Source organism: Urtica dioica, chromosome 5 (genome assembly GCF_054948205.1).
Source record: "Urtica dioica subsp. dioica isolate 48M chromosome 5, U.dioica_male_clone48M_v1_H2, whole genome shotgun sequence".
Lineage (NCBI taxonomy): Eukaryota > Viridiplantae > Streptophyta > Magnoliopsida > Rosales > Urticaceae > Urtica > Urtica dioica.
In genome coordinates, this window is record NC_142760.1 from 6,366,319 (window position 1) to 6,438,407 (window position 72,089).

The 72,089-nt window shown below is 35.4% G+C and overlaps 1 long non-coding RNA gene across 1 annotated transcript; it reads left to right on the forward strand.

The window, feature by feature from the left end:
- The first annotated feature begins 24,286 nt into the window (after nt 1-24,286).
- Nucleotides 24,287-24,810, forward strand: LOC149395018 (uncharacterized). Its single transcript, XR_016297258.1, has 4 exons — nt 24,287-24,366; nt 24,433-24,516; nt 24,577-24,675; nt 24,763-24,810. It is a non-coding gene; the product is annotated as an uncharacterized LOC149395018 (long non-coding RNA).
- Nucleotides 24,811-72,089: the final 47,279 nt, after the last annotated feature.

The window sequence follows — 72,089 nt, forward strand, 5'->3', positions numbered from 1 at the left end:
ATTTATTGTCATCACATGACAATGTCAAAAAAACTTATTTATTGACATTCATTTCATCACATGTCCAAAAAGACAAAAATACCCTTTAGACAATTTTCGTAATACTTCTCTAGTTCTTGTTTTGACTTAGCTTCTAGTTTAACTAATCCTACTCGAAATGACTTGTGACAGTGACCTCATGGATCCAAATGAACAAAGCTTGAGCTAACATACTTGGACTCAAAAGTTCACAAACCTTTTCCAAGTTTAGCTTAATGTCAGCTTACTCCACTAAAGAGTTGCCACTGAGAATCTCTCGATTCAAATGAATTTATTTTCTACTCAAGAATTCAATTAATTGTGATGAGTGGATCCACTGAATATTATCTATGTTTACCCTTCATGAATATCACCAGCTAGTCGGGATTTACAAAATTACCATTTTACCCTTCCAGCTGTTATTTCCTCAACTGATTTGTCGCTTGTGAATAAGTTAGAAACAATGTATTGATGATGAGCTAACGAGTCACGTTGATTCATCCAAAAGAGTCACGACTCAATTTGGACACTGGCCAGTTCATTTATTCACATTCCAAGGAACAAAGCATGAGATGATATACATTGCATTTCAGCAATCTTGTACATGAATTCCATATCTATGAGAACTTCACAAAGTTACTCATGACATCTTCACAACTTAGTACTTCACCAATAGGTCCTGTTTAGAATCACATAGTGAGTCCGAACTCTGACTTTCTGAAATGAGAATACGTAAGCTGTGAAATGGCATGTCTCATTTCAGGATTAAGGTAAGCATGATGCAATTCATACGTAGTGACTTCGAGACATAAGAGGTTAAATGGTTTGTTCTTATCTTGTCTCTAGAAGTGCTTTGGTCAATTCAGTACCTTCGAAAGATACCTAGAAGAACTATAGAGTCTCCAACTCTCAGTGTCCCATAACCAGACATCATAGATTCTCATAACAATCGTACTTAGGTCAATAGTCCTTTGACCCTTAGATTGCGAATATATTGTTTTAAGAAAACCATGAAGAGTTTGTTCATGCAAATCTACATTTGTCTATTCATGTGTTGTTAGGTTTGTTTATGGACTAAAGACTAAGGTTTTATCATAAAGCTTCAAACAGACAAGGAAGAATGAATGAACGTTTCAACATTTATTAATAATTCAGCAGTTACAAGCAAGAGTCTTTGTGAGACTTTTTTACATCAAATGTACATAAGTAAAGACTACTACTCTTCTTGTGGGACGATTGACAACAAACTCCTACTTGACTCAAAGAAGATGTGAGTAGTCTTTCATGCCTAATCCATCCCGTTGCTGGTCGAAGACTTTGTTCGCTAAGGTCTTGGTGAATGGATCTGCCAGGTTGTGCACTGTTGAGATCTTTTTCACCTCCACATCTCCGCACTGCACGAATTCTCGAATCAAATGGTATTTCCTCTCAATATGATTAGAGCACTTATGGCTTCGAGGTTCCTTGGAGTTAGCGACAGCCCCACTGTTATCACAATAAAGGGTCATGGGCTCGTCGACGTTTGGAATGACTTCCAAATACTTGAGGAATTTTCTAATCCATACAGCCTCCTTGGATGCTTCACAAGTAGCCACATATTCTGCTTCCATTGTGGAGTTAGCAATCCAAGATTGTTTAATACTCATCAACACAACTACTCCACCATTAAGGATGAACACATATCCCGAAGTGGATTTCCTTGAATCTTTATCCGCTTGAAAATCGGAGTCGGTATATCCCGTCATAGTCAGATCAGTACCTGAATATGTAAGCATCAAGTTCTTAGTTCTCTGAAGATACTTAAGAACATGCTTGACAGCAATCCAGTGCTCGGGTCCAGGGTTGGATTGAAAACGGCTAACTACGCCAATTGCGAAGCAGATATCTAGCCTAGTGCAAATCATAGCATACATGAGATTTCCTACGGCTGAGGCGTAAGAAATTTTTCTTATGTCCTCAATCTCTTTTGCAGTCTTGGGAGATTGGTCCTTAGAGAGTGAGACTCCATGCCTAAAGGGTGTTTGGCCCTTCTTGGAGTCTTGCATCGAGAAGCGATCCATCACCTTATCAATATAAGATGCTGAGCGACAGAGTCCGGTTCTTCCTATCTTGAAAGATTTGGATCCCCAGAATGTACGCCGCTTCTTCTAGATCCTTCATATCGAATTGCTTTGCTAGCCAGACCTTAAACTCAGATAACTTACCCACATCATTACCTATGAGTAATATATCATCGACATATAGTACCAGAAACACAACTTTACCTTCGTGCATTAACTTGTAAACGCACGTCTCATCTATTGACTGCTCAAAGCCAAAGCCCTTCACAGTTTCATCGAATCTAATATTCCAAGACCTAGATACTTGCTTTAATCCATAAATGGTCTTAAGCAACTCACAAACCTTGGTCTCTTGACCTTCTTCCACGAAACCGTCTAGTTGAGCCATATAAATGCACTCGTCAAGATTGTCATTAAGGAAGGCAGTCTTGACATCCATTTGCCAAATCTCATAATCGAGAGCTACGACTATGGATAGAAGTATGCGGATGGATTTAAGCATCGCGACTGGCGAGAATGTTTCTTCATAGTTAATCCCTTCTTTTTGGGTGTAATCCTTAGCCAGTAATCGTGCTTTGAACGTCTCGACGTTCCCATCCAGACCCATTTTCTTCTTGTATATCCACTTACACCCTACGGGTTTAATCCCTTTAGGAAGGTCTACAAGTTTCCAGATTTTGTTGACATACATCGAGTGCATTTCAACTTTCACGACGTCAAACCAAAGGTTTGATTCAGCACCATCCATTGCTTGGATGTAGGAAACAGGGTCATCCATGTTAGAGACGGCTACGAGAGTGTCTTCATAAGACATGTACCTGTCAGGCTTTTGAGAAGCCATCCCACTACGTCGAGGTACTACTTGACGAGATTCTGATGAGTTAGGTTGTATTTCAGTTGGGGTAAAAACAGTTCTTATAGATGAGGTAGAAGCTTCCTCACCTAACTTTTCTTCAAGCACAATTTTGCTTCTAGGTTTTACATCTTTCATGAAGTCCTCCTCAAAGAAGCAAGCGTTCGTGCTAACGAAAGTCTTGTCATCCTCGGGACTATAGAATGTGAAACCATTGGTTTCCTTTGGATATCCCACAAACAGGCACAATTCTGACCTACTATCCAACTTGCTAGTCTGTTGCCTTAGCACATGTGCAAGGCAACCCCAAATTCGGATGTCGACTAGATTTACTTTATGGTCAGTTCATCATTCATAAGGAGTACCAGGAACCATTTTAGACGGAACTTGGTTCAAAATGTAGACTGCTGTTTCGAGGGCATATCCCCAAAAGCAAAGAGGGAATGATCAGTAACTCATCATTGATCTAACCATCTCCATTATAGTTCTGTTCCTTCTCTCTGACACTCTGTTTTATTGAGGTGTGCCATGTGCTTTAAGCTGAGAAGCGATACCTTCTTCTTTAAGAAGGTCATTGAACTTTCCAGACATATACTCACCACCTCGATCGGATCAAAGGGTTTTGATCTGTTTGCCAGTTTTCTTTTCCGCTAAAGCCCGGAAAACCTTAAATACGTTAAAGGTCTCGGATTTGTGTTTTGAGCAAATAGACAAAACCGTATCTTGAGTAATCATCGGTGAAGGTAACGAAGTATTCGTATCCTCCCCGTGCATGTGTACTGAGAGGACCACATACATCAGAATGTACTAGTTCCAGCAACTCAGTGGCTCTTCGATCCTTAGCTGAGAAAGGTCGCTTGGTCATTTTTCCTTCTATACAAGTTCACAAGTAGGTAGTGAACCTATTCCAGAGGCTGGGAGTGGAGCATCCCTCACAAGTCTCTTAATCCTGTCTAGACTGATATGACCAAGTCTTAAGTGCTAGAGATACGTTGATTTTATTAGATCGGAGGAATCAGAAAGTTTGATCCTCTTTGGCTCCCTAACTAGACCGTTATCTATTTCGGTGTCTAAAAGAGAAGGTTGCATGGGATAAATGTAAAAAATAGCATTCTTCATACATGCATCAGTGACAAAAGAATTATTGGAAAGAGAAATTCGAATTCCATTCTTAATAAACTTTAAACAATAATCTTGCTGGCGAAGGCGAGCAACGGATATCAAGTTCTTTTCGAAGGAAGGAACAAAATAAACATTATTCAAGTTTAGAGTTCGATCTTCAAAAGATAGCGTCACTGATCCCACGGCCTTTGCTGACACTGAGCTCCCATCACCCCATCTTAATGAGAAGTCACCTTCCTCTAAGCTTTTGGTTTCCTTGAAACCAGTCAAGGAACAACAAATATGGTTAGTAGCAGTGGAGTCAAGAATCCACGTTGATACATTATCAGCTACTAAGCATGCTTCAGTAATAAGTACATTACTATTTTCCTTTGCGTTGAGGTAGGCAGGATAGTTCTTCTTCTCGGCCTTGTGAGGTCTCTTCTTTGATCCAGAGTTGAAGGCTTTGTGCTCAGTAGCATGTTCCTCTCCTTGATTTCTCTTTTTCTTAGTGAGACCCTTAGCAGTGTGAAGCTCCTTCATAAGCTCGGTAACAGTGTACTCTAGCTTGTTCATGGAGTAGTTCATCTTGAAGGTATCGAAAGATTTGGGAAGCGTTTCCAAGATCATATCTATTTTGGTCTCCCCATCGATTTCGGATCCTAGGATTTCCATCTCATTTACGTAACTAATGATAAGCATCATATGGTCCCTAACTGGATTCCCAGCCTTCATGCGACAGTTCATAAACTGTCGGACTGCTTGTTGTCTGGCCTGACGCCCTTGCCCTCCAAACATCTCATAGAGATTGTAGAGCATGTCGGCGACAGTCTCTATATCACCATGTTGCTGTTACATCACATTGTTCATCGAGGCCAAGATATAGCACCTCGCAATCTCATTGGAACGGAGCCAGGCCGCCAAGCCGTCTTTTTTCCTCTTGTGTCGAATCATCATTCGTTTGAGGACATGGGGTGGTAAGTACCCATTTGTGCTTGTCCACGGTAAGGACTATGTCGAGGTTACGTTTCCTGTCGACGTAATTCTTGCCTTCGAGTTTATTCGAGGAAATGATGGTTGAGACAAGGTTGAGAGACATTATGCTGAAAAGGTTGAAACAAGTTTATGATTAGTATTTTGGTTTAGGATTTAAGTTTGTTTAAGTTTTTAGGATGAACAAGACAGGAAAAATCCAAGATGTCAATATATCATATTTGACTAGCGATGTGTTATGAACGAAATGACACTTTACTCCTTCGAGGGAAGGCCGCAACGAGTCTCCTTTCATAAGTAAATGACTCATCATTAATGCATAGCCAAGATGTCAATATATCATATTTGACTAGCCACCTCATAAAAACGTTTGATCACTCACATCCTTTTGCAGGGCCTCGAGGGAGGATTAATAGGGATGGAGTCTAAGTGTGTAACCAACCACTTAGTCCAAAAGATCGAATTTGAAAAACAATCCACCGAGGGGAGGCCTTGTCTCATTGTCTCACTCTCGGACGTAGCTCATTGAGCAATGATCAGAGCAAAGCGCCGTTGAGTACTCTTATTTAAGAAAGGGCCACGAGGGTAACTCTTAGTCTGGCGACAATACACTTTTCATTAGTGTTGGGGATCGTGGGTTGTAAACAATAAGTATAACTCTCCCACTTAGTTTTTAGAGTTGGCACATCGTCTCTAATACACTTCGGAAACATGCTTTCTTAGTGCTTAGAGAAATAGAATGGACTTCTAGAAAGGAATCTTAGATCTTCATGTTCAAGGAAGAGCAGTGTTAGTGCATAAAGGCACAAGTTACATACTCGGAAATTTTCCTATTTTCTAATCGGGAAAGTGCATGAGGGAAGTGTGAACTTCAACTCACTTGAAAACTTGAAAGTTTGAGATTACACATCTTTATTTTTCGGCTCGTCTACGAGGAAACCTCCCACTCAAATTTTCAAGAGCATATAAATTTTGAACATATGTGATATAGATATAGTTTTAGAAAATTTTTGAAAAACATATATGATTTGGATGACAAAATATTTTCAAGTTTGAAAGTCAAAACGATTTTCAACAATCAAACCAGTTTTTAAAGAAATTCAATTCGAGTAAATTTTTCAAAAATCAAAACATTTTAATCTTTCACATCATGTTTATTATCTTATGAAAAAAAAAATTTGCTCAAGAAAATTTTCTCATTAGAGTTCTATAACTCATGGAGTGGGGTCCAAAATCCGGAATTCAAAAATTCTAAAAAACTGGACTTTCGGAGTAGCCGCGCACCTCGGAGTAAAATCGCCATAACAGGCAACTCCGACATCCTTTTGACCTAAAACCAATGACATTGGGAAGAGGACAAACAGACCTTTAGTTTGATTTAAGAATAATTAAATTTCAAATTATGAACAGAGAGATATGCCACTTTTACAGTAGGTTTTTCTCGAGCTCGAAGAAAACTGGAAATAATTAAAGTCCGAACTTGAGTGCAAAAGAATCGAGTGTAATGGAACGTTTTAGAGAGTTCTTAAAGCTTATATATGTGTTTTATTAACATGGTAAAAACATAGTATAAAAGTAAATAAAAACAAACATAAAACGAAACGAGTAAACAAACAAAATTAGCAAGACAATATAACTAGTCATGAAATTACCCGAAATTTCTCAAACTTAATAAAACACGTTTTTCATTATGAAAAAATTAAAAAATTTAGAACTGATTCTAATGTGTTTTAAGAACATCCCAAGGTCATAGAAAATCCACATGATTTACAATTTAAAGACATGAGCAATAAATTAAAAAAAGAAGGTTAATGTTCACTCACCTAAAGGTTGATTCCAGAACCGTTAGATTGCTAGCACTTTCGATGTAAGTAACGTTCGAAAAAATCTTTCGCTGGGGAAACAACAATGCTTAGGGCTGATATGTATCAAGAGAAGTATAACATAAATATTGACTTCTCTTGACACGGGTTGAACCTAGAGGATCTTGATCACGAACTGACTATATCAGTTGACACTCGTCACGATGAGTAAATATAATTCTAGTATTAAAGGAGAGTTCAGTCTTGGCTTACAAAGTGGAGTATTTGACCAAGATTAGACGAATCGATGGAAAAAGAGAAATGATTATTTTGTCTTTTTCATCGGATCTGTTAAGCTTCTATTACTAGGTCTATAGTCCCCGATTCGGCTCTGATAAAGGCGGATAAGAACTTTCGTATAATAATGTTTATCATTATTAATCTCACTTGCTGTAATTGTGATTAACAGCATTAATTCTGGAAAACGGGTATTTGCATAATTAAATAAATATGTATGGTAGAATTGTTTATTTATTGTTTGATCAAGTAAATAAACAATTATTAATTATTTTTTTATTGTTGGACCAAGTTAATAAATGATTAATTGGGTTTTAAGCAATTGTGCCTTGCACACATGGAAAAGTCGAATTAGTTTTTTTTGGCACTAGGGATTGCGCAAATCAACTTGGCTGTGTGCCATCATGTTCGAAAATTTCAAATTGGTATTTACCAATATTTTCTCTTTAGTTGTTTAAATAAAGGAGAGAGAATAATATAAGATATTGTCCTATATTCTCTCCTTATTTAAAGGAAAGTATTTAGGAGAATATATGAGAATATATTTAAAGGAAATAATATATTCTCCTTTATTATCTCACTAAATAAAATATTCTCTATTTAAATAGAGAATAATATCCCATAGATATTGATCTGATGGATGAGAGAAAAAGTAGGATTCACTTGTTGAGATCCAATGGCCTAGATTTAATCCACTAGTGTGAACACAATAAAAGGAAATAAAATATTCTGGAAGATTCCATGAATATCTCATTTTACTACTATAAATAGGGGTTCATGAGAAGGCAAAAAAAATAAGCAATTAATTTGTGAAAAATTCGTGCATTCTAGCCTCCCTTGGCCGTGCACTTCTGCCTCTCCCTCCCCTCGGAAATTCGTTTCCATTCTTAGTAAAATAAGAGCGAGATCTCGAAACACCTAGTTTCGTGATCTAGTGAGAAAAAGACTGTGCCAACTCATCTTTCTTATTCGTCTCTGAGATTACGTCTCGGAAGAATAAGGTGTCATCCTCGAGTCCTTAATCAAGACGACGCAAGGAGTACGCGATCGGTTTAGGAGCGTTTTGTAGCTGAACCGAAAATCAATGTAAGTATTCGTTTTTCTTCAAATCGGTTGCTTGATAAATATGCTCTCGTGAATTAAATTAATTAAACATAACTAGATCTTGTTAATTATAACCATAATTTAATTAGCTTATGATCAGCGTAATCAATTATTTTTCCGCATTAATACCGTTATATGGGAGAATCATCTTCAACGAGTCGTATGAGAGCGATTGTTCGTGTCTGATACGCGCTTGATTCCCCAACAAGTGGTATCAGAGCTAGATGTTATGATTAATTAATCGATTCGTTCTTGAAATTAATTTAAATATGGTTTGAATGAAATTATATGTGGATGTGAATTTCATGCAATTCAATATATGATATGTGGATTGTGATTCGTGGTTTGATCGTAGAATATTTGATTCTCGCTTTTCTAGATTTTTTATAAACCCGAAATTCAAAGGGTATAGGCTTTATGTAATTATTATTATTGTTGTTGTAATCCGATGGTGCGACGTTCTTGATCATGACGATCGGCGTGAGACGGACACAAAACGAAGAAGCATGACGGACGAAGAAATCCTCCACGACTACGCCACAAGAACACTTGTCACAGAATTTTGTGACAAGTTTCGGCCTTCCTCTTCGTGCCGGGACGCGCCCTCGTGGCGGCGGCGGTCCGGTGCAGCCTCAAGTCTAATCTTGACCTAGGTCAAGATTAGAGGATTCGTCCGGACCTCAGCCCGGAAACCCTAGTGGGCCCACTAATTAAAAAAAAATTTACCGAAAAAAAAAATTAAGTTTTTAAATGTTTTATTTAATTAATTGTATGGGCTGAGCCCTAATGATTTTTATTTAAAACATTACAAAATAAATGATTATGATTTCGATTTATTTTAAAAGGGACATTGGAATGGGCCCTTACTTAATTAATTTTTCCGATAAAAAAATTAGAAAAATTAAATAATTTGATATTGATTTATTTTTCTAAGAGACATAAGAATGGACCCAATTGAATCCATTGGCCAATATGATTGGGCTCATCTTGATTTACTTTATAGAATCAAATAGGAAACGATCAATCCGAATCAAACCATTCTTGCATGCTCTTGCTTGTTTATTTAATTACTATGACATACTTGTATGCTATAACTTAGATCATGTATCGTATGTTAATGGTTATCATGGGCTTTCATTCATTAAAATTGTCTAATTGGATTAGGATAGTTAATTAATGAATGAGTTGAACGGATAGGAGAGCTCTGTCACCAAGCCGATAAAAGGCTAAGCTGAGAGGTACTTAAGAAGACCTAGTGTCTCACCTTCTCTACTGGGAGCTTTTCCGTGATGGAATACTATTAGGATAATCAAGACTAGATGTCACGAATTCCTAATCACTAAGCTATATCGAAACATCTGTTTTTAAGGGTAGCTTAGAAACACTCGAGTTTTTAATATGACTTAGTTAACTCGAGTGGATCACCTAGATTAAAGTTAATGCTAGAAAAATTAAAATACTGAAAGTATATTTAGTCGTAAGGTCTCCAACATTGACACAACACCGTGAGGATGAAAGATCCCCTCGTGACCGGCGGTTTTCTAAACATGGTGGTCAGTTCCATTCGGAAGGGCTTTTCTGATTCCAATACCAAGGTTGTGTCTCTGACGATAGGTGGGAGGGTTGAACTCTGCGTGTACTAGTTACGCTTGTGCGTATGAGCTAGATTTCTTTCACTGAAATGTTGAGTTGACTCATGCATGAACCAACCGGTGGTTGCTCATGTGGCCAAAGATTCTTATAAATTGGTAGTTAGTGAGCATAGTTATGAAGGTACATGTACTATGATTGCTCACTAATCTGAGATGGTTCTCATTTTCACTAGGTGCACTCCGTTACGTCACCAGAGTGAAACAGACTGTGGCTATTAGTCGAATTACCTTGGAATATAAAAACTGGGTTCTTTTGATTACTATTTTATCCCGTGCATGTTTGCATTATAGTTTTTATTTCCTAAATTATATTGATGGTTGTTTCTTTTCATATTGCTAGTAAATGTGCTTTTATGTTTTTAATCATGTCGAACCCTATTATGGCCCGGTTGTGAGCGAAAGCATTCGCTTTATCCTCACTGAAGACAGATCTCCTCTTCCTGCTCATGATGCCTCCAAGAACTTGAGGGATGACTATGACAAGTGGACTACTGCCAATAACAAGGCGGTAGCCTACATGCTCGCAAGCATATCTGATGCGTTGCGAACTAAGATGGAAGGGAAAGAGACGTTGTGGAGATCCTTGACTCGTTGCAACAAATGTTTGGGATGCAAAGCGAGCAAGCCCGCATTGAGCTCACCCGTAAGTGCACTAGCACTAGGATGACTGCGGGAACTCCGGTGAGGGATCATGTCATGAAGATGACTAACTACTTCACTGAAGCTGAACTCCACGGGGCACAGATGGATGAGGTTACTCAGGTGGGAATAATCCTGAATTCCCTTTCGAGTGACTTCATACAGTTTACATCCAACTACATCATGAACAAGTTGACGTATGGACTGTCTCAGCTGTTGAATGAACTACAGACTTTCGAGTCTATCACTCGACATGGGAAGAACAATGGGTCAGCTCTCTATGCTGACAAGAGTTCTTCGCCTAAAACCAAGAAGAAGTTGACTTCTGGTGCTGAGTCATCTAAGGCACGCTCGAATACTTCAAAGGGGAAAGGTCCCGCTAAGAAGGAAAGGAATGACTTCAAGAGAAGTGGAAAAGGAAAAGAGAAGAAGCGAGAAAGCATTGGTAAATGCCACCACTGCAACAGTGAAGGCCATTGGAAGAGGCATTGTCCTTTGTACTTGGCTGAGCTTGAGAAAAACAAGAAGAATGCTGGTATGGTACCTTAAAATTCATGATTAAAGATATCCTAAAAATGTTTTGAGGATAATTATTCATGAGCATACTTCTTTTCTTGTTGTAGAGCATATCTGATGGAGCACACGTGCGTAGACGAGCTTGCTAAACACTGTCGGATTCAAGCCCGAATTGTAGAGAAGCTCATGCTCCGTTTGAAGATCTAATTTCCCGCTAGTTTTATTACTTTCATTTTTGGATTTATTTTTGAACATGGGATGTGTCATTTAATAATCCGAGGTTTTCTGGAGTGTAGCCTTTATGGTTATTCCACATAGGATGAATCTTTCTTTCTTTATGTTTTATTACATTATTTATGAACACATGGTTGTGTCTTTAAATATTTTCTTCTATAATTGAATGCCTTGATTGCTTTTATGATATTTGAATATGCATGAATGCTTATGTCCTTATGAAAAAGATATAGAATATGAAGGTCACGTTTTGTCCGTTCGTATGCTATATAGAAGCACAATAAATAAATATAAATATTATCTAAGTTATTATCTCTGTTAGAATTTAATTAGCTTTTATTGCTTCATTAAATTCTTATGTTGAATATATTTTATTGTTTTAAAACTATTTAGAGCTTTGAAAGCGTCTAAATAAATAATTATTACCATTATTCGACAATGACTTGTGCGAATAATAAGTAATAAAGGAGACACAACTAAAAGTTAGTGTTGATGATGAATTAAATTAGTGGGAGCTTCCTTAATTGGAACCTAGTCACTAATATTCGTATTGATTGAGTGGGAGCATCCTTAAATGGAACCTAGCCACTAAATAACCAATATTATTGAGTGAGGGCATCCTTAATTGGATTCTAGTCACTATCGTTCAATAAAAGAGTGGGAGCTTTCTTTAATGAAATCTAGCCACTTGTTGTTCAAAAATAGCAACATCCTTCATAGGATTAAACCCATCATTGAACATGGCATCCTTAACCGGAATATATATGCTATTATTCAATAATTAAAGTGGAAGAGTAATCAATGATTACCTTGCCACATAAATCAATGAATTGAAAGGAAGGATAATTTTGAATTATCTTGTCGTTAAAATCAATAACCTAGTGGGAGCATCCTAGAATGGATCCTTGTCACTCTCATCAACAATAAACTTTCCTTAAATGGAAAGACATGATCTTGAGATATCACTCTCGATCAAACTAACTTGTCTAAAAGTTATTAGCCCATATTTAATAGATCTACCTGTCAAGCTATTAGCTTAAAGGAATAGAGAGATCTATAAAAGGATTAATGAAATGGTTTAAGCTTTAATAAGCTATAAGGTAAGGGATTGAGCCCTTAAGGAGAGACATTATCATCAATGATACGCTTATTTCTGATACCACGAACCACTTCATTTGGGATCTTCAAAATTGAAGATTAACTGTCCTTTTAGGATGAAGTTCCAATAACATAAAGACATGGATCGAAGTAGTTATACTACTAAAAATTTTGATATATGAAAGGTAGATCCTAAGAACTTAACAAACTAATCATGATTGTACATGGATGTTTGTTATAATCAATATTTTGAGAATGATCGATAAGTGTAGCTCCTAAACAAGTGTCATGAATAAAGTCATTACTATTATAGTTCTAGACCTCATTATGACACAAGTAAATTGACTGAGCTAACTGTTTCTAAAATTAAATTTAGAAACGACATGCTCGTTCCATAATGTCTCAAACATACTTATTGATATAAGGTATGATCTCAATGTTGAGGCTATTGACATTGTCTTTAAAAGGACTAATAATTAGACCTTAGACAATGTCGTATTTCCGAGAATAACTACATGTGTTGTAAACACTGTAATTTATGGAAATAGTGAGATACTTAGTTATTTAAATATAGTAGATCCTTAAAGTCCTGTGTATATATTGAATATAAATGCGACAAACAAGGACGAATTATAAATAACCAAGTAATGGAAATAGGTCAATAAGTTCTTATTTAAACACGTTCAATAAATCACACTATAGTTAGTGATGATGAGATCAAACCATGCAATGGTGCAGCCTGATTTGGCACCAAATGGATGTACACCTTGATAGGGAGACTTGTTATCTTTAGATATAAAGTCTGGTGTATAATCTAAAGGTATGCGAAGTGTTAATTTGTTCTAAAGTAAATTTATTTACTATGAACAATTTGACTTGACCTTAAATGGTAAGTCAAAGATCACTTGCAAAAATGCATGAACTAGAATAATATGAAAATAGGACATATGTCAGATCGACATAAATGATAGAGTATAGATAAAAGTGGGAATCCATATGATGGGAATCTCAATCCTGGGTCAAAGTCTAAACCGTCTAAAATGATGGCAAAGAATTAAATTGGCTTAAGGAAACTTATCTTCTCTGGTCAAAGTGGGAGATTGTTGAGAATATTGCCCACTTGAAGATAATGAATAAATGATTACTAAATTCGATAATAAGATTACTTTATTAGCATTATATGATTAGTGGGTTGATTTCTAAACAATTAGAATCAATAACAACTATCTTCCATAGCCTCCGTATTAAACTGAGTCACGTGCTGGGCACCTGAGTTCGGGCGGTGAGCTAAAACGAGGTCAATGACTGATATACGCCTGGAAAGCTATATCTAAAGTCGTATATGTGGAACACATAGGTGAAGGCTAATCACTATGTGGGAGCATTCCACACTTGTGGTAAGTGTACGACTTGGACATGTCTTGGTTGTAGATGTGTCGTTTAAGGACCGTTACGACACACTAACCGAGGCCGCTATGATGGTCACAGTGAAACTTGATCTGAACCCTGAAGTGATCATGGACACTGGGTCATGTTACTGAGCTCTTTGACTCATTCGCTAAAAGGCTATCCATGCTAATCACAGCTTATGTCTTGGGAGTCTCTCAGAGCATGATTCGAGTGGGAAGTGATTTACAGATACAGAATCTAGCCTTCCTGAAAGAAGGTTAATGTTCACTCACCTAAGGGTTGATTCTTGAACCGATAGATTGCTAACACTTTCGAAGTAAGTAACGTTCTAAAGAATCTTTCGCTGGGGAAACAACAATGCTTAGGGCTGATATGTATCAAGAGAAGTATAACGGAAATATTGACTTCTCTTGACACGGGTTGAACCTGGAGGATCTTGATCACGAACTGACTATATATGTAGACACTCATCACGATGAGTAAATATAATTCTAGTATTAAAGGAAGTTCAGTCTTGGCTTACAAAGTGGAGTATTTGACCAAGATTAGACGAATCGATGGAAAAAGAGAAAGGACTATTTCGTCTTTTTCATCGGATTCGTTAACACTACTAGAAATCATGCTTTTCACAGCACATGTTTTCACGGCGTTTGGCAAAAAAACGCCGTCAAAACATCATTTTTTTTATTGTCGAATCGTAAGAAGACACGTGGCTTGTGAAGGGAAACGCTGTGGAAAACATAAGACATCGCTTATATATAAGCGCTTTCATTTTATTCCCTCGAATTACAAGAAGCCATGTGGAGAAGATGCGGTTTGAAAAAATAAGTTTTGACAGCGTTTATATACAAACACTGTGAAAAGTTAGTTTACAATTATAACTTGACACATGTAAGTTTCAGAATATAATTTAATTGTATTTATTTAGTTTTTGTTTCACAACGTTTATGGGAAAACGCTGTAAAAAATATGGCAGTTTTTTCTCATTGAATGTTGTTTTGAATACTTGCACGATCTTGAATCTATTGGTCTCTGTGATAAAGTAGATCAAGATTATAATGTGAGTAGAGGCGTAACAGACGGTGCAGTGCATACAGTAGCGCAAGCAGATCTTTTATTGGCACATCAAGCTGTTCTACAAAATTCAAGTGTGGTTCAACCTTTTATCGAGTAAGTTTGCCCAATACAAAAATGTGTAGTCATAATAATGTTGTTCTTTGCTATAACCGTTATTGTGAATTGCAGGGAACATATGAATATTTTGCTAGAAGATGCAGCGAATAAAAGATCGGCGAGAAAGGCACAAGAGGAACATCTTCGTACCTTTCCTCAATGGTTCGAAATGCGTATAATGCAAAGTGAACTTGGTGTTAGTGACATGCTCTATACTTTATCAAAGATACCAAGAACGCAAGTCGTTAAGCATTCAGGCTACATCATAAATGGAGTCAGATTCACCACTGAGAAGCGAGATAAGTTAAGGGTTATTCAAAACAGTTGAGTGTGCTTAGTAGCAGAGACTATGCAGTACGCAAGCACTAAGGACAAACATCCCATAAATTCAGATATGATTGGGTGGAGAGTAACGGTGGACTAAAAGTCAATGCACATGGATCTATATTGGTGGACCTCAAGAGACACGGTCATAAAAGGGAGCCATTTGTGATGGCAACACATGTAAAGCAAGTGTTTTATGTTACAAGTCAAAGTGATTCGAAGTGGTCATACATATTTGCTACTCAAAGTAAAGATTACACAAATGAAGTTCAGAAGGAATTTGAGGAGAGCGGTATCCTTTTCGAGCACTTAACTCCAACCAAAGGCTTGACAACCAGTGATACCAACTCCGTCGTAGATGATGAGAACGACGCGTTATATTTAAGGAAAAACGTAGAAGGAATTTGGGTATATATAGTGTTAACTCTTAAAATGTTATTGTTATTTTGATTGTGATTTCTTGTATGATATTTAATTAGGCCTCTTAATATGTAACTTTAATTGTGCTTTCTAATGTTATATTTGTTTTACATTTTACAGGTTTGATGTCTAGGCCACCTCGAGATAAGCCAGGGAAAAGAGGTCCAACAAGGCTCCCGAACCTTGTACGTCTAAGCAGTCAAGGAATCAAGCAACGTGTAGAATTTGATGTTTATGGAGAAGCGATTGGTGACAACTCACCTGTTTATAGAAGTTTTTTGGGCTATTTAGCCAAAAAAGTGTCAATAGTCAACCACGATGGTTGGCGTCTCGTGGAAGAGAATGTGAAAGACGGTCTTTGGAATGAAGTTCAAGAAAGTTTGTTAGTACTTCTTTCTATATATAGGTTTAAATAACTTAAAGTTTGCCGTATTCAATTTTGGCAGAACACCTTCGTTGTTGAGGATCACTATCGTGACGAGGCGATGCAAAAGATTGGGGCACGATGGAGAGGTTCTGTGACGACCCGACTTTTCGGACCGTCTTACTTATCTTACTTTTTAAACTTTAGAAAATTCTTTAGAAAACTTGGAGGAATTTTTTTAAAAAACACATCGAATAAAGGCGAACCAAAATTTTAAAGATCTTGAAAAGAAACAAAAGCATTTAAGAAAAATATTAAGATTGCATATTGAACACTTCACGAGAAGTGCTTAACCAAAATTGAAAATACGAATGTAAAACCAAACATAGCAGCAAAAATACTAAAACATAATCCATAATATAAATCTCAACCAAAATATAAAACGCTTTGAAACTTCGACGTAAACGAAAATAAAAACTTTTAAAAATTATTTCTTAAAACTCGTAGCGGAAGACTTATTTCTTAAGAACGAAAACAAAACTTTAAACTTTATTTCTTAATAACTCGTAGCGGAAGACTTAATTCGTGAATGGAATCCATGACCTAACCCTCTCGCTATCGATGCCGCTAGTCCACCCTACTCAGTTCCTTGCAAGTTGTTAACCTACAACACATACGTATATTTTTTTCGAAGAGATGAGCTTACGCTCAGCGAGAATAATATAAAGCTCACAAAATAAAAAGAGTAATGCAATGCATGAACCGGTTATTAGTATTTTAAAACTAAACGGTGACTTGATCTTTCTTTTCTTGATTCTATCAACTTTTAGTTCGGGGTGCCCCTAGGGTAGTCGTACCAATTTCAGTGTACACTTTAGATACGAAGAGATGGGGGTTATAAATTCCCACACTTCACTCTATCTTTTAAACTTATTAGGGCCTCGGCCCGAGAAATTTCCCCATTAGAGCCTCGGCCCGGGAAACTTCTCCTTAATACCTCTCGAGGCGATACGACTCCCTTGCTTATCTCCATCTTTTCACTTTTAAGATAACATTAAACACTTATATGACATGTACATAAAACCTTCCAAACATATGCTCATACAATACATGACTAAAAAAATATTAACCATGTACATTCTCAAAAATCTACTTTAATTTAACGCTTCACAGTTGACCAAACATAAATCAAACTACTACAATAAATCACACAATCAAATAAAGAAAAACCTATCCAACATATAAAGCTTTAAACAAACCATAACATGAATCACAAAACATCATATTTAATTTTGAACTAATCTGTGTTGTAGTGAGATTATTCTCACCTGGATATCGAAGGTTACGATCGTAGATCGTCGAAGGAAAAGGACGCTCAAAACGACTTGGAACCTAATCGGGATAAAGACTACCGGGATCAGCTTAGAAAAAGATTCAAGACAAACTTTTGGTTCTGAAAATTTTCAGAAACGACTTTCAAAGTGAAATTACCAAAATACCCTTGGCTATTAGGGTTTTGGTGAAAAAACTAAAACTCTGAGAAAACTTCTGTAAAAGTTCCAGTACGTATAAAACATAATTTTGATCACTTTTTGTGAAGGTACCATGGCCAAAATAATTTTTTAACTATTTATTAAAAATAGAAGAAGTGCTAAAATCTAACTTTAAAATTTTTGTCAAAAACTGTCTGCGTACTGTTTTGAAAATAATCAGAAAATATTATGTGTTTGATAAAAATATTTTTCGATTAAAGCTTTAGATAGAAGACATTTAAACCTAACTTTTCCAAAAAGAATCAACGCAAAACCAAATTTGTTGAATCCACAATGAGCGTTTAAAGTCTGAAAATCGGGAATAGGTTTCAGGTCTGTGCACTGATTTGAAAATAATTAGAAAATATTATGTATTTCGTAAAAATATTTTTCGATTACAGATTTAGATAGAAGACACTTAAACCTGACTTTTCCAAAAAGAATCAACGCAAAACCATTTCTTTTTAAGCCAGGACAAGCGTTTTAAAAAAATATTTTCAAGAAATCCGAACCAGAGAGAAAGAAAGCATACCTAATTAGGATTACGAATTTTCAAACCAAAAGAGAGATGGGGGAGAGAGAGCAGAGAAGAAGCGTTAAAAGAAGAGGAGTGGATGCTTATATATGGTTTAATTAAACCCTAAAAGCCCAAACCCTAATCCTACTTATTTTCTTAATATATTAATAACTACTATTATTATATATATAATATACATACACGTGTATGATCATATATATAAATAACTTATTTATATATATATATATATATATATATATATATATAAACATAGAATAACAAATTGATCTATAAGTATATATATATATATATATATATATATATATATCACGTAACTTTAATACATAAGAATATATATAAGTAACTTTTATATATATATATATATATATATATATATATATATACATATAAAAACTTAAAATGACTTATATATATTATATCCATATTTTGTAATCTAAATAGTATATTAAAATAAAATAAAAATACCTAAAGCATACATAAAAGAAAAACTTCAAAAACTACCACATAAATAAAATCATTCACTACTACTTTATTAAAAAAAAAATACTAACGTCACTCGAACACCAAAATTTTAGCTTTTTATTAAAGCTTAAAATTTGGGATTTCACAATCTCCCCTACTTATTAGAATTTTCGTCCCGAAAATTAACAAAGAACGGTGAGAAGAACTGTAAGAACTATTACTCGGACATAGCAAGTCCCTCTAGAAAGAGCTCGGGATATTGCGTTCTCTTGTCTTATTATCATTCTCAAGATAGCATCGAAAACTTTCATCTATAAGACGATGAAATCGATCCTTAGCTTCTGACCACTAATTATTATCGACACTGTTTTAAGCAGTACTATGATAATGATAAAACATCACCAAACGGTGATGCCACGTCCTTAAAACTTGTCTAGTTTTCTCTACACTATTGCCTAACATCGTAACTTTTCCAAAAAAAAATGTGTGTTGCTCCTGAGTTAACCAATATAAAGGCATCATGACGGACTAAGTAATCTGACCTGCTACTACATTCGAGGTGCTGGCTAGGGCATCTACATTAGTGTAGGCGTAGATGCGACCTTGAGGCGCCGGTGGTGTCTGAGTTGTTGGTGGTGCTTCTAGTCGCCCCTGAAAAATCTGTGGCCCTTCAATTTCAGCTTGAATGAAGTTAAGTCGCCCATTCTTATTATTTTGTTCAAAGTTCTGCTTCGGACAATCTTTGAGGAAGTGTCCTGGTTGACTGCATTTGTAACACACTATACTGCCCATCTTACATTCTCCTGGGTGTATCCTCCCACATGTGTTGCACTTTGGAAATGACCTATTTTCCATCTTGACTTTGTAATTTGCATTACCATTATTTTCAGGATGGTTCCTCTTCTTCCCATTTTCATTCTCGAGATAGTGTGCCGTGTCGACTTGGTTGTTGAAGAGATGCTCGTCGGACTTCTTATTGTTGCATATTCCCCTACTTTGAGTCTTCTCTTCCTTCTGTGCCTTGATGTACCAGTCTCGCTCCTCCTTCACTTAAACCAAATGGTATTCAGTACGCATTGCACGTTCGAGACAGTCTGCAACAGTGGATGGTGGATGACTTCCACTGTCGATAGCTAGAGCCAGTTCCGGTCGGAACATTCCCATCATCCTTCGAACTCTTTCTGACTCGGTCAGAACCAGATGAGGGCATAATCTTGCCAGCTGGTTGAACTTTCTCATAGCTTCAGTCACAGTCATCATGCCTTGCTTTAACTCCGTAAACTTCTTTTGTTGAGTGTTCATCGCGCGCATGTTGAAATACTTATTGTTGAACTCCTCAATGATGTCGTCCCAAGACATAGCGCGTGTGTCTCTTCTAGATGCTACTGTCTCCCACCGGTATCGTGCATCCTTCTTCAGAACAAAAGACGCGCATATGGCCTTCTCAATTTCCGAGATATTCATGAAGTTGAAGATTTTCTTCATCTCTGACATCCACTCATCAGCCACTAAAGGATCAGTCGATCCTTCAAAATCTGGAGCTCTCATCCTCCTGAACCTTTCGAAAAGATCATCAGCCACAACAACGTGGCCCATCTGAGGTACGCCTTGAGGAGGTGTTAGTGGTGCTTGTTGATCCTCTCCCACATTTACATTCACTTGGGGGAGGTGGTTCCTCAACTCATGTATCTCTGCTTCTTGAGCTTCGATACGTTGCAGCAATGCAATAACGAGCACCGCAAGGTCTGGTTGGGCCGCTGGCTGAGGTCCGGGGGGTTGACAGTTGGGATTCTCTGCTGGTCCATGTTGTGCGGGAAACGGAGCGGCATGATGAGCATATTGCACTGGGATATCAGCGGCAACTCTGCCTCTTCCTCTACCTCGGCCTCATGGCCTACCTCTACCTTGTCCATGAGCAGCTTGAACATTTTCCATCTAAGTAAAAATAAAATACGACTAAGATACAAACAAAAAAAGTACTAACTTACTTGAGTAGGGGGAAGCCGTGCGATCGAATAGCGAAGGGGGTCACAGGTTCATTGCTCTGATACCAACTGTGACGACCCGACTTTTCAGACCGTCTTACTTATCTTACTTTTTAAACTTTAGAAAATTCTTTGGAAAACTTGGAGGAATTTTTTTTTAAAAACACATCGAATAAAGGCAAACAAAAATTTTAAAGATCTTGAAAAGAAACAAAAGCATTTAAGAAAAATATTAAGATTGCATATTGAACACTTCACGAGAAGTGCTTAATCAAAATTGAAAATACGAATGTAAAACCAAACATAGCAGCAAAAATACTAAAACATAATTCATAATCTAAATCTCAACCAAAATATAAAACGCTTTGAAACTTCGACGTAAACGAAAATAAAAACTTTTAAAAATTATTTCTTAAAACTCGTAGCGGAAGACTTATTTCTTAAGAACGAAAACAAAATTTTAAACTTTATTTCTTAATAACTCGTAGCGGAAGACTTAATTCGTGAATGGAATCCATGACCCAACCCTCTCGCTATCGATGCCGCTAGTCCACCCTACTCAGTTCCTTGCAAGTTGTTTACCTACAACACAGACGTATATTTTTTTCGAAGAGATCGATGAGCTTACGCTCAGCGAGAATAATATAAAGCTCACAAAATAAAAAGAGTAATGCAATGCATGAACCGGTTATTAGTATTTTAAAACTAAACGGTGACTTGATCTTTCTTTTCTTGATTCTATCAACTTTTAGTTCCGGGTGCCCCTAGGATAGTGGTACCAATTTCAGTGTACACTTTAGATACGAAGAGATGGGGGTTATAAATTCCCACACTTCGCTCTATCTTTTAAACTTATTAGGGCCTCGGCCCGAGAAATTTTCCCATTAGAGCCTCGGCCCGGGAAACTTCTCCTTAATACCTCTCGAGGCGATACGACTCCCTTGCTTATCTCCATCTTTTCACTTTTAAGATAACATTAAACACTGATATGACATGTACATAAAAACTTTCAAACATATGCTCATACAATACATGACTAAAAAAATATTAACCATGTACATTCTCAAAAATCTACTTTAAATCCAACTACTACAAATAAATCCAACTACTACAATAAATCACACAATCAAATAAAGAAAAACCTATCCAACATATAAAGCTTTAAACAAACCATAACATGAATCACAAAACATCATATTTAATTTTGAAATAATCTGTGTTGTAGTGAGATTATTCTCACCTAGATATCGAAGGTTACGATCGTAGATCGTCGAAGGAAAAGGACGCTCAAAACGACTTGGAACCTAATCGGGATAAAGACTACCGGGATCAGATTAGAAAAAGATTCAAGACTAACTTTTGGTTCTGGAAATTTTCAGAAACGACTTTCAAATTGAAATTACCAAAATACCCTTGGCTATTAGGGTATCGGTGAAAAACTAAAACTCTGACAAAACTTCTGTAAAAATTTCAATACGTATAAAACATAATTTTGATCACTTTTTGTAAAGGCACCACGGCCAAAATAATATTTTAACTATTTATTAAAAATAGAAAAAGTGCTAAAATCTAACTTTAAAATTTTTGTTAAAAACTGTATGCGTACTGTTTTGAAAATAATCAGAAAATATTCTGTGTTTGATAAAAATATTTTTCGATTAAAGGTTTAGATAGAAGACATTCAAACCTAACTTTTTAAAAAAGAATCAACGCAAAACCAAATTTGTTGAATCTACAATAAGCGTTTAAAGTCTGAAAATCGGGAATAGGTTTCAGGTCTGTGCACTGATTTGAAAATAATTAGAAAATATTATGTATTTCGTAAAATATTTTTCGATTACAGATTTAGATACAAGACACTTAAACCTAACTTTTCCAAAAAGAATCAACGCAAAACCATTTTTTTTTTAAGCCAGGACAAGCGTTTTAAAAAAACGTTTTCAAGAAATCCGAACCAGAGAGAAAGAAAGCATACCTAATTAGGGTTACGAATTTTCAAACCAAAAGAGAGATGAGGGAGGGAGAGCAGAGAAGAAGCGTTAAAAGAAGAGGAGTGGATGCTTATATATGGTTTAATTAAATCCTAAAAGCCCAAACCATAAAAGCCCAAACCCTAATCCTACTTATTTTCTTAATATATTAATAACTACTATTATTATATATATAATATACATTCACGTGTATGATCATATATATAAATAACTTATTTATATATATATATATATATATATATAAACATAGAATAACTTATATAAAAACAAATTGATCATATATATATAAATATATATATATATATATATATATATATCACGTAACTTTAATACATAAGAATAAATATAAGTAACTTATATATATATATATATATATATATATATATATATATATACATATAAAAACGTAAAATGACTTATATATATTATATCCATATTTTGTAATCTAAAGAGTATATTAAAATAAAATAAAAATACCTAAAGCGTACATAAAAGAAAAACTTCAAAAACTACCACATAAATAAAATCATTCACTACTACTTTATTAAAAAAAAAATACTAACGTCACTCGAACACCAAAATTTTAGCTTTTTATTAAAGCTTAATATTTGGGATTTCACATTTTAAGACTAACCTTACAAAAAAGATTTTTGAAGAGCTTAAAGCAGGTGATGATCCGATGTCTCTTGCTTCAACAATGGAGTTGGAGTATGGGATTGCTCCTGAAGATTGGACTAGATTCGTCCAAAGTCGCATTAATCCTGATTTTGAAATGCTTAGGAAAACTAAACAAAGAAATCAGAGCAGCCAAGTCCTTCTTCATCGGACTTCCCGAAAACCATATGCCGCACTTAGATGTGATTTGGTAAGTCTGATTTTGCATTTGTTTTTATAAATTTTTTCCAAAAGAAAATTTTTTTGTCTCGTTTTACCTCTTTTTTTTGTCAACTGTGATGCTATTGTGAGAATATAGATGGAAAGAAAGGATGGTAGACAACCTGATCGAGCTAAAGTTTGGATAGAAGCACGCAAAGACGCAGATGGAAAGGTTACAAATGAAGAAGAAGTGAAAAAAAAATGGTAAGTATATATAATTTTAAAGTTAATAGAGCGAGTTAATAAATTTATATGTATTATTTGTTGTTGTTGGATATGCGTAGGAAAATATACAAGAAGACGGGACATTTGTAGTACATGGATCCGCAGATGTCCTAACTACGGTTCTATCGAAACCTGAATATAGCGGACGCACTCGAGGTGTTGGTGGATCAGTACCTTGGAAGCGATATATGTCGAAAGTACCTTGTAGAGAGGAAGCAGACCTTGAAGCCCAAAAGCGGATCTTGTTGTTGCAACAAGAAAAGAAAGAACTCGAAAGGAAGTTGCAAATGTTTGAGAGAGAATGAGGGAAAGCATGAACGGAGGGCCAATCGGATCTCAACAACCACACATGCCGTTCATTCCGTTCATGCATCATACTAGTGGAGAATACGGTATGCCGTATATTCCATTCACACCGCAAGCAGGTTTTCAATATCGCCCTAAATATGGTGCGTCATGGCCCCCACAAGCCCCCTCGCCGGATTTTGATTCACAATATCCGTATTTCTCGCGGTACTTCTCGCAGTCAGCATATCCTCAAGAGCCTCTTCAAGTAATATTTTGATAGATAGCTTAAATTGGTGGATTTCTATAACTAATAACGTGAACTCGTAGGATTGTCGACATCAATCGCAAGTACCGTTTAGTTCCGAAACGCCTTCTAGATCACAATCACCATACATTCCAGATCCCCCTGAGGTAGTTCTTTGAATTTAATTAAAGTTTTATATGTTAATTTATTTAGTTCATAATGTAAAATCATAGGAGGATCAATATCAGTCGCATGTACCGTTTACTTCTGAAGCGCCTTCCACATCAAAGTCACCACATATTTCCGATCCCCCTCAGGTAATAATATAAAGTTATTATATGTTGATTATTATAATAAATAATGTGAAATTATAACAGGCTAGATATTCGCCGGGGTTGTCTCCTATGCATGATTGTACGTCAGACTTCATACCATTCGAACCTTACGTGCGCGATTCAACTCTTGCTCCACATCAAGTATATAATAATCATTAACTTGGAGTTGATTCTCACATAGTTCAACATACAATATAAATTTGTTTAAAAAAATGGATGCACGCGCAGGTGCATATACAGTCCCAAGTGACGTCCATAAATACAAGCACGCCAAAGGTACAGTTACTCTTCAACCATTCACCTTCAATTCTCTGCATTGATACTGTGTTATAGTGTAACAATGTTTATAGTGTTAATAATATCCATTGTTTTAGGTCATGCGTCTGTACAATCTGAAGCTCAATCAATTAAACATCCACTGCATAAGCCAAAACCAAAGAGAGCTCAAAGAAAAATTTTGTCACCTCCGAAAGAGACCGAAGTGTTGGTGGCATCGACGACGAGACCTTCGAAAGAGAACGAAGTGCCGGTGGCATCGACGACGATACCTACGAAAGAGAACGAAGTGCCGGTGACATCAACGACGATACCTCCGAAAGAGAACGAATTGTCGGTGATATCGACGACGATACCTCAGATACCCGCTAGAAAGTAGGGCTGTACAAAACCGAACGAAAATCGGATAAAACCGATATCCAAACCGAACCGAAACCGAACTTTGGAGCCACGTCAGCTAACCGAAATTCGGATTCCGATAACCGATCCGGTTTACAAAACTGGACCGGATATCGGATTTGATTTTGGAAAAATCTGGATATCGGTTATTTAACCGATTTTTTTTAATTAAAAATAAATATATATTAAAAAAAGACTTTTCCTAATTTTGCGAGAGACCTAGCGTTTTTATTTTTTTCCCAAATCAGATTTTACTGAAGTGGAAGCACTAAATGATTCTAAGCAAGTTGTTTTGGGTAAGATAATTAATTTGATATGTTATTTGACATATTCATTTGTTGTTTGTTTATTAAAAAAAATTATTTTAAATTTATGTCATTATTATTAACAGATGATGATCAAGTTGTCATAGAAGAACAAACTTCTCATATATCAACTCGTACTGCTACTACAACTTGATTATGTGACCTATAAAAGTAACATACAAATTCAATCGTTGTTTGGTTTATTATGATCATTAGGGTTGTAATTTTAATTTTATATTACGATATTTACATGTGCATGTAGTTGGAGACGAGTGTCCTTTTGAATTTTATTTTTTTACTCAGTTTTAGATTATGTATTGTCATTTTGGAGCTTTATAAGAGCCGTTTGTACTCGTTTTTTGAATTTTTACAAACCGGATTTGGATTTTAGAACCTGGATATCCATTTTATAAAATTGGATATTAAACTAGATCTGAAATTTTACAAACTGGATAACCGAATTTTAAAAACTGGATAATGGACTGGATACTGGATTTAAGAAACCGGATAACCGAATTTCGGTTTTAGACTAAATTAGACCGGATACTGGACCGAGTTTTTAAAAACCGAAAATTCGGATTCGGATACTAAAAATATCAAAAACCAAACCGAACAGATCCAGTTTCACCCCTACTAGAAAGTGTCTCCTTGCCATCGGAAATTTGGAGAACATTGTTGCAAATGGTTATGTGATAGATACGGGAAGTGATCGCATTCATGGAATTCTACTAGGGAGCGAGAATGTGCGCGTGCATGTGAGCGACATTGAACCTGATCATCTAGAAGACGAATTACCGATACCGGTCAATGATGAAATGTATTTAGTCACTCACGCTGTTAAGTCGATGGTTGCATGGCCAAAATCTCTAGTCATCTACGAAGATGATGTAAGTATTTTTTTTTAAATGTATTTTACTATTAGTTTATTTGTATTGTAATAATCTTAATCACTATTCACAGGAGGAGTTACAGCCACCACAAAAGAAGAGTAAAAAGGTTGCCAAATCGCTAAAAAACAAAAAATCTAAATCTACAACTCATCGCGGGCATAAAAAAAGGTAGTCAAGCAACTCCTCTGCAAGCATTCCACGATCAAGAATCATTATTACCGACATTGGTAGATCGAATTTCAGTAATAAATGATGATATTGTGATCGATTATAAGTTTCCCGAGTGTGTGTTCAACGGCGAAGTCACATTAAATTTGATGAAGGAAGATGTCGAGCAATTCATGTGCATGAAGGAGATCGGAGTAAACTGTATTCTAGTTCATACGGTATATTCTTATACTAACTTTAAAACTTTTTTAAGTATAATAACATTGATTTTATTATAGCTTCTGTGTTTTTCTTTTCCCTTTGTAGACATTTACGTTATCATATGCGGGTTGGCGGAGAATTGCGAAAATTCGCCTTTAGCAATCCCATTGACGTTTCTCCGTCTGTAACTCAATTAGACGAGCTTATAGGGCGATCAGAACACCTTTTTAAGGGAATGAAAGAGTTGTTCCCTTGTCAATTGTTACTCGTGCCTTATAATTATGAGTAAGTAATTACACTAGAAATATCTTTTTATTTAACCGGGTTAAATTTATGTTAACTTACATTATTTTTTTATAGTTTTCATTGGGTTCTTCTGCTGGTGGATGTTAGCAAGCGCACGACATACTTTCTTGATCCCATGAATTCTAAAAGAGTTCCGCCTCATTTGAATTCGATAGTGGACTTGTGGGTATATTAAAACATAAATATATATATATATATATATATATATATTTAAAATTAATAGTTATGATTATTTTGTTATAACTTTTATATACATGTGTAGAGCATTCGATAGCTTTGTCGGTAACAAGAAGTTTTCATGGAAAATTCCAAACGTATATATATGCACAATTAAACTAGTATATCCATTATTATATATTTCAATCTAACATATTTTTTACAGGTACCGAAACAACCTTCGACAATTGAATGTGGCTATTTTGTTTCAATGATGATGAAAAACATTGTCGAAACTCGAGATTTTTATAAATGTTTGCAAGAGGTATGTACACATTTAAATACACATATTCAATACGTATATATATTGTTTCACTAACAAACAACTCGTTTTTATATATTATTAGTTTGAAAAGTTGAAGAGTTATACCGATGAGGCAATAGATGCGTATCGAGAAGAATGGTACAAAATGGTGTTAAACTTTATGGACACGGAAGTCAAATCGTCAAATGTGAATGTAAAGTGAGTGTGTTTCCGGTGCATGAACATTCGTTTACATGGTTTTATATGTTTCGGTTTAAATATACGGTACAAAGTACGAATAATAGAATTTGATTTTGAAATTATTGAATGGATTATTAAAAATTCGTATTGGTATATTTAGGTTCTAATTTTGGAATATATATTGAAATTGTGTGCATGAATTTTTTGTAATATTCAAATTTTTATATATTTAAAAAAAAATTACATTACACAGCGCTTGTAAATAAACGTCTTAAAAAGATGGCACTTTTGAAAAGAATAGACAGCGTTTGTATATAAACGCTGTGAAAACTTCTTACCCGCCATGAAGACACGTGGATGCCACGTTGGAAAAGAATAGACAGCGCTTATATAAAAACGCCGTGAAAATTTTTTCGCCCAAATTCTTACGTGGCTCCTACGTGACACCACTTTAGACAGCGTTTATTTTAGGCGTTGTGGAATACTTTTAACCTCATGCGATACAACAGCGTGCAAAAAACGCCTTCAATCATATTTCACAGCGTTTAAAAAACGCTATTAATCAATGTTTTTGTAGTAGTGTAAGCTTCTATTACTAGGTCTATAGTCCCCGATTCGGCTCTGATAAATGCGGATAAGAACTTTCGTATAATAATGTTTATCATTATTAATCTCACTTGTTGTAATTGTGATTGACTGCATTAATTCTGGAAAACGGGTATTTGCAAAATTAAATAAATATTTATGGTAGAATTGTTTATTTATTGTTTGATCAAGTAAATAAACAATTATTAATTATTTGTTTATTGTTGGACCAAGTAAATAAATGATTAATTGGGTTTAAAGCAATAGGGCCTTGCACACATGGAAAAGTCGAATTAGTTTTTTTGGCACTAGGGATTGCACAAATCACCTTGGCCGTGTGCCATCAAGTTCGAAAATTTCAAATTGGTATTTACCAATATTTTCTCTTTAGTTGTTTAAATAAAGGAGCGAGAATAATATAAGATATTGTCATATATTCTCTCCTTATTTAAAGGAAAGTATTTAGGAGAATATATTTAAAGGAAATAATATATTCTCCTTTATTATCTCACTAAATAAAATATTCTCTATTTAAATAGAGAATAATATCCCATAGATATTGATCTGATGGATGAGAGAAAAAGTAGGATTCACTTGTTGAGATCCAATGGCCTAGATTTAATCCACTAGTGTGAACGCAATAAAAAGAAATAAAATATTCTGGAAAATTCCATGAATATCTCCTTTTACTACTATAAATAGGGGTTCATAAGAAGACAAAAAAAATAAGCAATTAATTTGTGAAAAATTCGTGCATTCTAGCCTCTATTAGCCGTGCACTTCTGCCTCTCCCTCCCCTCGGAAATTCGTTTCCATTCTTAGTAAAATAAGAGCGAGATCTCAAAACACCTAGTTTCGTAATCTAGTGAGATAAAGACTGCTTCCACTCATCTTTCTTATTCGTCTCGGAGATACGTATCGGAAGACTAAGGTGTCATCCTCGAGTCCTTCATCAAGACGACGCAAGGAGTACGCGATTGGTTTAGGAGTGTTCTATAGCTGAACCGAAAATCAATGTAAGTATTCCTTTTTCTTCAAATCGGTTGCTTGATAAATATGCTCTCGTGAATTAAATTAATTAAACACAACTAGATCTCGTTAATTATAACCATAATTTAATTAGCTTATGAGCAGCGTAATTAATTATTTTTCCGCATTAATATGGTTATATGTGAGAATCATCTTCAACGAGTCGTATCAGAGCAATTGTTCGTGTCTGATACGCGCTTGATTCCCCAACAGAGCTAATATACTTGGACTCAAAAGTTCACAAACCTTTTTCCAAGTTTAACTTAATGTCAACTGACTCCACTAAAGAGTTGCCACTGAGAATCTCTCGATTCAAATGAATTTATTTTCTACTCAAGAATTCAACTTAATTGTGATGAGTGGATCCACTGAATATTATCTATGTTTACCCTTCATGAATATCATCAGCTAGTCGTGGTTTACAAAATTACCATTTTACCCTTCCAGCTGTTATTTCCTCAACTGATTTGTCGCTTGTGAATAAGTTAGAAACAATGTATTGATGAGGAGCTAACGAGTCATGTTGATTCATCCAAAAGAGTCACGACTCAATTTAGACACTGGCCAGCTTATTTATTCACATTCCAAGGAACAAAGCATGAGGTGATATATATTGCATTTCAGCAATCTTGTACATGAATTTCATATCTATGAGATCTTCAAAAAGTTACTTATGACATCTTCATAACTTAGTACTTCACCAATAGGTACTGTCGAAAATAACATAATGAGTCCGAACTCTGACTCTCTCAAATGAGAATACGTAAGCAATGAAATGACATGTCTCATTTCAGGATTGAGGTAAGCATGATGCAATTCATACGTAGTGACCTCGAGACATTAGAGGTTAAATGGTTTGTTCGTATTCTGTCTCTAGAAGTGCACTGGTCAATTCAGTACCTTCAGAAGATACCTAGAAGAACTATAGAGTCATCAACTCTCTATGCCCCATAACCAGACATCATGGATTCTCGTAACAATCGTACTGAGATCAATAGTCCTTTGATCCTTAGATTGCGAATATATTGTTTTAAGCAAACCATGAAGAGTTTGTTCATGCAAATCTACATTTGTCTCTTCATATGTTGTTAGGTTGGTTTAAGGACTAAAGACTATAGTTTATCATAAAGCTTCAAACAGAAAAGGAAGAATGAATGAACGTTTCAACTTTTATTAATAATTTAGCAGTTACAAGCAAGAGTCTTCGTGAGAATTTATTACATCGAATGTACATAAGTAAAGACTACTACTCTTCTTGTGGGCACCATTGACAACATGACGGGTGTAGCTTTGGAATGTTGGAAAATTTTTGACATCTGGTACAAGCGGACCACATCCTGAGCATCCTTCTTCAGTGACGGGCAGTAGAGGCCTTGATCGAGTGTCATTTAGGCCAATGCGTCTCCTCCAATATAGTTATGAGCTTCTCCTTTGTTATATAGGAGGGTAACATTCCTAAGCTATTGGATTATTTGAGTTTTCCATGGCTATTTTACATTTATATGAAGAACTTGAGAACCTTCCTTAATACTGGGGTGATGCACCATGATGATTGGAACCAAATCTGAGGCAGATTCTTGGGTTGCGAATTTAGCCAGTGCATCGGCCACTCCATTCATTTCTCGAAGGATCTGAGAGATCTCACATGACTCGAATTGTTGAGTGAGGTTCCGAGCCTTTTCAGTATAAAGAAAAATCTTTTCGTCTTATGCCTAAAATTCATTTTTGATTTGATTAATAATAAGTTGTTAGTCCGAGTAGACTTTAAGCTTTTTGATTACTAAATCTTTAGCAATTTTGAGGTCGTAAATCATAGGTTCATATTTTGCTTCATTATTTGATGCCTGAAAAGTGAATTTTTAAGAAAATTTTACCTTATGGTTGTCTGCTCCCGAGAAGGTGTGCCCACCCTTGTTCCTCGCTCATTTGCTGTTCAGTCCACATGCATTTCCCAAACTTGGTTCAACCTCAAGTTCGCCTCCTCTCTCTACTGTTCTTCTCTTTGTATATCGCCAAATCTTTTCCGTCGCCTAACTCTGCGCACAATAAAAATACCCAAATCTGATCAAACCCACAAAACCATCTTCTGAACATTATGTTACCCAGAAATCAAAACAGAAGAATCGTGTACTCGTGATGAGGTCCGAGTGCGGCGGTCCGAGCGACGAGTGAGGCGACAAAAGAATTGAAACAAAATCGAGTGGTCCGAGCGCGGCGACAATGGTCGGAGTCCTTCGATTTGGGGTTAGGGTTTTTAATTTCGAGTCTATAAAATTCTAGGGCTTCGATTTGGACTTGGATTTAGGTGTCATGGTCTGGTCAAATCATGGTCGGGGATTTGGATTTGGGGGGTCGATTTGGAACGGCGGAGCTGAGCGCGCGTTTTGGTTGTGAGGGTGGGTGTAATGGCGGAGCCAAGCTTTTCCACAGGGATGGAATCGTACTGAGCTGTGATTTTTTAGAGTAAAAAATGGTTTGCTTTTCAGAGGAGAAGAGAAAATAAAAGAGAAGAAGAGTTCGAGGGTGAGCTTTTTTTTTCTGAGGGTATTCTTATTTGTAACGAAAATATATAAGAGAACGTGAGTAAAATAAATTAAAACCTAATACTAGCCACGACAAGTCATGGCTATTGTCGTGGCTATCAAAAAATACCCAAAATGGAGCGCGAGAAATCAACCCGCTCAAATGAAATAGTAACAGCCACGACTTGTCGTGGCTGTTCGACTTGTCATGGCAGTAGAGTATGTAGCCACGACAATTGTCCTGGCTAATCTATAATCTCAAATTATGAGCGCGAGAATAAGCCCGCTCTAATGAATAGATGAAAATAGAAACAGCCACGACTTGTCGTGATTATTCCCGAGAATAAAAATTGTGGCTGTTGCCACTGTTTGTTGTAGTGAATGAAGTCCGTAGATTTAGGATTAATGTTTTAGTTCTAAAAATATGTGCGAAAGGATAGTATGGTAAAATTGCACATAATTTTAGGATTTTCAATTCTTAACATACATTAATTTAATATCACTCACTATCACTCGTACTTTTCAAAATTACCCATTTATAAACACTATAAATGGTACGTGACTATATAAATTCATATCCGTGTGACACTCTGGCCATTTCCTGATAGTGTATATCACGCCAAACACTCTTATGATTCACACACCAAGCAATATAATTTATGTAATTACAAGATCAATATAGAATCAGCAAGAAAAGTTGTGACCACATATGAAATACTATGGAAAGATCATAATTGTGACACTAACCCAAATATATATAATAAACGTATTGACAATTTTTTTAATATCAAGCACAAGAGTAAATGTTTTATTTATTTTTTGCTTAAGCAGACTAACTCGGCTGGAGAATTTAGCAGCAATCATGAGTAAAATAAAAATAAAATACATATGAGTTGATTAGAAGTGAAAGTGAAGAAAGTTCGTTTCTTTTGTCTCGCACGTTTATATTCGTATTTAAGCATGATGATTCCATAATATAATTACATCCACTTGAGAGAATGACTAAGGTGACGTCATCAGTACCCGGACCTGAGATATCCAGGATAGAAAGATATCTTTTCTATCATGTTTCACAATCTTTTGTGTTTCCTTTGAATTAATAAGAACTTTCTTTTAAGTCGTGTTCATGTGTGGAACTTGTAATTATTCTATCTTAGCATCATCACTAAAAGGTGTTGCTTTGTAAACGGTTCCTCTAAAAACGATTATAGTTTTTCCCACTACTCTCTCTCTCTCTCTCTCTCTCTCTCTCTCTCTCTCTCTCAATTATAGAGAATCATAATTCAAAAGCGGCTTTTTTCCTTCCTTCAAAGTGTAGATTGCTAAGATCAAAACAATCACTAAAGTTGGAAGGCTTTATCTCTTGACTCTCTAATTTAACCAAATTCGAAACCCCAAAAAAGGCTTCCGCTTTATTTTATTTTTCTCTTTTTTCCTTTGTTCCTAATTATCGTATTTTAATATTTCAAAGCAAATGATAAATGGGTAATTATTAATAAAAGCTAGTCTCGTAAAGGCTTTATTTGATGGAATATTAGGAGACAAGATGTCCCACGTCTTTCCACTAGTGTGAGCCATACCGCACTTAGCTTTTGTTACAATTATTGTAAATATATGATGATAATGTACATATAGGTCAAACTTTAAGCTAACACACAAAAAAATCGCTTACAACAGAGAGAAAGAGAGATCATGAAAAGCTTTTTGTAACTTCTTGCACTCAAAGCAAGTAGGCATTTTAATTTTAATGTTTGCTAATTAAGCAAGTAGACACTATAGACTCATGGTGGGCCAACGGTATGGTAATTAGCGGAAAAAATATTTTTTTTTTTTTTTTTTTTTTTTTTTTTTGCGTATGACGGAAGTGCCATTTCCGTAATTAACGGTATCGGAAGAAACTCTTTCAGTAGTGTTTTGAAAGCAAAAAAAAACTATCGAAAGACATTCATTCCGTTAATTTCCATTAGTCATTTGTATTTATAATTTTTAATTAAAAAAATTATGAACCGTTGATAGTTTCACATCTAACAGGTGATATTATTTGTCACTTACTATTTATTATTTTTAATTAAAAATCGTAATTTACCACTTTCATTAAGCTAAAATATTACGTAACGGAAATACCACTTCTGTTAACTTCCAAAAGGTAAAATAATAAGACACACTAACGGAAGTGGTATTTTCACTTCCTTCCAATGTCCGAGTTTGCTATAGACCCTTCAACTTTTTTTCCCTATAATTTTGAATTAAAGAAAGTGATATTGCTTTTTAGTAAAGATGAATTTTTAAGGAAAATAAGCACCAATCAAGCAAAAGATGACTTTGGCTCCCTTGATCCTTTTTGGCCATGTAGATATATCGTTGTCATGAATATCTTGCAAAGAAGTATTCGAAATTGAAATGAATTTTAAACAAAAATAAAGTTTGATGGTGATGTTGAATCTTGGTAACAACCCTAGACATACAGTTGATTTTCTGAGGCCCTGGTTGATTTTATAAAAAAACAACCCTAGACATACAGTTGATTCTAAAGGAGAGAATCAGGGCATAACTGCATCAGCGACTTGTTCTGATTAGCATTTATTTATTTATTTGATAGAATAGAAAACATAAAACATGCGAATTGATAGATTTGTGTGTCAATTTTATAGTTGAATCAAGTAATATTAGGAATAAAAATTGGAAATAAAATCGTGAACCTTAGATTACAATTCTTCAATCTTTAACGTTGTTCCTATGGTCATGAGGTCTTTGCAGCTTGCCGAATAATTAAGATATATATATTAAATTAGTGAAATTGGAATAATATTCAAATGTTGCATATAATTTATTTCCAAAAATCGAACTAGAAAAGTCACTTAGTGAAAAAACTTAATTTTTCGTTAAAAATTGTCAACTAATCAAAATATGATTTTGAAGTTTATCATATCATGATAAATTAAATAAATCTAATAGGTTATAATTTATATTATGTCCATGTATATTAAGAAGATAAAAGCAAAGTTTATTCCTTAATTTTACATAATTCATTTTCTTATTAGTTTTGAACTTATCATTAAGGACTAAAAAAATGTAAAATTGTTTTTGGTCGATGAAAAAAATCACACTGGTTGAAGGTAAGCCGTGAGTCCCTTATGTAATATTGAGAATTTCAGTCAAGGATAAAATAAGAACATGTAATTTTTATATTTTTTCTTTGTACGTGTGAAATCCCAAATTTTAAACTTAACTAAAAAGCTAAAATAGTGGTGTTCGAGTGACGTTAGTATTTTTTTATTTTTATATATGTGCTTTAGTGTGCTTTTGAATTTTAACATACTCTTTAGATTATAAATTATGGATATATATATATATATATATATATATATATTGTATATAAGTTATATATTATAACTAAGTTAATGTATATATATATATATATTATATACATTATATGATTATGTTAAGTTATTTGTTAAGTTATTATATATGATTATGTAATATATTATATTATATAATATAATATAATATGATACTAAAATAGGTTAACGTAATAAAGTATATTTGATAGATATACATTATACATATACGTATATATATAAATATAATAAAAGTAATAATTAATATTTTAAGAGTAGAAGTAAGATTAGGTTTGGGCTTTTAGGGTTTAATCACGTTCTATATATAACATCCAACCTTTTTTTTAACGTTTTCTCTTAGTCCTCTCTCTTATGTTTCTCTTTTTCTTTGAAAATTCGTAGCTCTAGATAGATAACTCAATCATTGAAAAAAAAAGGGTACGTATTTCTTCTCTCTGGTTCGGATTCAATAAAAAAAATCATTTCTTAAAACGCTTGTCATGGTTTCAAAAACATTATTTTGCCTCGATTTGTTTTGGAAAAGTTAGGTTTAAATTTCTTCTATCTAAACCTTAATAAATAAAAAATATTTTTATGAAATAAAGAGTTTTTTCCGATTATTTTCAAATAAGTGCGCAAACCTGATTCGCTGGTCTGGCCTATTTCCGATTTTCAGAGTTTAAAATGTTTACTATAGATTAAAAAATTCTTATTTTGCATTGATTCTTTTTGGAAACGCTAGTTTTACATGTCTTCTTTTTAAAAAAGTAATCGAAGAATATTTTCATGTTATAAATAATATTTTCTGATTATTTTACGATCGATCCACAGACTAGTTTTTCACAAGTTTTTAAAGTAAGATATTATACTTGTTTTATTTTTAAGAAATAGTTAAAAATGTTTTTGGCCGTGATGCCTTTACAAAAAGTGCTCAAATTTATGTTTTATAGTTACTCTTTTTTTTTTACAGAAGTTTTTAAAGAGTTTTATTTTTCCTTCGGAACCCTAGTAGCCAATGGTATTTTAGTCATTTCACTTTGAATGTCGTTTATAAAAATTTTCATAATCCAAATTATGTCTTGAAATCCGTTTCTAAGCTGATCCCCGAAAATATTTTCGGTCGATTAGGTTCCGAGCCGCTTAGCTTTTCCGAACCGTCTAGTTTTCCCGAGCCGTCCACGACCAACGGTGGTACTCTCCGAAATGAAGGTGAGAATAATATCACTGCAACACGGATTCGTTCGAAAATAAATACTATGACTATATGATCTATATTAGATAGAGTGTGAGTTTTTATTTGTTTGATTTGTTTGGATATGTTTGTTTCGATATGTCTATTTGTTTGGACATGTCTGTTAGTCATGTTATGAGAAATGTTATGATATGATACGATATGAGAGTTTAGTATGTGAAATGTTATGATATGATACGATATGAGAGTTTATTATGTGAAATGTTATGATATGTCGAGTTGATGATATGATATGTTATATGGTGTTATGTGATGATACGTTGTTGTTGTCAATGGTGCCTACAAGAAGAGTAGTAGACTTTACTTATGTACATTTGATGTAATAAAGTCTCTCGAAGACTCTTGCTTGTAACTCCAGAATCATTAATAAAAGTTGAAACGCTCATTCATTCTTCCTTGTCTGTTTGAAGATTTATGATAAACTATAGTCATTAGTCCATAAACAAACCTAACAACAAATGAAGATTCAAATATAGATTTCCATGAACAAATTCTTCATGGTTTGCTTAAAACAGTATATTCGCAATCTAATGGTCAAAGGGCTATTGATCTCAGTATGATTGTTAGGAGAATTTATGATGTCTGATTATGGGAAATTGAGAGTTTGAGACTCTGTAGTTCTTCTAGGTATCTTCTGAAGGTACTGAATTGACCAGTGCACTTCTAGAGACAGAATAAGAGTAAACCATTTAACCTGTTATGTCTCGAAGTCACTACGTATGAATTGCATCGTGCTTACCTCAATCCTGAAATGAAACATATCATTTCATAGCTTACGTATTCTGATTTGAGAAAGTCAGAGTTCTAGATTCACTATGTGATATAGACATGACCTATTGGTGAAGTACTAAGTTATGAAGATGTCATGAGTAACATTGTGAATCTCATAGATATGGAATTCATGTACAAGATTACTGAAATGCAATGTATATCACCTCATGCTTTGTTCCTTGGAATGTGAATAAATGAACTGGCCAGTGTCCAAATTGAGTCATGACATTTTTGGATGAATCCATGTGACTTGTTAGCTCCTCGTCAATACATTGTTTCTAACTTATTCACAAGCGACAAATAAGTTGAGGAAATAACAACTAGAATGGTAAAATGGTAATTTTTTAAATCTCATCTAGTTGATGATATTCATGAAGGGTAAATATAGATAATATTCAATGGATCTACTCATCACAATTAAGTTGAATTCGTGAGTAGAAAATAAATTCATTTGAACCGAGATATTCTCATTGTCAACTCTTTAGTGGAGTCAATTGACATTAAGCTAAACTTGAAAAAGGTTTGTGAACTTTTGAGTCCAAGTATGTTAGCTCAAGCTTTGTTCATTTGGATCTATGAGGTCACTATCACAAGTCATTTCGAGTAGGATTAGTTAAACTGGAAGCTAAGTAAAAAACAAGTTCAAATATTGAACTAGACAAGTTTTACGAAAATTGTCTAAAGGGTATTTTGTCCATTAGGACATAACATGGTATACTTGTCAATAAATAAGTTTTTTTTTACAAGTTCATATGATGAACATGAAATAAATTCACTCGGCTATGCCTTGAGAATTGATTTTCGGTTCATGGAATTTTATTTGAAAATTCCACACGAGATACTCTTATATTGTTTTGAACAATTGAAGAAACATCTAGAACCATTTTCTAGATGGGATTCTCGAAAATACCATAGTGTGAAAGAGATTATTTTTGCCTTGAAGTATAAACATACTTGCAAAAAGAAAAGAGGAAACAAATCTCCTCCATAAGAAAGGAGTATGCAAGAGAGCAAGGGAGATGGCAAACGAAAGAGGAAATAAATCCTAGGCACTTGATGGCTAGGTGTGGGCGCATATAAGGATAAATGGGCAATAAGAGATTGCTCATGAATGCTTGAAAAAAAAAAGAGGAAACTCCTCTTTTTCAGGCCAACCATTCTCCTATAACTAGAGCCATCATTCTCATTATTTATCCTCCCATTTTTTTACAGCTTTCTCTCTCTCTAGAATTGCCAAAAATTCCTCTCTTTCTCTATTTTTCGTTTTTGTTTTTGGCACATAGGTCCACATTTGACCGAGCGTTTTGTTTTAGCTCTTCGACTCTAAGACTTGTTCTTGAGTTGCCATGTTTAAAAGTGCCCACTGTTGCGATTTTACACGCGCAAGTGCACGTGTCGCTCAAGCAATATAGTGAATTAAGTACGAGTGTCGATCCCACGAGGAACAAGCTTAATTAACAAACAAATCAACTAGCATGAATTGAACTAAAGATGAGATGGAAAGATGTCACATATTATTGACAAGTTCTAACTCAAATAAATAACAAAATACTCAAATAAAAGTTGTAAGCAGAGAGAAATGCTAAGGATCAAGGCTTCACGGGTTTATTCAACGGTTTGGATACACGAATTTGACGCACAATCAATAATCAACTCACTACTCTTTGCTAACAATGGCATGCATTAATATCAAGAGTATTCACACGATTCTATGGCAACCTAACTATCTCTAGCCTAGTCATGCAACATAGTAATTCAAACCAAAACACTAACAACCTAATCTTTCTCAAGCATCAAGTTTAAGTACAAAATCATGAACAAGGTAGCTAATCTTGATCAAGCATTAAAAACGGATTTGAATTAAACAAGGTAGTAGAGAATGAAAATTGAACTTCATTATATTAAATCATATCCATAACCGAATCCTAAACCCGCTACACCATAGTCCTTAATGGGATTAGTTCATAGCGTAGCGAGAAAACAAAAAGAAAATAAAAGAGTAGGAATAAGAAGAAACCATAATTAAAAAACTAAATTGAAAATTAAAATACGGGAGTTCAAGGGTAAAGGAGAAGAATAAAACTGTAATTGGCGCGAATTGATGAAGAACGGTTCCGCGCGGTAGATGGGTCGCGGCGCGTGGTAGATCTTCTCGGGAGGTCGCGTTCCGCGCTTGACGCTCGGGGATTTTCGATGCTAAAGTTCTTCAACCTCGCGGCGCGCGGTATGGGGGTCGCGGCGCGAGGTCAACACTTCCATACCCTCTCGGAACGCGCAAACTGCTCGGAGATGGCTCGGGATGATTTCCAAACCTCGCGGCGCGCGCTATGAGGGTCGCGGCGCGAGGTTTTGATGTCTTTATGACACATTCTTCATTTTTTACTCATTTTTTATCCCGAATGCCTCGATTTGTAGAGATTTGCCCAGAGTATCATGGAAATCCCACTTTTGACCTGAAAACCTTGAAAACACACGAAAAAAAGCCTCAAACCTACTCAAGAACAAGCTCGGATTTAGTTGGGATGATAGGAGTTTTCTACGTACGACACGCACCTATCAAATACCCCCAAACTTAAACCGTTGCTTGTCCTCAAGCGACAAAACAATAGAAACAAAACAAAAACACACGAAAGAAGTTACCTACACTAAACTGGTAAATCTCAATGTTTTGCGTGAAATAACTGACTCATATTTGCCTCAATTTCAAACCTCTAAACTTACATCGACACGGAAATCCATGGTTTTAAACTCTAAGTCAACTACCCAATGTAAAAGAATCCATACAAGTTCGTGTTAGCTCAAGCCGTTTGCAATGTTATTTTGTCTCGATTAGCTTTCGACTCCCAAGTCTCGTAGTCTTTCCCCAATCCTAATATGTGACCACAAGAATCGATTCTCTGAATGATAGTTTATTCGATTCGATTCGATTCGATTCGACACACCATTATCTCAATATTCTAAAGAAAGTTTAAAAGTAAGATAAGTAAGATGGTCCAGAAAGCCGTGTCGTCACATTACATGCTAGAAGATTACTAATCAAAGGTTGCTATGGATTCCTAAAGTTAATAATGGATGTTTAAGGAAATAGAAGCTACTCCGAACGACGTGCCAGTGGTGAGAGACTTCGCAAATGCGTTTCCCAAAGAACTACCAGAGCTTGAGATTTTTTTGGGATTGAACTATTTCCTAGTACGTGATCAATCTTTAAGGCACCCTACCGAATGGCACTAATTGAACTCAAACAATCGCAATCACAGCTTCAATGGTTTATTGGACAAGGGATTCATTATTACTCTTGCAACATTACTATTACCCTTCATAATTATTACTTTTGGATGATATATAGAGTATGGTCTAGTGTAATATTTATTTTATTTTTCATTTAATGATAACTTCATAAATTTAAAATATTATTGTTATTTTTCATTGTTTTTTTATTACATTAATTAGTTCTTATTAGCGGTGTCCTCAATAAGTTACCAACCATTTGTGGAAGTGGAATTCGCGGCGATTAACCGCCACTAATGAGCACTCGTCGTTTTCTAGGAGTGGAATTAGCGGCGGTAATTTGCTGCTGATGTGTACTGTCCGGCAAAATGATCATTTAGTGGGGTTAATAACAATACTGACTAGTCATAACTAAAAATTAGCGGTAGCGGGGGTGGCGGTCACCGCCAAATTTGCCTCTAAATGACTAAAAAAATGACGCTGATTCACATTTTTAATGTAGAGTTTATGATATTATTTTCAAAATTTAACTGCGGCAAGTTTGCAATTAAATCGTAAGGAAAAAAGAAAAAAGAAATTAACATACTCCACTATTAAGATTTCGAAAAAGGAAAAAAAGATGGAACTAAAAACATAACTGGATCGAAGAGAAGGCTAGATAATTTACAACTGCATCTACCAATATTTCGGGTCATTACTTCCTCTCCTTATCCTCAACAATATTAAACAAATAATTAGGTAGGTATTCAATACCACTGGACCTCATTATCCTCATTCAGGGAGACAATATATGGATAATGGACCCATCTTCTAGAGAAAAGCTTTGCTTTAATTAATTACGATGTATTGACATATATAATCCGGCCAAAAAATTTATCAGATATTTAGCGATATAAGTCACAAAAATATAAGTATTTGCATTTTAACCAATATTTTGTAAATTTTTCGTAAATAGTCATAAATTTTTCGTAAATAGCTAAAAACATGACGTAACCAACGTTATTCACACATATTTATTAGAAATTTACTATGCGTAAATACATTTACGTGGTTATTTACAAAAAATTAACGAAACGTTGATTATTTAACAATTCATAGCGTTTTATATAGCTAGATAGTCACCAGACCCAAAATTTATATCATAAGTATCTTTCATATATATATAAAACTAAATTTATATCATAACTGTATAGATATTTATAAGGAAGATGTAGGTTTATACTATGCATGATAGTAAATAGAGAAAATACTTTCATCGACTTCATATACTGATGCAGCGAAAGCTAGAGAAATAAGTGACAATTTCGATCGTTGATTCGGCGCACGAATGCCCAACCAAAGTTCCTCCAAGTGTTGTTGATTCGTCGGACGAATACCCAAAACTCGGGCAACAAAATTCAATTCCAAACAGGGAAAACGAAGATTGGATTTCTGGAAATATTTCTTAATCAAAGTCTGCCTTACCAAATCTGAAACGCAGCCTTAAATACACAACAAAAGAAACCTAACAGTTGGAGAAAACCAAAAGACAGCAACCGAAATTAAACACGAAATTAAAAACATAATTAACACAAAACATTAAACGCGAATTAAGTGCAGTAAATGACGTTTTCATGAGCCGAAAAGTTGTTGCCGACAGACTCGAAAAGCGTTCCAAGTAGATAACGTCCGTAGCTTCGAAATGAATGGCGCCAATAGTAAAACTGACTTTTGAGTCAACCGGTGCGCCCCCTCAAAGTCGCGCGTGCTTGGACCTTTTCTCAAATCGTTCCAGAAACGTCAAAGCGTGTTCGATGTGGGGCTGGACTGCATCATATACGCTTAGTCTTTTTCTAATAATAATAAGATAAAGATATACATGTATAATCTGACCAAAACATTTATATTTTTGTAGTCTGTCATTTATAGTTATAAATTTGCATGCGTATATCTTGCTGTAGGTTTATATTATACGCATATATAAAATAGAGCAAATATCCATATTCTATATTCTTCATTAAGATGTTTTGTTCTTACCATCGTGAGGTCAATTTCAATTGAGGAGCTAAAAATTAGGTTACACGACTTGCAGGATAGATTTATTAATTCGTAGTAGACATTCCATATCCGATTTTTATAAACTTAAAAGATTAAGACATGTGATTTGAATTTATCTGATTCATACGATCGATTAGTGACGTTGAATTCATACCTTACCCTTGATAATAAGGCAGGACAAAAAAAAAACGTGTTGTTATGGTACTTAATATAGCCTAATTCGTAATTACTATGGAAGTTGTGACTTCAATCTCCACTGATAATGAAATTGTTCTAAAAAAAACAAAATAACATGACAATTCACAGCAACTGTCTCTCTGTTAGACAGTGTAACGTTCGCCTTGAAAAGTGTTGATGAGACTTTCTTTGCTTTTGGTTTATTTACATTAAGTTAAGTGAAATGAAATTGTTTAGTAATATTTGGTTCTCTCCTTATGCTGGAATTTTAATGTTTCAAAAGACTCGTATGTTAATCAGGATATATTTACATTATGCAACAAAAAATTCAACTTTGCAATTATTTTATATTTGATTTATGTTTATTCTTTTCATCAAAAAATATGTGGGTAAATTTCTTTACTTTATTTAAGAACTGAGAATTTTGAAATCGTGTCAATTTATCAATTTTATGATACTGTTGTATAAAATTGATATACAAATTAGGTTAATCATATTCATAAACTATTCTAGTAATTGCTAGTATCTTTTTATTGATCAACACAGGAGACATACGTGGTGATGTGAGAGACATGCTTGAGATTCTAAGTACACTAATGAGTTTGTTAATGTTTCTATTTTTTCTGGTCTTTGGGAGGGTCGTGACAATTTGTGACGAATCAAAATATCCAATCTCTAGAGGGTCCTCATAATTGCGACAAGGACGTGGGCCGTCTTCGTCAATCGCGTGAAGACCATAGCGAATATGGGTTAGACTCGAATAGGAAACATGATCGAGGTGGTGGTGGTAATTGTCATCATTATCTTCTCTTCGTCAAAGTGTTAATTTCCCGGTCCCTGTACCTAAAACGAGACACACAAAAGTGAGTTAAGACGGCACAGAGGGACTACCCCCCGCCACGCGCTCCGAACACTCAATCTTAATCCGGGAGCTAAATATGAGATGGCGGATCTCATCTCATCTTTAGAGTTTAGAGAGAGGAAGTGAGGAGTTATAGAGAGATTTTTTTTTGCACAGGTTTGCCTTGGTTTGAGATAAATTACCTCGAAATGATGTTTATGCATAGGCCTTTGAGACTTGAGAGCCGCCTTAGGAGATAAGGCAACCTTCAAGGATGGCAATGTGGTTGGCTCGCAGGAGGCCGAGCTTTCTTGGGCTCGAGGGGCAATGCTAAACTAGGACTTGGGATCGCAGGCTGGCCCGGGTGGGCTTACCATACGGGCCCAAGATAAGGTGTGGGCTCGTTGAGCTTGCTTGAACAAGGTCATGGGTGCTCGCACAGGCGTGTAGTGAGGCCCGAGCGACGAAGACAACGTGTGGAAAAGCTGGTCAAGGACTAGATGTTCTTGAATATGTCTTGTTTGGTTGGGATCCTCAAATGTTCTTGCGTAATTTTTTAATTGAATTGTCATTATTTTCATAAGAAAATGATTATAACACATTGTTAACCCCTTAACTTTGCGTGCGATTTGTCATGTGTTTCGTAGTCTTGAGTGGTGTTTCCTATGATTTATAGTGGCGTTTTCTTTAGATTGTTTGACTAAGATCATTCTTATCAGCAATTGATTAGAGCTTTTGACCTAGGAGGCTAGGAGATCTAAACATTAAGGGGTTGATTTTCTCGGACAATGAGGGTTGATTTTTTTTGCCACAATGGGCTAGGAGACATGGGCTACAAGGTTGAGTGACTCTGACCATAGGGGCCAAGATTTTGAACCGTGTTGGGGGGGGGGGGGGGGGGGGGGGGGGGGGGGGGGTCCTTCCAGACTATGGAGGTCCATATTTTGAGCCGCGAGTAGCTATGTTCGTCTGAACTATGAGAAGATTGCCTTTGCACCACCAGAGGCTATGCTCCTTTGGACCGCGAGAGTTTTGAGTTCAAGGGACTATGTTTTTCCGGACCAGGAGTGGTCTAACTTCCCGGACAACTGGCCGAAATCACGTCGCCTTGTCGACGACATGACCGAAAAAAACGTTGATTTTGTTCATGAGCAGTCGAAATTACTTGGGCACGACGAGAGTCGCGTCGTTTTGTCGGTGATCTTCGTCGACTTAGAGCAGAGGATTTTTAGGGTTTCTTTCTGGTGTGAGTCGACGATTTTTCCCCGAAAATGATGGTTTTATACGAGCCCCCAAACGACACAGCTTCGGCAACACGACGACGAAGCGAAAACGACATTCCCTGGAGATGTCGACGACAAATTAACACGAAACGAAAAATGGGTAAATTTTTGCCGGCCACCTCTGATCACCGCGATTTCGCCGCCCTTTCCATGACTTTCCCCGGCAATTTAATCCTTGCTTAAAGCAATGACTCATCTCATGCAGTATTGGAAGTATAGAATCTAAGACGAAAGTAGTTAAATCTAGCTTCTTGGACATTTCCAAAGTGTTCCATCACCACATCAAAAGACCTCATTCTCCATTAAATGATTCATTTAGTCACGATTACAGTGTGAAACCCATAATTTTTTTATTAATATTATTGAAATTTTTCATTTTAGTATTTTAGTAAATTTAATATATATATATATATATATATATATGCCTTTTATTTATTTATATATATAAGGATAGTGTGCCTGTGATAAGTATAAATACATATATATTTATATATATAGTATGTGCTTGTGATACGTATATATGATATATTGTGTAATTATATTATATATTGTTATATATGAGGTTATTTCCTTATATATAAATTTTAAATGTGTTTACATGTATGTGTATTGATACATATATATATATATATATATGCCTTTTATTTATTTATATATATAAGGATAGTGTGCCTGTGATAAGTATAAATACATATATATTTATATATATAGTATGTGCTTGTGATACGTATATATGATATATTGTGTAATTATATTATATATTGTTATATATGAGGTTATTTCCTTATATATAAATTTTAAATGTGTTTACATGTATGTGTATTGATACATACATATTTATATATGTATGTATAGATATATATACATTACTGTAGTATTTTATTTTTTCATATATCGAGTATATATGTATATATAATTGTTACATAGCTATATATCAATATATAATTAGTGAAAAATTGGTGTATTGGGAATATGTATATAATATAGGTTATTTATGTATAAATTATATAAAAGTTGTAAGTTATATATTATATATGTTGTTGTACCTTATATATATATATATATATATATATATATATATTAATTGGTTTTTGGACGTATGTGTTTATATATAATAAAATTAATAATTAGTATATTAAGAGTAGGAGTAGTAATAGGTTTGGGTTTTTTTGGTTTAATCAAGCCATATATAAACATACACTCATTTTCTTTTCACGCTTCCTCTCTGCTCTCTCTCCCATATTCTTCTTATACTTTGGAATTTCGTAGCTCTAGTTAACCAACTCAATCCTTGAAAAACAAAAAAAAAAATATGTATTTCTTCTATCTGGTTCGGATTCAATAAAAACCGTTTCTTAAAACACTTACTGTGGTTTCAAAAGTCGTTATTTTGCATTGTTTCTTTTTGTAAAATCTAGGTTTAAATGTCTTCTATATAAATCCTTAATCGGATAATTCTTTTATGAAACACATAACATTTTCCGATAATTCTCTAATCAGTGCGCAGACCTGATTCGCTGGTCTGACGTAATTCTGATTTTCAGACTTTGTAACGTTTACTGTGGATTCAAAAATTGTTATTGTGCGTTAATTCTTTTTGAAAACGCTAGTTTTACATGTCTTCTATTTAAAAATGTAATCGAAAAATATGTTCATACTACACATAATATTTTCTTATTATATTACGATCTGTGCGCAGACTAGTTTTGGCACAAATTTTTAAAGTCAGATTCTATACTTGTTTTATTTTTTAAGAAATAGTTAAAGGATGTTTTTGGCTGCGTTGCCTTTATAAAAAGTTCTCAAAATAATATCTTATAGTTGCTGGAATTTTTACAGAGTTTTAGTTTTTCCCCGAAACCCTAATAGCCACGGGTATTTTAATAATTTTACGTTGAATGTCGTTTATGAAAATTTCCATAATCTAAAGTATGTCTTGAATCCTTATCTTAGCTGATCCCCGATAGTCTTTTACCCCTAGTAGGTTTCGAGTCAAGTAGAGCTTCCAACCCGTCTTCGACCAACGAGCTTTACTCTCGATTCGTCAAAGTGAGAATAATCTCACTGCAACACAGATTAGTTCAAAAATAAATTTGATCAACATATTATTTCTGAGTCATATATGTAGTTTTATATACTTAAGTATGCGTTTTACTATCTGATTGCGTGTTTATTCTTTTTTTTATTAGATATTTGTGTGAGATATGATTTGCAAGTTATGTGTTGATGTTATTTATTAGATGTAATTTAAAATAGTGATTTATGTCTGGTAAACTATGTGATGTTAAAGTAGTTTTGAGAATGTATATGTTTTATTATTTAGTCATATTTTTGTATGAGCATATGTATGAAAGTTTTTATTTACATGTCATATCTGTATGTAACGTAATTCTCATAGTGAAAAGATAAAGATAAGTAAGGGATTCGTACCGCATCGAGAGGTATCAATGGCTAATGCTCAAATGAGAATATTTCGTGGGCCAAGGCCCTAATATATTTATTAGGTAGAGCGAAGTATGGGATCTTGCAACCCCATATCTTCGTCTCTAAAGTGTGCACTGAAATAGGTACGACTACCCTAGGGGAACCCCGAACTAAAAGTTGATAGAATCAAGAAAAGAAAGATCAAATCACCGATTAGTTTTAAAATACTAATAACCTGTTCATGCATTGCCTTACTCTTTTTATTTTGTGAGCTTTATATTGTTCTCGCTAAGCGTAAGCTCATCTCTTCGAAAAACAATATACGTTTCTGTTGTAGGTAAACAACTTGCAAGAAACTGAGCAGGGCGGACTAGCGGCGTTGATAGCGAGAATGTTGGGTTATGGTTTTCATTTACAGAATTCCTCTACAAGTCTTTAAGAAATAAAATTTAAAGTTTTTATTTTCAATTATTTCAAAGTTATGAAGTTTCAAAGAGTTTTCTAATTTGGTTGAGATTTATAATATGGATTATGTTTTAGTATTTTTGTCGCTTTGTTTGGTTTTAAATTCGTATTTTCAATTTTAGTCAAGTACTTCTCATAAAATGATTGATATGCAATCTTCATATTTTTCTTAAATGCATTTTGTTTCTTTTTAAGATCTTTAAAATTTTGATTTGCTTTTATTCGATGTGTTTTAAAAAAAAAAAATCCTCCAAGTTTTCTAAAGAATTTTCTAAAGTTTAATAAGTAGAGTAAGACGGTCCGAAAAGTCGGGTCATCACATACAGAAGAGTCATCTTAGCCCAGTACATCATGATAAGAAAAAAGAAAGGATATGACATTACGGACATACATCCATCGGTTGAAGCTAGACTCCGGATAATAGAAGACGTGGACCATTTAGTCCTACATATTACAATGCTTACCACCATAAGTAATGAGAGATTCTTTTGAACTGGGATAAAGATACAAAACTCTAAGTTTAAAATGATAATTTCCGAAAGAGCAATCTATTGAGAAGTGAGATGACAGTAGCTTTAGTCCAAGGGTTTGACAAATACTATGAACTCACCATCATCATTGTGTCAACCTATTATCAATCATCCCCAGAAGACATCATTCAACCTCGAGGCTTCATGGACAAAGAAAAAAACGAGAAAGAAAGTTATGTGGCCAATTAGGCCACCAGATATCTTCTTAGTGAATTAAGGGTCTTCACTCCTCTACGTCAGGGATTTCCACTCCTCCATGTCATGGATTTATCATGTACTGTCGAGGCACAATGAGTCTCATAGAGGAACTCAAAGTTATTCACATAATCAAAGTTAACCAATAAGTCACCTCGATACCTACTGTGACGACCCGACTTTTCGGACCGTCATACTTATCTTAATTCTCTTACTTTAAAAAAAATAGTGGATAATTTTTTTTTTTTTAAAACATCATTTCAACTTATAAAGTTTAGACTTTTAAATAAAACAAATTTAAAATTAACCAACATCTGAAACCTTACAAAAACATTTGATGAAAAAAGAGAAATACTTAATTCGGAATCTCAAACTAAAGTAGATGGTTTGAATATTCGACGGAAATAAAACCATAAAAATTCAACTTCAGTTTTGCGAAACTAATTAAACTTGAAAAAATATCTTAAGCATAAAAAAAATCTCAAACCGAGTGGTTAGAAAATTTCGTAGCGGAAGTCTTTTAAATAAGTGAGCGGAACCACAACCCAACCCCTTAGCCATCGAACGCCGCTGATCCACCTCCTCACTTGTTCATTTGTTGCTTACCTACAATACGGACGAATACACATAATATGAGCTAACGCTCAGCGAGAATAACTATGACTCACAAAAAGATGAGTAATGCGATGCATGATCCGGTTATTAGTGTTTTAAATTCTAATAGTGTCATGGTCTTTCGTATCATAAGTCTTATCATATTTTATTCGGGGTGCCCCTAGAGTAGTCGTACCAATTTCAGTGTACACTTTGGAAACGAACTACGGGGCTGCGACCTCCCATAGTTCGCACCATCTAATAACATATCATATGAGAAAACTCCCTTTATGAGCCCGTAGGTCGGCTCGAGAGAATTCTCTTAATACCTCCGTAGCTCGAGGCGGTACGACTCTCTTACTTATCTTATCACTTGGTTATTTGCGTTACATACAAAGATGACATATGACATAAACATAAATGAAACATGCTAATAAATAGAACATGTTATGCCAAAATTGTACTAAACTCATACACAAACTCATCATAACGAGTCATAACATAATAATCACAATTCACTCAATAACACATACATGCCCATAAGAGATATCACACAATCAATCATATAACACATATAAACCAATTCAGATCACACACTCATCGTAACTTAATTTTAAACTAATCCGTATTGTAGTGAGATTATTCTCACCTTATTGAGTCGGGGAAAAGTTCTTAGACTCTCGAACGATTGGAAAAGCTATTCGGCTCGGGACCTATTCGAACGGATAGGAATTAGGTTCTTAAAAGACACTTCTAGGCATAACAAAGTTTCTGAAAAAAAAAATATCAGAGAAGGAACAGGGACGTCAAAAGACGAAAATACCCTTCGTTCTCGGTTTCCGGGAAAAAAATAATTTCAGAGAAAAATTCTGGAAAAATTCCAGAGACTAGAAAATATAAATTTGAACATATTAGTCTTCAGTGATAAGACCAAAATCGGAGTTTAAGTTGACGAAAACAAAATCAAAGTATAAAATGATAAAAAGATATTAAAGAAAACTGAAATAATCTGTATACCGGTCTGAAAATATTTCTTTCATACATAAATACACATTCAAAATTCATATAAAAATTATCATGTATCAACGACGTACCAAAATATTTTGTATAAAAATTTCACATAAAAATATGTTTCGTAGGTATTTTAATTAAATACAAAACTACGCTGTTTGAATTAGAAATAAAATGTCTGCGCTTTGATAGTAAATAATTTTTAGGATAAAAATGGTTAATCTAAAAATTATGAAATTTTAAACACGTATCAAGAACGTCTAATGTAGTTGTGTATAAAAAAAAATTAGATTAAAAAGAAATTCTTAGATGACTGAAACAAGTCTATTCCTTATTGTTCAGAAGCTGGAAAAATAACAAAACTTATTTAAATTTCCACTTTTCAGAAGAAGAAAAAGAAATATATATATATATATACCTATATAATTACTGATAAATATAAACATATCAACGTAGTGAACTAAGAATAACTGAATTTCGAATATACCTTGAGAGTGGGAGAAACTTTGATAGAAAAAGAATAAACTTAACGCCTTCAAAACAAAATATCCTGAGCTAGAGTTTTTTTTTTTTTTTTTTTTTAGAAGAAAAGGATCAGGGAGAGAGCAGGATAGGAAAAGAGCGTAAGGGGAAAAGGCTGGAAATGAAAAAAAAGGTTTTAGCTTATGGATCAAATTCTGTAACAAGTGAATACATTTTAATTACATTAAATATCCACTTTAACGTCTGACGATTTGCTTTTATTCCTTTGCTGATCAACCAAAAGACTAGGAGTGATTTACTCCTCCTTTTCCTTTTATATAATCATACTAGAAAAATAAAATAAAATAAAAAAAATACTTATACAGACCACTTACACCTTTTGAATTCATAAAAATATATATGGACAGTATTATTCCTAGCACCATCATAAAAACCCACGATAGTCTTCATATAAAAGTGCCATAAAATGTATTGATATTCGTGCAATAAAAGCGCATATATATTACAAATCCTTATGTCCAATATCGTATTAATACAATTATATATTTCTTTCACTGCCAACATTAACTATCATATATGTATAATATATATAAATATGTATACACCATTTGACTTAGTATATAAATAATTAATCTGCTTATAAGTACATGTGCGCCCAAAATATGCGTATATGCATATTTGTATTATATAAGTTTTATACATTTATTTATGTATTTATATAATTATTTTAATCACTTCATTAACAACTACGAACGTAACACATAAGCAACTAGTTAAAAAAAAATTGATATTTCATAGAGCTTCTAAATGTCTAAGTTTCGGGGTTTCACACCTACCATAGTATTCGATTGTGGTATTCCTTAAAGACCTAAGTAGACAGATAGGCCTTGATAACACCATATTATCCATGTATATCTTCAACTTCTACACGTCTAGTTCTAGCCAATACAAGCTCTTTCGTTAGAGCCTCAACTTTGACCTTTAAGGACTCTACCGCTTCATGGTTTCAATCTCAACAATGCCTCAGCATTATAGATTGCCTTCACTTTGAGGATTTGGCCGCCTCGACTATACCAATTTTCTCAAAATGTCTCAACCCTTATTAGCCTTCGTAAACTTGTTTCTAACTCGAGCTTAGCTTAATCTTAGAGTCACAACTTATGTTACAACACTAGGATAATAAGTTAAGTCGGGGTTTCACAATCTCCCCTACTTATTAGAATTTTCGTCCCGAAAATTAAAATAAAGGTTGAGACAGAACATAAGAATTCTTACTTGTCAACACTAAACTTCTAGGAATAAGTCCGGATATCGCGATCTCATATCATCCTCGCGCTCCCAAGTGGCTTCTTCGATTTTATGATTCCGCCAAAGTACCTTGACTAATGGAATCACCTTGTTCCTTAGGATCTTTTCTTCACGATCAAGAATTTGTACTGGCCTTTCTTCATACGTCAAGTCTTCGTGTACTTCGACAGGCTCTTGTATTAACTCATGATTTGGATCGGGCAGGTACTTTTTGAGCATTGAGACGTGAAACACATTGTGCACCGATGCTAACTCGGGATTCAGAGCTAGACGGTAGGCTACTTTTCCGACTCTGTCTGTGATCTCGAAAGGACCAATGTACCTCGGGCTCAATTTTCCCTTCTTTCCGAATCTCATCACGCCCTTGAGAGGTGCTACCTTCAAGAATACGAAGTCTCCTACTTGGAATTCCAGTGGTCGCCTCCTCTTGTCAGCGTAGCTCTTCTGTCGGCTTTGGGCAGTTCCCATTCGATCTCGTATCTTCTTGATAGCTTCAGTGGTGTCTCGAATAAAATCTGTCTTCTCGAGGCTATTTTCTCCGGATTCAAACCAGTGAATCGGGGATCGACACTTTCTACCATAAAGAGCTTCATATGGGGCGACGCCGATTGAAGCTTGGTAGCTATTGTTGTATGAAAATTCAATAAGTGGTAGCCTCTTATTCCAACTCCCACCAAAATCCATGACACATGCTCGTAGCATATCCTCTAAGGTCTGAATAGTCCTTTCGGATTGGCCATCCGTTTGGGGGTGAAAGGCAGTACTGAACTTCAGTTGTGATCCCATAGACTTTTGCACACACCTCCAGAAGTTAGAAGTGAAACGACCGTCACGATCTGAGATGATGGACAAAGGAACGCCATGCAATCTCACTATGTTATTAACGTACAGTTCAGCCAACTTCTCTACGGAGTACGTGACTTTCATCGGTATGAATCTAGCAGATTTGGTCAAACGGTCCACCACTACCCATATAGCATCATAACCCTCAATTGTCTTAGGTAAACCAACCACAAAATCCATTGTGATTTGTTCCCACTTCCATTCAGGAACCTCGATTGGTTGTAATTCTCCAGCTGGTCGTTTATGTTCGGCCTTCACTTTTTGGCATGTAAGACATTTACTGACGAACTTTGCAACATCGCCCTTCATTCCGTTCCACCAGAAGTGTTCTCGGAGGCCTTGATACATCTTCGTGGAACCTGGGTGGACTGAATATGGAGTCTCATGTGCTTCGGTCAGAATCTGTCTTCGTAACTCATTTTCGTTGGGTACACAGATCCTTCCATCGAAAAAGAGTACATCATTCTCTGCAAGAGAAAATCTTGACTCTTGACCTTCTAGTGCATTGTCCTTAAGCCTCGATATATCAGGATCACGTCTTTGCGCTTCTTTGATTCTCTCGAACAAATCTGATTTTAAGGTCATGTTGGCTAATCCCCAGGTGACAATTTCAACTTCCATGTTGTTGATTTCGTCAACAAGTTGAGGAGATAATGCATGCATCATCGATAGCCGAGCCTCATCTTTCCTACTTAACGCATCAGCTACCACGTTCGCCTTTCCGGGATGGTAATGGATACCACAATCGTAATCCTTAACCAATTCTAGCCACCTTCTTTGTCTCATGTTCAACTCTTTCTGAGTGAAAATGTACTTTAAACTCTTATGATCGGTAAATATCTCACACCGAACACCATACAAGTAGTGTCTCCAAATCTTGAGGGCAAACACCACTGCGGCTAACTCCAAATCATGAGTAGGATAATTCCTCTCGTGGTTTTTGAGTTGTCGTGACGCATAAGCCACGACTTTGCCGTTTTGCATTAACACAGCACCGAGACCTGTCTTTGATGCATCGCTGTAGATAGACAAAGGTTCTCCACTTTCAGGGACTATAAGGATTGGAGCGGTGGTGAGTCTTCTCTTCAACTCGCGAAAACTCTGTTCACACTTCTCGGTCCACTCATACTTCTTATCTTTCTTTGTGAGGGCGGTGAGTGGAGCAGCTAATGTAGAAAATCCTTCCACAAATCTTCTATAGTAACCTGCTAGACCGAGAAAACTCCTTATCTCTGTCACACTTCGAGGTGGCTTCCAATCATTCACGGATTCTATCTTGGCAGGATCGACGGAGATTCCGTCTTTAGAAACCACGTGTCCGAGAAAATGCACTTTATCCAACCAAAATTCACACTTCGAGAATTTGGCATACAGTTGATGTTGTCTCAGCGTCTGGAGTGCAACTCGTAAGTGTCCCTCGTGGTCTTCGGCGCTCTTAGAGTAAATCAGTATGTCATCGATGAAGACGATAACAAACTTATCCAAGACGTCGCTAAAGATCCTATTCATCATGTCCATGAAGGCTGCTGGAGCGTTAGTGAGTCCAAAAGGCATGACAGTGAATTCGTAATGACCATAGCGGGTGCGAAAAGCTGTCTTCGGGATATCGTCATCCTTGACCCGTAATTGATGATAGCCGGATCGCAAGTCTATCTTCGAGAATACTTTCGCCCCCTTGAGTTGGTCAAACAAGTCATCAATCCTTGGAAGAGGATACTTGTTCTTGACCGTCACTTTATTTAGCTCTCGGTAGTCAATACACATGCGAAAAGACCCATCCTTCTTTTTGACAAATAGAACGGGTGCTCCCCAAGGCGAATGACTAGGGCGAATAAATCCCTTATCTAACAATTCTTGAAGTTGAGATTGTAATTCTTTGAGCTCGGCAGGGGCCATACGATAGGGTGCTTTGGAAATTGGACCTGTTCCAGGTAGCAACTCGATTGCGAAAGAAATCTCGCGTTCGGGCGCTAAACCAGGTAGATCTTCAGGAAAAACGTCAACATATTCCCTCACCACTAGCACATCTTGTGGTTTTGTTTCGACCTCCTTCGTTTTGTCCACCACAGACGCTACGTATCCATGACACCCTTTACTCATCAATCTCTTAGCTTGCAATGCTGACACCATCATCTTTGGTTTCTTGAGTGGTCTTCCTACAAAGGTGAACCTCTTCCCCGTCACCGGTTTGAAGGTTACTCTTTTTCGCCGACAATCGATCACTGCATTATTCTCCACCAAGAAGTCCATACCCAAGATGGCATCAAAGTCTTTCATTTCTAAGACAATGAAGTCACTCTTTAGCTCTTGTCCACTTATAATTATCGATACCTCTTTCAGACAATATTCCGATAATAACATATCGCCAGACGGTAATGCCGTCCTGAAAACCTTCTTAGTTTTCACTACACTGTCGCCTAATCTCCTAGCCAGTTCTAACGAAATAAAGCAATGCGTAGCACCAGAGTCAAACAATACTAAGGCATCAAGATGAGCTATAGGAAGCTGACCTGCTACTACATTCGAAGAGCTGGCTAAGGCATCGGCGTTGGTGTAGGCGTAGATACGAGCTTGAGCAGGTGGTGGCATTTGGGTGGATGCAGGTGCTTCCAAACGACCCAAAGAGATTTGTGGCCCTTCTAGTGCGGTCGGCATGTAGTTGAGTCGCCCGTTCTGATTCTGAGGCTGGTACTGTCCACTCTGAACAAAATTCGGCTTCGGGCAGTCCTTGAGGAAGTGACCCGGCTGACCACACTTGAAGCAGGTCACGGTCCCTCTCCGGCATTCTCCAGGATGCATCTTTCCACAAGTCTTACATACTGGAAAATTTGTCCCCTCTACCTTGACCTTGTTGTTGGCATTACCTCCATTACCGGGATGAATCCTTTTCTTCCCATTCCCATTTCCATGGGATTGCGCCCTGAAGCCTTGATTGTTGCGGTTGAGGTGGTGGTTACTTGGTTGGTTTGGCTTCTTATTGGTGTCGGGACCCTTGTTTTGAGCCCTATCTTCTTTCCGAGCCTTATAAAATTGGGCCCGTTCCTCCTTCACTTGGATCAAGTGATACTCAGCTCGCATGGCACGTTCGAGACAATCGGCAACCGTGGTAGGTGGCTGACTTCCACTATCAATGGCTAAAGCCAACTCTGGTCGAAACATGCTCATCATACGTCTGACCCTTTCGGCCTTTGTCGGAACCAAGTGTGGGCACAGTCTCGCCAATTGGTTGAACTTACTAACTGCCTCAGTCACGGTCATCGAGCCTTGTTTCAGCTCCGCAAACTCCTTCTGTTGAACATTCATTGCCCTCATGTTGAAATACTTCTTGGTGAACTCTTCCAAAAAGTCATCCCAAGTCATGGTTCGCACATCCCTCCTTGTTGCCACTGTTTCCCACCAGTAACGCGCGTCTTTCTTCATGACAAATGAGGCACATATGACCTTCTCCTGCTCGGTTATGTTCATGAAGTTGAATATCGTCTTGATCTCCGATATCCATTCGTCAGCTACTAACGGGTTGGTCGATCCTTCGAATTCCGGAGCCCTCATCCTCCTGAACCTCTCGAATAGGTCAACAGCAACATTGACTTGACCCATTTGAGGTACACCATGAGGAACGGCTTGTGCTGCCGCATGCATGGGAACATAGGGTGGCGGTGGCGGTGGCGGTTGTTCCCCTTCTTCGACCTCTTCATTTTCCTGATGAAGCTGGTTCCTTAAATCGTGTATCTCAGCTTCTTGAGCTTCGATGCGATGTAGTAAGGTAGTAACCAGAACTGCCAGATCAGGTTGGCCAGCTGGCTGAGCAGCAGGGGCAGGGCCTTGAGGATGTTCGGCTTCTTGTTGTGCGGGAAAATGGGCAGCCTGAGGGGCATCTTGATTAGGAACCTCAGTGGCAACTCTGCCCCTTCCTCTTCCTCGGCCTCGTGCCCTTCCTCTACCCCGTCCACGAGCAGCAGGGACGTTTTCCATCTAAAAACTCGAAGACATAGCCGTGATTAGGGTTTTTCTTTTGGCTACTAGAAGGGATCGATTATGAAAAGAAAGAAAAACACGTACATACTCCATACATAAAACTTTATAAAACTCTTTAAAGAAGAGTGCATTTCCCATCAAATAAATATTACTAAAATAAGCAATCCAATTCGAGCATATCACTCAAATTAAAACAAAACCAAAACCATAACAAAAGTATAAAAGGTATCTCAAACTTTAAGGAAAGACAAATAAATCATAAGTCTAGAATAGCAAGAGGAATTTAATCCTCGTCTGGATCATCTTCAGAAGGGTCTTCCTCCGATTCTTCTCCGGGTGATCCCATCCTCCAATCATCCAGTGAGTCTCCATCTTCATCTTCTTCATCACTCCCAGAAGGAAAATTTCTTCTAAGCCATGCCGCGGGGTATATGAGGAATTCCATGTCTGAAAGGAATTCTTCAAGCGTAAATCCAGAAGGTTTCGAAGGGAGTTTGTAAAATTTAGCCTTCCCCACAGTTTTCTCGAAATCGGATAGCTTATCCCAAAATAGCTGAATCAACTCTTCGTCGGTAATTGATTCTGGTCGGCGGCTAAAAGTGTTATTAAACCGGTGGTAGTAATCCTCAAACGTTTCTTCGGGCATCATCCTCCATGTCTCAGAGTTTCGACGATAGATCTGTCTCGTGATCTTTTCCTCAAATCCTTTTGGGGTGAAGTTGCGCAGGATACCTTCCTTCATTATGTTCCACTCCGCATCTGGGTGTTTCCTGAGCTTCTCCTTCCAATAGGAGAGTGCTGGCACCTTAAGTTGACATGCTGCCATACTGAGCTGCAGAGGACCACGTATCTTCAACAGGTGGAAACGTTCCTCCATGTTTGTACACCAAGCAAGTGCACAATCATCTGCTCTTCCGTCTCCGAAAAGTGTTGGGGGATTCGAGTTCATGAAAGCCTCAAAGGCCTTACGGTCGGCTTGAACCTCTCGGGTGGTTGTCCTCAAATTCTTCGACATAGGCATCTAAGTGAAAAGAAAAAAAAAAGACTAAGAAATAAACAAAATAAAACAAACTAACTTACTGGAGTAGGGGATGCAGCCGTGCGATCGAATAGCGAGGGTGGTCGTAGGTTCATTGCTCTGATACCAACTGTGACGACCCGACTTTTCGGACCGTCATACTTATCTTAATTCTCTTACTTTAAAAAAAATAGTGGATAATTTTTTTTTTTAAAACATCATTTCAACTTATAAAGTTTAGACTTTTAAATAAAACAAATTTAAAATTAACCAACATCTGAAACCTTACAAAAACATTTGATGAAAAAAGAGAAATACTTAATTCGGAATCTCAAACTAAAGTAGATGGTTTGAATATTCGACGGAAATAAAACCATAAAAATTCAACTTCAGTTTTGTGAAACTAATTAAACTTGAAAAAATATCTTAAGCATAAAAAAAATCTCAAACCGAGTGGTTAGAAAATTTCGTAGCGGAAGTCTTTTAAATAAGTGAGCGGAACCACAACCCAACCCCTTAGCCATCGAACGCCGCTGATCCACCTCCTCACTTGTTCATTTGTTGCTTACCTACAATACGGACGAATACACATAATATGAGCTAACGCTCAGCGAGAATAACTATGACTCACAAAAAGATGAGTAATGCGATGCATGATCCGGTTATTAGTGTTTTAAATTCTAATAGTGTCATGGTCTTTCGTATCATAAGTCTTATCATATTTTATTCGGGGTGCCCCTAGAGTAGTCGTACCAATTTCAGTGTACACTTTGGAAACGAACTACGGGGCTGCGACCTCCCATAGTTCGCACCATCTAATAACATATCATATGAGAAAACTCCCTTTATGAGCCCGTAGGTCGGCTCGAGAGAATTCTCTTAATACCTCCGTAGCTCGAGGCGGTACGACTCTCTTACTTATCTTATCACTTGGTTATTTGCGTTACATACAAAGATGACATATGACATAAACATAAATGAAACATGCTAATAAATAGAACATGTTATGCCAAAATTGTACTAAACTCATACACAAACTCATCATAACGAGTCATAACATAATAATCACAATTCACTCAATAACACATACATGCCCATAAGAGATATCACACAATCAATCATATAACACATATAAACCAATTCAGATCACACACTCATCGTAACTTAATTTTAAACTAATCCGTATTGTAGTGAGATTATTCTCACCTTATTGAGTCGGGGAAAAGTTCTTAGACTCTCGAACGATTGGAAAAGCTATTCGGCTCGGGACCTATTCGAACGGATAGGAATTAGGTTCTTAAAAGACACTTCTAGGCATAACAAAGTTTCTGAAAAAAAAAAAATATCAGAGAAGGAACAGGGACGTCAAAAGACGAAAATACCCTTCGTTCTCGGTTTCCGGGAAAAAAATAATTTCAGAGAAAAATTCTGGAAAAATTTCAGAGACTAGAAAATATAAATTTGAACATATTAGTCTTCAGTGATAAGACCAAAATCGGAGTTTAAGTTGACGAAAACAAAATCAAAGTATAAAATGATAAAAAGATATTAAAGAAAACTGAAATAATCTGTATACCGGTCTGAAAATATTTCTTTCATACATAAATACACATTCAAAATTCATATAAAAATTATCATGTATCAACGACGTACCAAAATATTTTGTATAAAAATTTCACATAAAAATATGTTTCGTAGGTATTTTAATTAAATACAAAACTACGCTGTTTGAATTAGAAATAAAATGTCTGCGCTTTGATAGTAAATAATTTTTAGGATAAAAATGGTTAATCTAAAAATTATGAAATTTTAAACACGTATCAAGAACGTCTAATGTAGTTGTGTATAAAAAAAAATTTAGATTAAAAAGAAATTCTTAGATGACTGAAACAAGTCTATTCCTTATTGTTCAGAAGCTGGAAAAATAACAAAACTTATTTAAATTTCCACTTTTCAGAAGAAGAAAAAGAAATATATATATATATACCTATATAATTACTGATAAATATAAACATATCAACGTAGTGAACTAAGAATAACTGAATTTCGAATATACCTTGAGAGTGGGAGAAACTTTGATAGAAAAAGAATAAACTTAACGCCTTCAAAACAAAATATCCTGAGCTAGAGTTTTTTTTTTTTTTTTTTTTAGAAGAAAAGGATCAGGGAGAGAGCAGGATAGGAAAAGAGCGTAAGGGGAAAAGGCTGGAAATGAAAAAAAAGGTTTTAGCTTATGGATCAAATTCTGTAACGAGTGAATACATTTTAATTACATTAAATATCCACTTTAACGTCTGACGATTTGCTTTTATTCCTTTGCTGATCAACCAAAAGACTAGGAGTGATTTACTCCTCCTTTTCCTTTTATATAATCATACTAGAAAAATAAAATAAAATAAAAAAAATACTTATACAGACCACTTACACCTTTTGAATTCATAAAAATATATATGGACAGTATTATTCCTAGCACCATCATAAAAACCCACGATAGTCTTCATATAAAAGTGCCATAAAATGTATTGATATTCGTGCAATAAAAGCGCATATATATTACAAATCCTTATGTCCAATATCGTATTAATACAATTATATATTTCTTTCACTGCCAACATTAACTATCATATATGTATAATATATATAAATATGTATACACCATTTGACTTAGTATATAAATAATTAATCTGCTTATAAGTACATGTGCGCCCAAAATATGCGTATATGCATATTTGTATTATATAAGTTTTATACATTTATTTATGTATTTATATAATTATTTTAATCACTTCATTAACAACTACGAACGTAACACATAAGCAACTAGTTAAAAAAAAATTGATATTTCATAGAGCTTCTAAATGTCTAAGTTTCGGGGTTTCACACCTACCATAGTATTCGATTGTGGTATTCCTTAAAGACCTAAGTAGACAGATAGGCCTTGATAACACCATATTATCCATGTATATCTTCAACTTCTACACGTCTAGTTCTAGCCAATACAAGCTCTTTCGTTAGAGCCTCAACTTTGACCTTTAAGGACTCTACCGCTTCATGGTTTCAATCTCAACAATGCCTCAGCATTATAGATTGCCTTCACTTTGAGGATTTGGCCGCCTCGACTATACCAATTTTCTCAAAATGTCTCAACCCTTATTAGCCTTCGTAAACTTGTTTCTAACTCGAGCTTAGCTTAATCTTAGAGTCACAACTTATGTTACAACACTAGGATAATAAGTTCTACGTAGTAGTCATAATTGGATTCAAATGTCTATGACTATGAACATAAAAAATAAAAATAAATTAAAAATAAAAATGGTCTGCATTGACTCTATGAATAATTAATAAATACTTTTTGAATAAATTAATCAGACTTCTAGATTTATTAAACAATTAGTCACGTTACAATGTCTAGATATGAAAGAGATGCTACTTTGTAAGTTCAACACCGATGGTTCCATATCATGTATTCTAGTACAAATTGCTTATGCCATGTTAATCCTCACATGTAACTATAAGCTACAAATGTCTATGAGGTTCTTTGATTTATTGGACATGTATGTGTATGATTTTACAACATATTTATGTATGTACGTTTCTCATGAAAGATAAGTTATATATGGATTACATGATCTTCTACTTATAAGTCATGTTTCATGTACTCGGTCTAAGTCTAACAATGAGCAAAGACAACATATTTTGAATAAAACACATTTAATTTCCACTTATTATATCTTACCATGATTTCTTCTAATTTTACTTTCCCAACCTCTTGGAGAGTGAGATGTCGACTTTCTAGTGGTATCTTCTAGAGAGCTGGTGGAGAACTGCACACTAAAATTTAAAAAATCACATTTTACTCTTATTTTTGTTATTTTTATTTATATTTCAACCCAAAATTATATAATTTTATATTCGCCTCCTTGAAAAAAAATTCTTATGCACCCGTGAATCTTTTTTTAATTTTATATTTTGTAAAAAATGCTCTCTTCAACTCAAATTTTGGCATTGTCAGAACGATGTCATCATAAAGGAGTTCTTTATTTTTATTTATTTTTTAATTTTTGGATCGGAAATCATAAAGGAGTTCTTACTATTGAATGGTTTCCGTTTTTTCCTCTTTTTACATCAATGGCTTTTATAAGCTAAAAAAATTCATGAGTTACTCAATTTTTTTGGCGCACAATTCAGCAGGTTAAACGACTTTTGTCAAAGATTAATTAGACTCATTGATGACCCTTTCGGTTGCCCATCTTAATTATGGATCTTAAGAGAAAAAAAATATCTCTCAACTTATAAAATACCTAGGAGCTTATAGAATTGGCCATTTCTTTATGTAATGTTCTAATGTACGCCAAGAAAAAAATTTACTTACAAAAAAAAAAATTAAACTACATATAGTTTTGTCTTCAAAAAATTATTACACGATTTGTCAATTTGTGGAGAAATTTGTTTTCTTTTGATTAAACTACGTTAGTTAATTCGACTAAAAAATTAGACACTAGGTGTATGGAAAACAAAAATGGAATGGTATCCATGATAAAATAAAATAAAAAAATAAAAACACAAACAATTAAGAAAAAAAAACAAAACTAGATGGGGAATTGACACTAATAATACTATCTCAATGCCACTTACCAAATTTAGCCCAAAACCAAAAAATTGACACATGTAGTACCTAGGTCATTATGTAAAGACTATTATACCCTCATAATTCTTTTAAACGCATACAAACTCATCTTCCTGGTTATTCTCCATCTTTTTCCTAAAAAAAAAACCTCTCGTCTTCTCTCTCTCTCTCTCTCTCTCTCTCTCTCTCTCTCTCTCTCTCTCTCTCTCTCTCTCTATCTCTCTATCTCTCTCTCACAATCCCCCATTGTTTCTTGCTCAAAAAAATCACGCAATGGGGGATCGTGAAACCTCTCAAAACACATATAACTTTCACTTCTCTCATCTGAAACATCTTTCACGTTTTTTTTCAACTTTTTCTTCCTGTTGAGCTCAGCTGGAGAATGAAGGAGTGAAGCTCTTGGGTCGCCGGAATCTTCATCTCTTGGGTCGCCGGAATGTTCTTGCTCGCCGATGGTAAGTTTCTTAAACCCATTTTAAACCCATTTTGCAATAATGCTAAACCCATCTAAAACCATTTTGCAATCCAAGGTTGCTCATCAAAACTTCAAGATTCAAGTTTGTTTTCTGCAAATTGTTCATAAAAAATTCAAGATCCAAGCTTCTTCTTCCTGCAAATCCTAGATCCAAAATTTCTTCAAACATATTTCAGTAAGTTCTTCTTATCTTTAACATACAAGAACATGTTTAATTATTTTGATTCACGTTGAAATAGGTTCCATTGTGTTTGAGTGTGATTTGTTTGTCAAAAATGGTGTTTTTTTTGTTGAATTTCCGATTTTTCCAGGGTGTCACGAAGTGAATCCAGTTCGTGACACCAGTGTCACGAACTGGAAATAACAATCAGCCGCGACCACTGATCGCCCATTCTCTCTCGCACGTTCTCTTTCTTTCTCGTTCAAATAACTCGGCCGATCTCTTTGTTGGAATCTTGAAGTTTTCGCAATAAATCGGTGAAGGAGAAGAAGAGACAACAGCCGTGTGTTAATCTTCATATCGAGGTAAAGGCAAAAACTCTATTTACTTCTCAAAATTGATTATTGAAAACTCTATTAAACCCTAAAATTGATTGAAAACTCTATTTAACCTCAGATTCTTTGATTTAGGGTTTCGGGCTCAATTTTTTTTGGGTGTTTGTGTGTATTTATGATTGGGCGAGTGTGTGTTTGAGTGTATTTGTGTGTATGTGTGTATTTATCCTCATATTCGGGCTCGTGTGTGTATTTGTGTCACTCTGTAGTGTTTGGCCGAGTATGTGTTGTGTCTGGCCGAGTATGTGTTTGGACGAGTATGTGTTTGTGTGTATTTGTGTTTGGGTGAGTGTGTGTTTGGGTGTATTTGTGTGTGTTTCGGGCTCGTTTGTATATTTGGTTGAACAATGTTTGTGTTTGGGCGAGTGTGTGTTTCGGGGTTTTTTGTATTTGTGTGTATTTGGTTGAACAATGTTTGTGTGTTATTGCATGAATTATTCTTGCATGTTTGTGTGTGTTTGATTGAATTTCGATAGGTTTTTGTGTTTGTTTGCATGTTTGTGTGTGTTTGATTGAATCTCGGTAGGGTTTTTGTGTTTGTTTCATGTTTGTGTGTGTTTGATTGAATCTCGGTAGGTTTTATCGTCACTTAGTCTACAAACCCATTTGGATCCTGGTTCGTGACATATTGGTAACGAACTGGTTGAGTTCGTGACCAATGTGTCACGAGCTCGCTGACTTCGTGACATATGTGTCACGGACTGGCCCATTTCGTGACACTTTTGTCACGAAGTGGGTGACTTCGTGACACATCTGTCACGGAGTGAGGGAGTTCATGACACATCGGTCACGAACTCAACCATTGTCCGTGACTGATATGTCACGGAGTGAATCCACTCTGTGACAAATGTGTCACGAAGTGATACACTCCGTGACAGATGTGTCACAGAGTGAATCACTTCGTGACACATTTGTCACAGAGTGTATTCATTCGTCAGCCTGCTTACTTTGTTATTTTTGTCATGGGTAAATATTTTAATTCTTAATTTTATATCCTTAATGACACATTTTAATTAAATCTTGCGTTTTTTGCTCCTTCAGAAATGATTGTGGCATGTTTATGATCAAGACTGCCGAGTTTTTGGCGCACAACCTTCCATTGTCTGATTTGAAACAGGAGGACATGCTCATGTATCGACAGAAGATGACCACCGAATTATACCGACACAGAGCGCTAAAAATACACACGCGTGGAAATGTCAATGTTGAGGCTACTTAAAATTATGTGTTTATGATTGTACATATGTGTTTATAACTGTATATATGTGTGTTTAGAACTTTATGTATTGTCTTGACATCAATTTCTTAGTTTAAAATTTTATGTATTGTTTCGAAATTAATTTATGTGTCACAAAGTGACCTCATCTCGTGACAGTTGTGTTTTATAAACCATTCTTAACAATAAACTCAATATCACGGACTGAGATCACTTCGTGACACATGAAGTAAAATATCACAATTCCAATATCACATTACACAGGCGAGTCCAACAAAAGTTAAACCAAATCAAATGTAATTTCATTTTTTAAACCATTCAATACATCTCCGACTCATTTGAACAATAACACAATACCTATGAATAAAACAACAACCAGCATTTTAATCTTGAATAATTGAGATACAATCAGTTGTTCCAATTCATTGGCTTTAGTTGGTTCTTCGTGTTTAAAGTCTTCATCGACAAAAGATGGTATCTGGTATTCCAATGAATTTATCTTCCTTAGCAGCCCTGGAATGATTTGAATCGATCTTGGGCACATAGGTGGGTCAATCCATTCTAAAAACCCGCATCCATTGAATTTCTTTATCTGTCACAATCATAAAGCAAAGAATATTTATTTACAAAATCTTAAAAAGAATAAAAACATTTCCTTATGTATAAGATTTCTAGACGGTTTCTAGGATAACGAGAAACATATTCAAACCTTATACTCGGGGCATCCATAGAATCATCTTCCAGGGTTATCAGCAGTCCGGGAAGTTCGTTCAACTCCATTTAGACCACACGAACATGAAGGAGGAGGTTGTCGATGCTCGGTACCACCTCCTATATTTCCTGAAACGCGCGGCTTCCGACGTGTTGATGAACTGCAATCACTCAACTCAATCGTGATTGTATCAACATTAATTGTTATTTAGTTATGAAAGAATAGAATAAAAAACATCAACAACATGGTAAAATTGTTATTTCCAGTTCGTGACACTAGTGTCACGAACTGAACTGGTGTCACGAACTGGATTCACTTCGTGACACCCTGGAAAAATCGGGAATTCAACAAAAAAACACAATTTTTGACAAACAAATCACACTCAAACACAATGGAACCTATTTCAACATGAATCAAAATAATTAAACATGTTCTTGTATGTTAAAGATAAGAAGAACTTACCGAAATATGTTTGAAGAAATTTTGGATCTAGGATTTGCAGGAAGAAGAAGCTCGGATCTTGAAGTTTTTATGAACAATTTGCAGAAAACAAACGTGAATCTTGAAGTTTTGATGAACAACCTTGGATTGCAAAATGGTTTTAGATGGGTTTAGCATTATTGCAAAATGGGTTTAAAATGAGTTTAAGAAACTTACCCTCGGCGAACAAGAACATTCCGGCGACCCAAGAGATGAAGATTCCGGCGACCCAAGAAGCTTCACTCCTTCATTCTCCAGCTGAGCTCAACAGGAAGAAAAAGTTGAAAAAAAAAACGTGAAAGAGGTTTCAGATGAGAGAAGTGAAAGTTAGATGTGTTTTGAGAGGTTAAAAAAATGTTGAGGGTAATTGGGAAAAATTTAATTTCTCTCACCTACCAAAAGTACTAGTTTTGTCAATTTTTTGATTTTGGACTAAATATGATAAGTGACATTAAGATGGTATTATTTGTGTCAATTCCCCAAATTAGATGTGTCTTTTCCCTCCGTCGAAAAAAAATATAAAAAAAAATAAAATAAAATAAAAAAAGCTATACCCTTGAAGCATATTATATTTTACAATAGCCCCATTACATTTACATATTACATATTACAGACTATTAGTTTCTGCTCCAGATTTACAGCGTCATTTCATCCTTGCTACTAAACATCAAACATTCGCATATTATAATATTCCGGTTGCAAAGTAAAAGCTGCAAGATTCTGATTCTCCCGGGGACGAGAAAGTTATAAAAGTAAGAATACAAATCTTTTAAGACAAAATAATACCTTACGATTTAAAGACCACATGAAAAAGAATGCCTACAAAAAAGCTGAGTTATGAGAAAAAGTAGAGCACAAATTCTCACAGTTGCCTGTTGTACGCTTTTACCAACCCTAGAAATAGACAAGTAATAAGGCAAGCTGACCGCAAAATCCACAGCTAGATTTTATTTTATTTGAGAGAGAGAGAGAGAGAGAGGTCTTGATGAAAAGGGGGTATCATTGAGTCATAGTATTGACGTTATAGCTTTTAAAAGCTCAAACATGCTTCTTTAAAGTTTAAAAGTAAGAAAGAAGGAAAGAAAGAAAGCAATGGACCAAAAGCTGATTTATACATTGTAACCAGTTTCTGCATGCATGCCCTAAAACTAAAGAGGATAAGAAAATTTAAAAAGCTTTTATTTTATTTAGAGAGGAAAAGGCTAGAAATGGCACATTTGCCTATTACTGATGGTCAATATATTTTTTTCAGCCAATTTTAGAGAGTTAAAAAAAAAACCATTTACTTTGAATATATAATGACATTTTATTTAAATGTCATTATATATTCAAAGTAAATAGTTTTTTTAAATAAAATGTCATTATATATTCAAAGTAAATAGTTTTTTTTTTAACTCTCTAAAATTGAGAATCACCTCGACTCAGGTCTAATTGTAGCGTTAAGCAAATAAAGGAAAAATGAAAAAAAAAAAAAAGAAAAAAAAAAAAAGAGATTGAGAAAACACCTTGCACGAACATACAACAAATTTGTTGAAAGTTAACTTATCACATAGGAAATAAAACGAAAAAGCGGGGGATAAATATTTGATCAAAATCAATTAAATTAAAAAACATCATTAATATTTTGCGTGCAAAGTATATTTTTTGTATACATTATGACAAAAAAAAAAAAAAAAAAAAAAAATTACAAAATGAACACGTAAATCAGAAAACATGTAATAACATAATCTAGGAATATGACAACGAAATTAAAATAACACAAATTTCAGAAAATTTGAAAATGAATTGTTCACATGGAATTAAAAAACGAAATTTTTTAAGGTCATTTTAATTATAGCTTAATTAAGAGAGATCAATCATGTTGAGTTGATGTTAATTAGGTCTCTTATAATGCCAGTGACGGAGCCAGAAAAGCCCACCAGGGGGGGTTAATTTGAAAAAAAAAATTCAGGGGGGGCTTGATTGTAAAAAATTTATAAAAATTGGGCAAAAAGTATAAATTTTCAAGGGAAAATGGGCAAAAAGTGAAAAAAAAAAAAAAAAAAAAATTTGAGGGGGGGCTTAAGCCCCCCTTGGGCCTATAATGGCTCCGTCACTGTATAGAAGTCTAGTACTAGCTCTATAAGGATTTTTCGAAAATGTTTAACTATCCATTTACTTTGCCCATTAAAAATTTTAGGGTGAAGTAGCTAAATAGCTAATTTAAAGTTATGAATTTGCAAAATAACCAAAGTTTGTCTTAATTTAGTGAAATAGCCAAAATGTACAGTAATCTGATTCAAAATAAAAAATTGGCACCAAGATTAATTTTTTTGAAAGTGATAAATTTCTTATAATAATCATAAAAAAATTAATCTTGGCTGTCAAAAAAAATTTGAAAACGTTAATTTGGTTACTTTACTGATAAGTTGAAAATTTGGCTATTTTGCTCATCAATAAGTTTCAAATGGTTATTTCGTACAATTTTTCCAAAAATTTAAATCACGATTATTTTTTTTATAAATTAAAAACGTTGAGAGGATTATTTTGTTTGGATTCTGATGAAATCCGATGAATTCAGATGAAATACAAAGATTTAAGATGATTTTAGATGAGTTCGGAGGCACACTACAACTGTTAGGAATAATATTGCCCACTTGAAGATAATGAATAAATGATTACTAAATTCGATAATAAGATTACTTTATTAGCATTATATGATTAGTGGGTTGAGTTATACACAATTAGAATCAATAACAACTATCTTCTATAGCCACCGTATTAAACTGAGTCACGTGCTGGGCACCTGAGTTCGGGCGGTGAGCTAAAACGAGGTCGATGACTGATATACGCCTGGAAAGCTATATCTAAAGTCATATATGTGGAACACATAGGTGAAGGCTGATTACTATGTGGGAGCATTCTACATTTGTGGTAAGTGTACGACTTGGACAAGTCTTGGTGTAGATGTGTCGTTTAAGGACCGTTACGACACACTAATCGAGGCCACTATGATGGTCACAGTGAGACTTGATCTAAATCCTGAAGTGATCATGGACACTGGGTTGTGTTACTGAGCTCTTTGACTCATTCGCTAAAAGGATATTCATGCTAATCACAGCTTATGTCTTGGGAGTTTTCTCAGAGCATAGTTCGAGTGGGAAATGATTTACAGATACGGAATCCAACCTTCCCGAAAGAAGGTCAATGTTCTCTCACCTAAGGGTTGATTCCAGAACCGATAGATTGCTAGCACTTTCAAAGTAAGTAACGTTCGAAAGAATCTTTCGCTGGGGAAGCAACAATGCTTAGGGCTGATATGTATCAAGAGAAGTATAACGGAAAAATTGACTTCTCTTGACACGGGTTGAACCTGGAGGTTCTTGATCACGAACTGACTATATCAGTGGACACTAGTCACAATGAGTAAATATAATTCTAGTATAAAGGAGAGTTCAGCCTTGACTTACAAGGTGGAGTATTTGACCAAGATTAGACGAATCGATGGAAAAAAGAGAAAGGACTATTTCGTCTTTTTCATCGGATTTGTTAAGCTTCTATTACTAGGTCCATAGTCCCCGATTCGGCTCTGATAAAGGCGAATAAGAATTTTCGTATAATAATGTTTATCATTATTAATCTCACTTGCTGTAATTGTGATTGACAACATTAATTATGGAAAACGGGTATTTGCATAATTAAATAAATATTTATGGTAGAATTGTTTATTTATTGTTTGATCAAGTAAACAAACAATTATTAATTATTTGTTTATTGTTGGACCAAGTAAATAAATAATTAATTGGGTTTTAAGCAATTGGACCTTGCACAAAATATGAAAATCGGATTTAGGAATTTTGGCATGAGAGTTGCGCAAATCCCCTTGGCCGTGTGCCTAAAAACCGATTTTATAATATTGGTATTTACCAATATTTTCTCTTTAGTTGTTTAAATAAAGGAGAGAGAATAATATAAGATATTGTCCTATATTTTCTACTTATTTAAAGGAAAAGTATTTAGGAGAATATATGAGAATATATTTAAAGGGAAATAATATAGTCTCATTTATTCTCTCACTAAATAAAATATTCTCTATTTAAATAGAGAATAATATCTCATAGATATTGATTTGATGGATGAGAGAAAAAGTAGGATTCACTTGTTGAGATCCAAGGGCCTAGATTTAATCCACCAGTGTGAACACAATAAAAGGAAATAAAATATTATGGAAGATTCCATGAATATCTCATTTTACTACTATAAATAGGGGTTCATGAGAAGGCAAAAATAAGCAATTATTTTGTGAAAATTTCGTGCATCACTAGCCTCCCTTGGCCGTGCATCTGCCTCTCCCTCCCCTCGGAAATTCGTTTCCATTCTTAGTAAAATAAGAGAGAGATCTCGAAACACCTAGTTTCGTGATCTAGTGAGATAAAGACTGTGCCCACTCATCTTTCTTATTCGTCTCGGAGATTACGTTTCGGAAGACTAGGGTGTCATCCTCGAGTCCTTCATCAAGACGACGCAAGGAGTACGCGATTGGTTTAGGAGCGTTCTGTAGCTGAACCAAAAATCAATGTAAGTATTCGTTTTTCGCTCAAATCGGTTGCTTGATAAATATGCTATCGTGAATTAAATTAATTAAACATAACTAGATCTTGTTAATTATAACCATAATTTAATTAGCTTATGATCAGCGTAATTAATTATTTTTCCGCATCAATATGGTTATATGGTGGAATCGTCTCAAACGAGTCGCATTAGAACGATTGTTCGTGTCCGATATGCGCTTGATTCCCCGACAACTACAAATTTAGTTTTCTGATGCGCATGACTATCAGGTGCGACTAGTCGCACCTAAAAATCGCATCTAAATGATTTTTGGGTGCGACTAGTCGCATCAGATTGTCAACCAGAAGTCCAAAAAATTTCGCTAAAATTGTTTTTTCTTTTGAGTATCAGGTGCGACTTTTCGTACCAGATAGTTAAAAAAACTTTAGGTGCGATAAAGTCGCACCTGATTGTTTAAAATTTTAAGCGGGCCAATTCTCCCCCTCATTTTTTCATTCAGTTTTAAAATGGGAAAGAATTTAAAAGAAAAGAAAGGATACGGGAAAGAGAAAGAGAAGAAAGAAAAGAAAAGGAAAGAAAGAAAAAAAAAGGAAGAAGAAGAAGAGGGTTGAACCGAGAGAGAGAGGGAAGGAGAGTGAGAAAGAGGAAGAAGCTGAGAGAGCGAGAGAGAGAAGGAGAGCGCGTCACCAGTCGAGAGGAGAGAAACGCCGGCCAACAGCTCCTCCACCAAGCCGCGCGTGCGCCACCAGCCGAGAAGAGAGAAACGCCGCGTGTCTCATGAGCTCTGGCGAGCATCTCCGACGAGGGAAAGAGAGAGTAGACAGTCTGGGTAGCTCAACTCTTCAAGCAAGGTAGGGATTTTTTCTTGGCTGAATTGAAGAACTTGAAAATTAGGGTTCATATTCCAATTTTGGGGGTTTCGAGTTCTATGGTGATTTCTAAGGAATTGAGTGTTGTTGTTTGAGCTTGATAATTAATATTAATAACTTGAACTCGAATTTCTTGGCTTGGTTTGAATTTGGCCGAAAATGGGTTAAGGGTATGAACTTGTTTTGGGGTTCTGATTTTGAGCGTGAATTGATGTGTGTTTATTGTTTGAGAATGATTGATGAACGTTTGTTTGAGGCTATGATGATTTTGAGGTTTTGGAATTGTTTGGTTTGAGTTTTGTTGTGTGACTTTGCCGTGGGTTTGGTTTGGTTTCGGGTGCGACTTTGTTGCATCTAAAGTCGCACCTGAAAGCACTTTCAGGTGCGACTTTTGCACTTTCAGGTGCGAAAAAAGTTGAACCCGATGCTATGTTTTGTATTAGTGGCATTCCGATGAGTTCCGATGGATTTGGATGAAATTTAATTATTTAAAATGAAAAAAATGGACTAAAATAATATTTTTATCCGAATTTGAATTAAAAATCCAATTTTAAATATGTTTCAATTAATAATCTTAATATTTCTTCAGAAGCTAAAAGAAATATCTTTTATTATGTCTGATAGTATCTGATATTCTGGAATAACTTTTCCTAAAGTTTTCTTTCCGATCACCGGAATCTCAGTCCTTAGGAGTGGTTTTCTCCCACTCTCTTCTCTGCGTTACCTTCTTTAGGAAAGTCAGAGTTTTTCGCCTCATCCTCGTTCTCCGGCGAACTATGGATGACTTGTGCGAACGTTGGTCAGAATTGGGTGTGGACGATGAAGATGACGAGAATGTGGTGGTCTTCGAAGATGACGAGCTCTCGGCTGCGAATCCTGACCTTTCTTCCTGCCTGTATGGTAAGCTGCTGCGATCAAAATCATTCAACAGAGGAGCCTTTCGGGCTGTCCTGAC